At 47.0% G+C, this 72,089-nt stretch overlaps 1 long non-coding RNA gene and 1 gene segment (V, D, J or C); one reads left to right on the top strand and one right to left on the bottom strand.

Moving 5' to 3' along the window:
- Nucleotides 1–35,452: 35,452 nt before the first annotated feature.
- Nucleotides 35,453–47,079, top strand: LOC119244476 (uncharacterized). The gene is made up of 3 exons (XR_008551754.1): nucleotides 35,453–35,635; nucleotides 46,029–46,125; nucleotides 46,904–47,079. It is a non-coding gene; the product is annotated as an uncharacterized LOC119244476 (long non-coding RNA).
- A 2,472-nt stretch (nucleotides 47,080–49,551) lies between these two features.
- Nucleotides 49,552–50,272, bottom strand: LOC119244475 (immunoglobulin lambda variable 3-21-like). The segment is given in 2 exon segments: nucleotides 49,552–49,859; nucleotides 50,227–50,272. Coding segments are annotated over 2 exon segments (354 nt in total).
- Between the last annotated feature and the right edge of the window lie 21,817 nt (nucleotides 50,273–72,089).

Raw genomic sequence — 72,089 nt, 5'->3', positions numbered from 1 at the left:
ATACCTACACACACTTCATTTTGTGCCCTTGGTTTCTCTCTCTAGTGAGGAGAACACACTCGGGCTGGGCTGGGATTGAAGCCAGAGCTGGGGGGACTGTGGTCATGCTGTGTGAGAGACTGGAATCCATCACCACACACAAAACTGATGTGATCCCGTCAAACAGTGCTTTGGTTTATTTTTATTTTAAGAGAAAATGCAGAGAGAAGATCATCAGGTTCTAGTAGTAGGCAAGAATTCTTCATGGTAAACTATGGTTTACCATGATAAATTGAATTTCATTAAAGGTAAAATTATTTCTTTTGGATTTGTTTCAAAAGAGGATGAAATCACCAATAACAGAAAGGGCAAGTGTCTGGATTGCACATATTCAAGAAGCCAGTGTTGTGCTGAGAGACAAGATCAAGCATTTCAGAAGATGACACAGAGACGGCAAACAGCACAGGAGGAGGTTCATGTTGGCTGTTATAAAAATGCCAATAAAACCACAGTGAGACTCCATCCTGCACCCCTCAGGAAGGCTGATGTGATAGAGGGACCACACAAGAGCTGGCCGGGAGGGCACCATCTGGATCTGTCATGTGGTTGGAGGAATGTGATATGTTAACACTCTGGCATGTCTATCAGTTTCTTCTTCTTTTTTTAAAGATTTAATTATTTTATTTTACACAAGAACCGGGGTACAGGCCAGATGTGTGGGAGGGTGACAAGATTCACCAGAGACAGAGCAGGAATAGAACAGGCAGACTGACAAAATACACTGCTGAGGGGAGCAGCGGGCATGACAGGAGAGATGTGCTGTGCCACGTGGGACCCTCTCTGGCTGGCCAGGATCGAACTGGCACTACAGAGGCTGTGGACAGCTTCACTTGCGGCTCTCAACTGCCTGCACCACCAGTGGAGGCCCAGTTTCTTCTTTTTTAAACTATATTCATTTGCGGGGCCTCCCTGTTGGCACAGCAGTTGAGCACTCAGTTGCGAACCTGCCCGCAGCCTCTGCAGTGCCATTTTGATCCCTGGTCACTGGGTGAGGGTCCCACATGGTGCACAGACCTCACCTGCCGCCCGCTGCTCCCCTCAGCAGTGTACTTCGTCAGTCTGCCTGCTCTGTTCTCAGATCTGGCTCTGGTGAGTTCTCTTACCCTCTCACGCTTCTGACTGTACCCAGTGCTTGTATAAATAAATGATATATTATATATATATTAGCTTGTGTGTGCATGTGTTTTTTTTTAAATCATATTTATTTATTATTTATTTATAATCATTGTTCATTTTTGTACAATGCTTGATTTCTCCTCTCACATTTAATCCCATAAAATTCCCACCACCAAGTCACCAGTGATCCGGTTATGGAGCATCCCCGATATCAAACGGGTTGCCTGGCTGTGGGTCCTCACCCGCATGCTTAAAAGGGACTTATTAATACTCCACTACAGGCACACACAAAAGGTTAATAAAAGGGTTATTGACAAGGGAAAGGGAAATGAGGAAATGTACAACTCAGGGAGAAAATAGGGAAATAAAGTCTTTAATGAGTCCAAACCGATCCGCCGACCTGGAAACCCAATGGCACTCTGAGAGCTGGCCAAGCGCTGGGAGCTGGCGGAGAGCCAAAAAGGGAACCTCCCAAAGACCAGGTGTCTGGTTTTTATACCAAACCTGGCTGCTTAACCCTGCCCTCAGGATCCAGCAACCTTCCCTTTGGTGGTGATGGGATTTGTCTTTCCCAATGTCCTGATGGCTTTGGTCTGGATTGGGGGTGGAGTCCACAAAGCCTGTAGGAAATTAGCTTTCCCCCTAACAATCCAACACCACAGTCTCTCCTGCTCTTCCCTCCCTAGTTTGGACCCTCTCCCTGGCACTCTTGTTCATCAGCTTCTTAATAAATGACTGGCAATTATCAGACATACCATATAGTTCATAAAAGGGAAACATGTTCACAGCAAAGACCTATACAGCAATGTCCACAGCACTCTGCCCATAAGACACCCCAGTTATCCCTCATGGGGTGGTGGTTAGACAAGCATTCCTACAACAGAGACATGGAATATTAAATTACTAAGCCATGGAAAGGAATGAATTATTATTACAATAATTATGGTGATGTTACAGCAATCATCTAAGAGAAATGCCATTTCCAAATGTAGCATATTATCTGATTCAATTGTTTATTTCTATATATAATTATAAAAAATTGGAAATGGAGAAAAATCAGAGGATGTTCGGGCTCAGAGGCACAGGAAGGGACCCATGGGTAGAAGTGGATGTTCTAATGAAAGGGCAACAGGGTGGATGCTCATGGTGATGAGGCTGTGGGGTCACTACTGGGGGGAAACATGAGCCTGTCAAGTGATAACATCACAGAGAACTGAAGACACACCCACATCAATGAATACAAACAAACCAGGACAATTTCAACTTCAAAACTGAGCAAATGCTTAAACAAACACCTTGCCAATCAAGATACACAGATAACAAGCACTTGAATAGATATCACAAGTCAGTATAACAGTGAATGTTCAAAACATAATGAGGTGTCATGACAGGCTGTAGGGGCAGGACTGGACACAGTGCAGGTTTCCTCATCCCATGCAGACCGGGTAAAGGAGGAGTCCTCAGTGGTTTTTTTGCAGGTCTTTTATTGGGGTTCACCAGGCATATGGCAGGCAGGGTTCCTGGGGGGCCGGGAGGCTGGCAGTCCTCCCAGCCCCCAGCAAATCCTCACTCTCTCTGGGCTCTCTGGCATTCTCTGCTTCTGCTGCTTCTCTGCTTCTCTCTCGGCTTCTCTTTCAGCTTCTGCTGCTGCTGGCGTCCCCGTGATGCCGCCCTTAAAAGCACAGTCTTAGCCCAGGTGAATCCCATCTACCTATGCCCACACCCAATTCCAGGTGCCCGCCATCAGGCATGCATTCAGGACCTCAAGGATCCATCATCTATCCTGATGGCGGGAGGGCAGAAAAACCTGCCATTTTTCCTTACCCTACACAGGCCTAGGAGAATGGTTTTAGAGAAAAAAAAAAAAAACCTGAAAGTTTCTAGCAAGATTGAGAATGCTGCCGGGGCCATGCTACTCATGTCCTCTGACAAAGGTCTGGGCAGGGGGCAGATTCCTGAAGTCAGGAATCTCCTTAGGTAACTCCTAGATTCTTCCCATTTGTTTAGAGCTGGCTTCTACTGAATGTGGCAATTGTTAATATATGCATTTAGAAGTAAAACTGCAAATGTGTCATGACAAAATACTAAATAACTAATTTGGCAACAATGTCACTGTGTAATATAAATAGTACATTTTGACACAATTAGTATTTTTCTGCTGAAGGCAGTGATTCAGAATTTGGCTTCATTGTAACAAGTGATATGCTACACTTACACTGTTCTGGAAACTAAAGGCTGTAAACATTCCCCGCCAAGTCCTTGATGTACAATTGTGGTCTTTTAAGACAGAGACCCTCTGGAGAGGAGTTTTAAAGTTCGAGATAGCAGTTAAAGTTAGAAACAGCAGTTAATTGTCAACATAATCAGGGAAGTAACAGGTGAAAATAGAGCCTTGAGAAAGTAAAATGAGTTTCCCTTTTCTTTTTTTTTTCTTTTGAAGCTTGGGGTTAGGTAAGGGTTAGTGCAACTTAAGTGGCACTGGGATTCTTTGGGTTTTTATTTTTTTTCTACTTTTATTAAATTAAAATAGATTAGTTATAGGAATAATATTTTTTTTATTTTAGCAGTAATTGGACTTGATTACCAATATATAAGGTAATTATGTTTTTTAATGTTTAAGATTTAGGAATTTGATAAATTTTAATTACTTATTAATTCAGCAGTTATAAAGAAATTAAGTATTAATCATACAAGTTTTTTGCTGTTTTGCTGTTTTTTAGCATTAACAAAATGATTATTGGGCAGTAAAAAATAAATAACTGTTAGTGGACATTTTTTGTGGTAACTGTATTTACCTTTAGAACTAAGTGAAATGGCTGTTATCACCTCAGCTAGGGGTCAAAGATCCCCAGGACAGTGTGGCCAGTCTTGAAAAAAATGCCTCAATTGTTAGTCCTTTTTTTTTTTCTCCTTACTTAAAAGCACTTGCTGATGTACTCCCAGGCCTTGCTAGCTCAAGATGTACAAATAAAAACTGCTGAGACCCTCAGCAGGAGACACTTGCACCATGAACAAGTGTTAGTGTCTCCTCATTCCCTTCCCCCTCACCCCCTCAGATTCGTCCACGCCATCTCATCATTACAGGAACCCCTGACATGACAGTTTGCCTGAGCTGGCCTCCAGCAGAATGCAGAACAGCTACAAGTCTTATCAGTGACTGGTGATAATGAAAGTGCAAAACCAGATTCCACACTGGAAGCCAATTTGGCAGTTTCTTGGGGAGTTAATCATTTATTTGCCACGTGACTCAGCAATTCCCTTCCTTGTACTTACCCGAGTGAAATAAAAACAATGACCACCAAAAGCCTGTAAATAAATATTATAACGGGGGCCTCCCCGGTGACACAGGCTGGTGAGTGCATGGCTGTGAAGCTGTCCACAGCCTCTGCAGTGTGGATTCTATCCTGGCCTGCTGGGGAGATACCACATGGCGCAGCAGACCTCTTCTCTCTCCTCTCCTCCTCCACTGCTCTACTCAAGAGTGCATTTCAGTCAGCTGCATGTTCTGTTCCCGGCTCTGTCTCTGGTGAATCCTCTCACCCTCCCGCACATCTGGCCTGTACCCCAGTTCTTAAATAAACAAACAAATAAATAAATAAATCTTAAAAAAGTAAATGTTATAAAAGTTTTATTTGAAATTGCCCAGATTGAAACTGGACAGAGAATAAAGGCTAATTATGGGGAATGGTCAATAAACTGAGGCTCGTCCCTCTTAGGAAACTTCTCAGCATGGAGATGGAATGAATTATCGGTGTAAACCACAACATAAATGAATTTCAGATGTTTTATGCTGAACGAAAGCAGAAATAAAAGCTCCCATAGGGATTCCATTTTATGACTTTTTGCTAAGACCCAACTCCGGGGACAGGCAGGGATTAGCACTGGCAGCGCTGGGGCAGAGGCGTGACCGCCAGGGCCGGGGGAAGGACAGAGAGGGCTTGTGCTGTTCTGCGTGGAGACTGTGGCCGCGCGACCCCTCCGCGCGCTGTGCCCAAACTCACAGACTGTTTAATAACAGGGAGGGTGTTTGTGTCTGGAAACGGTGGTTCAATAAGGAAAACAGAAACCGTGGCAGGTGCCATTTCCCAGGAGCACTCGCTGACAGAGAGATGGTGCAGGTGTCCAGAGGACAGAGAACAGCCCGAGTCAGGGAGGCGGCAGCATCAGGTCCCTCCTGGCAGTTTCCTGACTGTTAAGTGCGGTGCTCACCATCCAAATGTGATTTTACTCAGAAATTTTGAGCACTTTTTCAATGACAGAGTTTTCCTTTTCACAGAGTTTTCCTTTTCACAGCAGCCCTGTGCAGCAAACATCAGCACAGCCTGGCCCTGAGCCCTAAACCACTCCTGACACTCAGGCTGTAGAACCTGCATCGGGGCTGGAAGAAGGGGAGACTCGGAACCTCTGATCAGGGAAAACCTGTTAATAAATGCTATAATGGTTTTATTTGAAATTGCCCAGAACTATATAGAGAACAAAGGTTACTTATGGGGACGAGTGAACTGATGCTGTGTGGTCAAGTGACCTCAATGATGACCCGTGTTCTCTGGTCCTGCTGTGTGGGGAGAAGGTCAGAACCTCAGGGTTGAAGGAGAAGAGTAAAATTCTTAGGGCCCTGCCATGAAATGGGGATTAGCTCACCCTGACCCCTTATGGGGAAGAGCCCTGGGGGAGGGGCTTTTTGACCTCACTTCCCCTTTGTAACACTGTGGCGTCACCATATGGCCCTGTATTAAAGTCAGCACTACAGTGATAGTCAGCGTCAACCTCAGACTGGATGTTGGAGATGGTCAAGTAGCAGTCAGCCCCTGAGCCAGAGGCTGAGAGGCAATCAGGATTCCATTCTCCTTTGCTGTGGCCTCCATCATTCCTAAGATACATCACATTCCCTGGGACCCTGTGGCAGCTGTTGATACCATGCAATGGGGAAGGTACTGAACTTTTGTTCAGGGTGCAGGTGATCTTGGGTGAGGGTCCAGGGAGGCAAATGCAGAAGGGGGCTGGATCAGCACAGGCACAGCACGGAGACCTGGAAGAGAAAATGCAGGAACCATGCTGAATAACATGGGGAGACAGCCCTAAGGACTGTGCAGGCTGGGAAATACTGTGAAGGGGCATCCCTGAGTGTCTGGGCTGCATTGATCTGTGGAGACTGTGAGGGGTAGGAGGTAGAAAGAGCATACCCAGGCCATGGTGGAGGCTTCCAGGAACTCTGCTCTGAGGCTGCCCAGTTGCACTGGCCTCCCCAGGCTCCTGTCTTATCCTCTCTGCCTGCAGCTCTAGGAGGCAGGGCAGCCAATGCAATCTCTCTCCAGTCCCAGGGTGTGTGTGTCTCAGGATTGTCTGAGCCCTGAGCCTAAAGTCTTCATGCTGGTGATTTCCTGAGGTCAGAAGAAGGAACAAGTGTGGGTTTCGTTGGGGAGCTGGTTTTACAGCAGAAGTGTCTTCAAAGGGAGCATCAGCCATGCCCAGGTCACTTGGCACAGCCCAGTGTCTGGACTAATTAGGTCTCCAAACCAGGACCATAGCGCCCCCTGGTGCCAGGATGAATGTCATCCTGCGTGTGCTGACAGTCACCAGCATGACTGCTTCTGACCCTGATGGAGACCAGGCCCTGGGTGAGTGTGACATGGGCCCCTCACCAGACACTCGGAATAACCCACTGCAGCCTCTGCTCCTGTCTGCCTAATGAGGAAACAGGGAGAGGGTAAGTGATTTTCTCTAAATAACCATAAGTAACTAATAGGCTAGAATTCCCACCTCAAGGCCCCATTATCCAGTCTCCTGCCCTCCCCTCACTAGGAGTCATGTTTTCTTCCTTCCCTCACCCAGCCCTCCTGGCCCATCCTGTCAGGACCCAGCTTTTGTATTCAGGAGTCTGCCTCCCTGCGTCTATGCAGTGAACACTCAGTTGCTCACTGGGCTGGAATCTGATTCCCTGTCAATTGTGAGTCTGTCTGTGCACAGCTATGGGGACCATTGCCTGCTCCCTCTGTGGCAGAAAACACAGTATATCTGGAACAGGATAAGGGAACCTGATACCTTAGCTAGTTTCCTTTCCTGATATTTTAGGATTAGGATCCTTCCCAAGGAGGTCAAGGCCTTGGCTTTTTGTGAACTATCTGGTAGGGACAGGAGCATTTGTTCTAAGGAGCCTGTGATATGTGCACTTTCCCCTAATGTCCTGAACAAATGTATTTGTCCTCAGGCTCCTGCTGCTGAAAATGTACAGTGCGACTCACTGACACATGCTGAGACACTGAACTGGACCCCCTGAGAGGCTCCTGTGCCCCTGAGCATAGACACCCCTGATGAACTGTCCCTCCCAGTTGTGTGTAAAGAGATGACTGAGACTGGACAGGGCCACGGACTTTGGTCCATCCATCCTGCTCCCAGCCAAGCACCGCACACAGTCCCCTCCACCCGACACCTCCTCCGCTCCACGTGCCCCTCAGAGTCTCCCAGGGGCTGCTAGACGTTAACACCATCCTGGGAGATCAGACTTTCCTGAAGTGACCTGAGTTTGGAATTCAACTAAGATCTCTCTATGGAGAAGGACAAGTCATCAGACTTCAGAAACATTTCCTGATCATCATCCACAATCTAGATCAATTCCAAAATCGGCCCTTCCTGGTGGCTCAAGAGGTTTAGCACTGCTTATGAAGAGATTTGCAGGCTCTGCAGCACAAATTTGCTCCCCAGCCAGCCAGGGAGAAATACACATGCACGGCAGACCTCTTCTATCTGCCCGCTGCTCCCCACAGCGTGTATTTCAGTCAGTCTGCGTGTTCTGTTCCTCACTCTGTCTGATGAATCCTCTTACCATCCGTATTTCAGACCTGTACCCCAGCTCTTGTATGCATAAATAAAAAACTTTTAAAAAATTACAAGTAATTTTTCATGAGATTTACAGGATTGACCTTCTCTCTGAAAGGGATTCTGCACCACAGTAGAAGTAATTCTCAAGAACACCTGTCATTCCTTTCACTGATGCAGAATACAAGTGTTGGGTGCTGACACCCATGTTGAAATGTGTCATTGTACTGAATGTCTTGTCTTTGAGCAGGGATCAGCGTGGACACGTGTTACAACATTCCCTCAATGCTGGAGCCTCAGTACCTGGATTTGCGTGGGGAGCGGAGCTGTCCTTCCCGACATGAGCCCTGCTGCATGGGACCCACCAAACACTCTGGCTCCTGTGAGAGCAGCTGCAGGGGCAAATGCTCAGGGCTTGTCTCATTTAGAAACTTCGCCATTTTCTGCTCTGTCTCCTGTTTGCATTGTTTTCATGAGGATTCTGTTCTCGTGTTTGTTCCTGTGCAGATGAGTCTTTCTGGGTCTCCACTGGGGAGTCTCTCCCTAAACTGCTCCTGCTGGCGTGGGTAGAGCTGTGTTCCTCTTTTCCCTTTTGGCTCTTGGTTTGCTAAATGTCAAGCTCTGTGTATTAATAGTTTTTACCAAATTTGGAATATTTGGTAAAATATTTTGTGTTTTCTCAAGTATATTTTCTTTTTCCAAATATTTGTTCCAGCCTCCATTCCTTCCCCGATTTCTCCCTAGTGTCATCATTACACACATTTGGACAATGATGTTCTCCTGTACCTCAGATAACTGGTCGTTTTTTCACTTTTTTCTTTTCTCTCAGTATCAAACAATGTGTCAGATGGTTACATCATAAAGTTCAGTAATCTTTACATTTGCATCAGCAATTTTCTGCCAATGTCTTCCATTGTATTGTTAAATCTCAGAAAGTATCATGTTTATTGCTAGAATGTCAATTATCCTCATATGTTAATGTGTCCTGTGTCTTATTGAGCATGTTCCCTCATCTGCTAAACTCAGAACAAGGGAACATTGTCATGATAATAGTCTCTGTATCTAGATACATGACATCCAGGACATTTCAGTGTCAGGATGGGCTCATTGAGGTTTGTATTATTAGGACCAATATATTCCTAAATCTTCACAGAAAATTTTTGATAAATGCCAAAATTTGTGCAATGTCCCGTGCTACATACTAAGACCTGTATATATGACTTTCTTTTTTATTGGTTCTGTAAATTCCCTGGACACATTCCATCCTTGCTCTCAACTTGCTTTTTCACTCCCTTCTGGGGCACCAGATCAGCCTAAAGTTTGGACGAATTTCCCTACTAGTGAGCAAAGTGCTCCTGACAGGCAACCAATGCCTTACTAGGATCTGTCTCTTCTGACCAGGGAACAAGCATATTTGACCCTGTGTGACTGTGTGTGTGCCAGTGTGTGTGTGTGCATGTTCTTGTGTGTGTGCGCTCCTAAAGAAGCTCCCACTGATGTCGCAGGGAAGTTATTCCTCCTGGTCATCCTCTTCCTCCCTCACCCCTGTGCTCACCTGTGCTTTAGACTCTTTTCTCAACTCCAGAGCTGTCTCTGCAGTTCCTTGTTCTCTGCATGTTCAGTCTTTCCACCTTGGTCCTCAATCCCCATAACTGTGGTCAAGGAAACCCCTGGAGGACCATCCTGCAGTCCCAAATCCACTCAGGACTCACATCTGCAGAGAATGCCCAAGAGCGGGGGTGGGGCAAAGGACTTGGACCCGGTACCTCCTTTTGACAGTGTCTCATCCTCCTGGGGCTGGAGGAGAGTGTGACCAAGATGGGGACGGCATTTTTGTCTTACTTCCCCTTGGCCCCGTGTCACTGTGGGATGAGTATTACTGCTGTCTACTGACAGACAGTAATAGCCTCATCCTCAGCCTGGGCCCCGCTGATGGTCAGGGTGACCGTGCTGCCTGAGGTGGAGCCTGAGAATCGGTCAGGGATCCCTGAAGGCCTATGAACTTTATCACCACTAACAGCAATGAGATACACAGGGGCCTGGCCAGGTTTCTGCTGGTGCCACTCAGCACCAGTGTTTATTCCTTGGCAAGAGATCGTGGCTGTCTGGCCCAAGGCCACAGAGACTGCCTGTGGTTGACTCAGCTCAGCAGTGACCACTGAACCTGCAAGAGGAGAGGAGAAGAGAGGTGAGTGTGAGGATGAGGGTCATTCCCAGAGGGCACAGCCCCTGCTGCATCCCCTGTGCTGAGCTAAAGGTCAGGCCAGGCTGATTGCTGGTGTCTGTGTGGGCTGATCCCTAGGGCCATCACCTGTGCAGATAATGAGGAGGGGGAGCAGGAGAGGGCTCCAAGCCATGGTGCAGCTGTCCCAGGATCAGCTTCTAAGCCTGCAGCTGGGATGGGAGCTCAGGGCCTCTCTTATCCTCGGGTGGCATGCAAATCTACTTCCTACCTCCCTGTGGCCTTGGTTAGGTTTTGTGAAGAACAGACAGAGCTCAGCTCATAGAAGACTGTGAAGTACAACCTAGTGCCTGGTCTGTACTAGAGAGTCTAAGACCCTTGTGTGGCTTGTGAGACAGTGCTTCCTGTGCACACAGCATAGGTTCACACACATGCACAAAAAAGTACACACACACACACACACACATACTTCTACCTGTACCCTGGACCACACCTCTGTTTTTGGACAACCTTCATCACTCCCTCTATTAGGGAGAGCACATGTGGGGTTGATTTTGCAAACTACAGGAGGGAGCTGCGGGGACAGAGGGTGAGAGGCCCAATTCCATCCCCACACAGGGAACTGGGTGATGTAACCTCAGGCAATAGCTCATGTTTATGTTTAAAGAGTGTACAGGAGACATGGCTGGAATGAAAGTATAAATAACGGAAGCGTGATATATGAAAGGAAGATGAATACACTGACCTCATCAAAACTCCTTCTTTTGTTTCATAAAACCTCCTCCACAGGATAAAAGAAACAAGCAGCGAGCAAGAGAATAGAACAATGACATCTCCGATGACCAGCGAGTGCCGAGAGGATTCTAGGAAATGTGATCACACACAGTGAAGACACAACCACTGAGGACAGGAGACTGAGCGGGACCAAAATATGTGTGAGGAGGATGTAGGATGCTGGGAGCAGGAGCAGAAGTTTCTCATGCATCTTCTGGAAACGCCAATGTGACCTGTGGAGAGGGTGTCCCCATGTGCTGTCAGATAGGCAAAGTAGAAAACGGGACTCCAAATGGCAGCAGGGTGAGGAGAAGTGGGGACTTCATGTCTGATTGATGGTGTGCAATTAACCAAAGTGTAGAAAGAGCTTGCAGGTCACTGAAGAAGCAAAACCTGTATTTCCCCCACCTTTGGTCCTGGGTCACATCTCTAGGGCCCCATGGGTGACTTTCCCCACGTCAGCTGACACAGAAGGAAGGGGTGTACTTATTCCAGAAGGGAAGAGGACTAGAGAGGGTGAGTGAAGTTCTCACGTTCACCTTTGGAGAATTGGGAAGAGCAGGACCTGGGAGGGCCAAGGTCAGAAATGACACTGTTCTGGGTGAACCAGAAAGAGCCTGGGCTGAGGGAGGGGAAATGCTGGCAAAGGGCCAAGTCTGGGGCCCACAAATGGAGACAGCTTCTCCCTGACAGTTGCTCCCGCTGCCTGAGGGGGCGCTGCTGCTCCAGGTCTGGGGCAGCTCAGGCACATTGGCGCTGCTCCCACCTCTCTTTGGGGCTGGTCAGTCACCCCAGGAGAAAACAGTCCAGACTGATGGAGCTAGAGTGGTCTCTTCATGATCTTTGTCCTGGAATTCCCCTGATGTTGCTCAGGTCCTGGGGATGCAGTGCAGACAAGCTCTTCAAGCTCCTGCTCATGCTTTAGTAGTTGATAAGAGATGAAGATGTAATAATCTGTCATCAGTGTAGATGCCACCTGAGTCATGGAAGACTCCACTGCCCCTCCTTGATCGTGTTCCCTACACATCCCACAGCTGCTCTTGGGCTTGTCAGCACAGTGATTGGAGGAAGAGATGGTTTTCTTTATAAAATGTGCACAGTTGATATTTGTACTATATCCGAGGGCCCAGGGACAACACCTCACCTGCATGAACAGACACAGCGGGTGCAGCCCCACTCAGGGCTCTGAAGAGGCGTTTCCTGGAGCGTCGGGAATGAGCCCACCTGACAGTCACCCAAGATGAGAGCGGGAAGGATTCTGCACACTTTTGTACAACATCATCTGCACACAATGTGATTTTATGGAATAAAATCAGGACTATAATTTATCTCTGGTGAGAAACTTATTTTTGAGTCACACGCATGTGACTTAAAACGAGTGTGCCTTTGTGTTTACATCGCGTTGTTGAGATGCAGTTCCCACACACATGCACTGCAGCAAGTGCACATGCAGAGTCAATGTATTGTGGTGTCCACAGAAATGTGCTAATTAACAATATTTCATCCAGTTAACAATATTCCATTACCAAAAAGCACTCCAGCCCTCATCTCTTGCTCTTGCCACCCAGCACCCCAGTTCTAAAATAATGCTGTATTTTTCTGTATCTATACCTTTCTCTACTCAGGATTCTGAAACAGATGGAATCCTATACTATGTGGTCTTGTGAGTGACTCCTTCACTGCACAATGTGTTCTGCGTTCTTCCATGTAGTGGCATGTGGCAGGACGTCATTCCAGTTTATGGCTGAATAACAGTCTACATTGTGAACATACCAGGTCTGTTATCCTGTACCCAGGATGGACATTTGATTGTCTGCACCACATGTGTAACAGGCATGATAGTGTTGTTGTGGGGAGTCACCCTTCCCTTTCCCATTCATGCAGGTGCACAGGACACATGTCTTCTTATGATGCTAAGTCTCCCGCCTGGGCTGAGTACTGATCATTATAGCGAACCCTGCCGCCTTTAATCAGTGCATTCACTCCAAGTCAGCGCCCTTGGCCGGTTATCGTGGGGTTTCAGCTGTTGCAGATGTCTGCATCCCCCTTCCTGCAAGATCATAGCTGAGTGCAGGTAAAAACTTTTTGCAGTGTGAGCTTGAGCTCAGATGATAACCTCAGCGCTGTGAGTTACTATGTCTCTTTTGTGAACCCCCACCGTGTGCTTCTCTGTTAGTTAAGCCCAAGAAAACTGACATGGTCACTCCAAGATCTCCGCTCTCAGGTGGCTGCAGTCACTACTTCCAGAACCCTCTGTCTGGCATCACCAGCCCCAGGGATGAACCTGATGCCATGTGCTCCCTCTCCTAAGGGTCTGACCCTCCTCCCCGGAGACTGTCTCCAGTACCCAAGCAGCAAACTATACTTAGGTGCCGGATACCCTCTGTCCACCTGCCTGCTCCTTCTTGGTTACAGTAGGAAGTGATGTCCAGGGTCTCCAGGTTCCTGTCCTGTCCCACAGAACATTCTCCCATTTCCGTGGGAGTTATCAGCATGACTGTGAAGAGTTATCAATACTTTCTTGGGAACTGCACACAATCTCACTCCCTCAAAATGAGTCTCCACATGATAAATGTATCAGGAGAGGTGACCTTGCTGAGGGATAGCGGGGGAGAGGGTTCTGTGAGCATATTAAGTAAAGCATCTCCCTCAGAGCAGCTTTTGAAAGGCCTTCCTGGGGATGGGACTTTGAAGCAGAACAGAGAGGATAATTTCATTTTAAAGAAGTGAGCTCGCCTGTCCTCACTGCTCAGCAATCACCTTTCCAGGACAAGAGCTGCCTGTGATCTCCTGCTGCCCCGGCCCCTGTCATAACCTTGACAAAGAGAATTGTGTCTAATTTGCACTTGGTTGGTCTGACCTGGACTTGGCTGTGGCAGCTCCCTCACTAACTGGTCACCATCTAACAGGACAGGCAATGACCTTCATCTGCCTCCTCTGTACATTCATGTCATCACTTCTATAGTCTGTCTGTCTGCACACAAGGCTACTGTGTAACTTTATTCTAAAATATATCCCATAAGCCCTGGGTGTGCTTGCATGCTGTGTTGTGGGAGGGTGTAGAAATATGTCCCTGCAGTGCTGTGACCCTACAATGGAAGGATGGAGGGGACCCAATACTAGAGCGTTCCATTGGTGATCTTGTTTAGGACAAAGAAACTGTAAATCCTCAGTCAGAAAAAGTGGTCATTGGGGTGGGGAGGGTGGAAGAGGGTCTGAGAGCTCCATGACTCTGCAGTCCTGGGTCAGCAGTCACTGCAGTCTGAACCCTGATGTCCATCAAGATCCTGTTCCTCTGCATCCTCTCCACCCCTCCCCAGACACCAGCCCCCAATTCTATCCTGCCCATGTGGGAGTCATTCAGGCCCCAGGAATCAGCTAGACTTTCCCCCTTAGGATGTGCCACTGTGGGGCCAGGCCCAATCACAAGTGATCAAGCCCACCTCAGGCCTAAAGACCAGGGTCACTTAGTCCTTATGTCTGCTGTGGAGAATCTGAGAGTCCCATAATCTGCTCCCCACCAACCAATTGCAGTTGAGGTGGGTCCCCCACGGGCTGACATGTGGTGGGGTCCATTTCTCCCACATCAATGTCCGCTCTCCCCCATCCCTGCTGCTGGGCTCCCAGAAGGTGTCCTCGTCAGTTCCTAGAAAGTCCTGTGGGCAGATGTGGAGCCATTTGATGCACCAACAGCTGAGAATCTACCACATTAGAGACCCCAGTGTGCCCCCAATTTGTCCTGATGAAGACTTCCTCACAGGCCCCTCGATACCAAACTGGCCCTAAGTCTGGAGCTTCCATGATGCTCAGAACTCTCAGTCCAGCCTCCCCAGGTATCAAATGTTTTCTGCTGAACCTCATTAATGAAAAGTGGTAGAAACCTCCCTGCATATATTTCCCTGAAACTCTGAGACTCCAGACTCTGCTCCTACTCAAGCTGTGGGCACAGGGCTGTGACCCTTGGGGACATGGTCCTTGAAAGGTCGATGCAGGGTCCAGGAATGAGGAAGCCCACATAGAAAAAAACATAAAAAAATAACATGATGGCCTTGAGCCAGTATCACTGATTCCATCAAACCAAAACCGAAGCAATAATCGGAGAAACAAAACTGGGCTCCACGAAAAACTACTTTGTTCCACCTAAACCTGTTTCCTGCCTTGCCAGCCCAGTTTTCCTGCTTAACCTCTCCTTACCCTATAAGAACAACCATCCTTTGACAACGGGTGGTCTTCACTGACCCCCCTCTCTGGGTCCCTGAAACTCTGGGATGGCATAATGTAGTTTCTGCCTGTTAGAAAGTGGCCTGACTCTCCTGTTTACCATGCCAGCCCTTAAAGTCATCACCTGGCATCTCTGAGGGTGTGGATCCTTCCTGTCTTTCCCAGCATCATGGTGCAGTTACAAATGACCGGTTTCTCAGATCAGCATGAACAAGTCTGTCTTTTCCATATTTCTTGCAATTCTCCCCTTGTTTGACAATCTGTCTTTTTGCATTCCAAGGAATACAGCAGGTAAAAGAGCAAGCTGCGCTCACCTGTCTCTGTGCCGACCCCGTCCCCCTCCCCTTTGCAGACAAATGCCCATCTGCCCCCCTTTTTTTCCCTTTGTGTGACTATCCCTGCACTCTGCCAAAGAGCAGCACGGTTGTCTCTCAGTCATGAGTCTGCTGCCTTCTCATTTGGTGATCAATTAAACCACTTTCCCTTTCCCAAACTCTGTTGCCATTTATTGGCTGAGGGACACGAGGCAGCATTCAGTATCGATCACCCCACAGGCCTGAGGGAGGACACAGATGCTGTGTTGTCAAAGTGACCTCAATGATGACCCGTGCCCCTCTACATCCTACTGTCTGGGGAGAAGGTCAGGACCACAGGGTTGAAGGAGAAGAGTAAAATTCTTAGGGTCCTGCAGTGAAATGGGGAGTAGCTCACCCTGACCATGTGGGGAAGAGCCCTGGGGGAGGGAGGATTTGGCCTCACTTCCCCTTTGTGTCACTGTGGCGTCACCCTATGGCCCTGTATTAAAGTCAGCACTACAGTGATATTCAGCCTCGTCAGACTGGATGTTGGAGATGGTCAAGTACCGGTCAGCCCTGAGCCAGAACCTGAGAAGCGATCAGGAATCCCCTCTCCTTTGCTGTGGCCTCCAAGATACATCACATTCCCTGGGACCCTCATGGCAGCTGTTGATACCATGCAATGGGGAAGGTACTGAACTCTCTGTTCTGGGTGCAGGTGAGCTTGGCTGAGGGTCCAGGGAGGCAGATGCAGAAGGGGGCTGGGTCAGCACAGGCACAGCACAGAGACCTGGATAGAAAATGCAAGAACCATGCTGAATGACAATGGGGAGACAGCCCTAAGGACTGTGCATGATGGGAAATTCTGTGCAGGGTGTGAAATACTGACTTTCTGGGCTGTTCTGACTTGTGGAGACCATGAGGTACAGGAGGTAGAAGGACACTCAGGCCATGGTGGAGGCTTCCAGAGGCTGTGCCCTGAGGCTGCCCAGCTGCACTGGCCTTGCCCAGCTACTGTGTCATTCTCTCTGCCTTAGCTAAGGAGGTGGGCAGAGAATGCAAATCTCTTCTCCCTGAGCCTAAATGCCTCAAGCTGGTGATTTCTGAAGGTTAGAACAAGGCCCATGTGCAGGTTTTATTGTGAAAGTTGGTTTTATAGCTGAGTGTATTCAAGGGAGCATCAGTCATGCTCAGTGCACTTGAGCACAGCTGAGTGATGGGACTGGTTTGTGGCCCCAAGCCAGGACCACAGTGTCCCCTGGTGCCCAGGATGAATGTCATCCTGCATGTGCTGACAGTCACCAGCATGACTGCTTCTGAGCCTGATGGAGACCAGGCTCTGGGTGAGTGTGACATGGGCCCCTCACCAGACACCCAGAATAACCCACTGCAGCCTCTTCTCCCTTCTGCTAAATGAGGAACAGGGTAAGGCAAGAGACTTTCTCTAAATACGGGAAGCAATGGGTAGGATAGAATTCCCACCTCAGGGCCTGCTCTCCCCTCACTGGGCATCATGTTTTCCTCCTTCCCTCATCCCAGGCCTCCTGGCCCGTCCTGTCAGGACCCAGCTTCTGTATTCAGGTGTCCACGTTGCGACGATGCAGTGAACACTGAGATGATCATGGTGCTGGAATCTGATTCCCTGTCAAATGTGAGTCTGTCTGTGCACAGGCATGGGAACCCTCATCAGCTCCTCTGTGGCAGAAAACACAGATTCTGTGGGACAGGAAAAGGGGACCTGAGACTTTGGCTAGGCTCCATGTGTCAGGTTCCTTGCCTGATATCTTAGGATGAAGATCCTTCCCAATGTGTCAAGGCCTTGGCTTTTGGAGAATTGTCAGGTAGGCATGGGTGCATTTGTTCTAAGGTATAGCCAGTGACGTGTGTACTGTCCACTAATGTCCGGAACATTGCTGGAGCCTCAGTACCCAGATTTGCGCGGGGAGTGGAGCTGTCCTTCCCCACATGAGCCCTGCTTCATGGGACCCATCACTCCCCTGGCACCTATGAGAGCAGCTGCAGGGACAGATGCTCAGGATTTTTCTTATTTAGAAGCGTCACCATTTTCTGCTCTGTCTCGTGCTGCATCACTGTCGTGAGGATTCTGTTCTCGTGTTTGTCCCTGTGCAGATGAGTCTTTCTGGGTCTCCACTGGGGAGTCTCTCCCTAAATTTTTCCTGCTGGCATGGGTAGAGCTGTGTTCCTCTGTTCCCTTTAGCTCTGGGTTTGCTAAACACCAAGCTCTGTATATTAATAGTTTTACCAAATTTGGAATATTTGGTAAAATATTTTGTGTTTTCTCAAGTATATTTTCTTTTTCCAAATATTTGTTCCAGCCTCCATTCCTTCCCCGATTTCTCCCTAGTGTCATCATTACACACATTTGGACAATGATGTTCTCCTGTACCTCAGATAACTGGTCGTTTTTTCACTTTTTCTTTTCTCTCAGTATCAAACAATGTGTCAGATGGTTACATCATAAAGTTCAGTAATCTTTACATTTGCATCAGCAATTTTCTGCCAATGTCTTCCATTGTATTGTTAAATCTCAGAAAGTATCATGTTTATTGGTAGAATGTCAATTATCCTCATATGTTAATGTGTCCCGTGTCTTATTGAGCATGTTCCCTCATCTGCTAAACTCAGAACAAGGGAACATTGTCATGATAATAGTCTCCGTATCTGATACATGACATCCAGAACATTTCACTGTCAGGATGGGCTCATTGAGGTTTGTATTATTAGGACCAATATATTCCTAAATTTTCACAGAAAATTTTTGATAAATGCCAAAATTTATGCAATGTCCCGTGTTAGATACTAAGACCTGTATATATGACTTTCTTTTTTGTTGGTTCTGTAAATTCCCTGGACACATTCAATCCTTGCTCTCAACTTGCTTTTTCACTCCCTTCTGAGGCACCAGATCAGCCTAAAGTTTGGACAAATGTCCCTACTAGTGAGCAAAGTGCTCCTGACAGGCAACCAATGCCTTACTAGGATCTGTCTCTTCTGACCAGGAAACAAGCAAATTTGATCTGTGTGACTGTGTGTGTGCCAGTGTGTGTGTGTGTGTGTGTGTGTGTGTGATGTACTTGTGTGTGTGCGCTCCCACAAGAAGCTCCCACTGATGTCTCATGGAAGTTATTCCTCCTGGTCATCCTCTTCCTCCCTCACCCCTGTGCTCACCTGTGCTTTAGACTCTTCTCAACTCCAGAGCTGTCTCTGCAGTTCCTTGTTCTCTGCCCGTTCAGTCTTTTCACATTGGTCCTCAATCCCCACAACTCTTTGGTCAAGGAAACCCCTGGAGGACCATCCTGCAGTCCCAAATCCACTCAGGACTCACATCTGCACAGAATGCCCGAGAGCTGGGGTGGGGCAAAGGACTTGGACCCGGTCACCTCCTTTTGACTGTCTTGTCCTCCTGGAGCTGGAGGACCCAGATGGGGACGGCGTTTTTGTCTTACTTCCCCTTGGCCCCGTGTCACTATGGGATGAGTATTACTGCTGTCTACTGACAGACAGTAATAGTCAGCCTCATCCTCAGCCTGCCCCACTAATGGTCAGGGTGGCTGTGCTGCCTGAGGTGGAGCCTGAGAATCGGTCAGGGATCCCTGAAGGTCTGTGAACTTTATCGCCACTAACAGCAATGAGATACACAGGGGCCTGGCCGGGCTTCTGCTGGTGCCACTCAGCACCAGTGTTTATTCCTTGGCAGGTGATCGTGGCCGTCTGTCCCAAGGCCACAGAGACTGACTGTGGTTGACTCAGCTCAGCAGTGACCACTGAACCTGCAAGAGGAGAGGAGAAGAGAGGTGAGTGTGAGGATGAGGGTCATTCCCAGAGGGCACAGCCCCTGCTGCATCCCCTGTGCTGAACTGAAGGTCAGGCCAGACTGATTCCTGTTGTCTGTGTGGGTTGATCCCTAGGGCCAGCACCTGGGCAGATAATGAGGAGGGGGAGCAGGAGAGGGCTCCAGGCCATGGTTCAGATGTCGCAGGATCAGCTTCTAAAATGCAGCTGGGATGGGTGCTCAAGGTCTCTCTTATCCTCGCGTGGCATGCAAATCTACTTCCTACATCCTTGTGGCCTTGCTAGGGCCTTTGAAGAACAGACAGAGCTCAGCTCATAAAAGACTGTGAAGTACAACCTAGTGCCTGTTCTGTACTAGAGATTCTAAGACCCTTGTGTGGCTTGTGAGACATTGCCTCCTGTGCACACAGCACAGGTTCACACACACGCACAAACAAGTGCACACACACACATACTTCTACTTGTACCCTAGACCACACCTCTGGTTAGGGAAAACCTTCATCACTCCCTCTATTAGGGAGAACACATGTGGGGTTGACTTTGCAGACTACAGGAGGGAGCTGCAGGGACAGAGGGTGAGAGCCCCAATTCACACACAGGGAAGTGGGTCATGTAATTTCAGGCAATTGCTCTTGTTTATGTTTAAAGAGTGTACAGGAGACATGGTTGGAATGAAAGTATAAATAATGGAAGCGTGAGGTATGAAAGGAGGATGAATACACTGACCTCATCAAAACTCCTGTCTTTTGTTCCATAAAACCTCCTCCACAGGATAAAAGAAACAATAAACAAGCAAGAGAACAGATTACAAAGACATCTCTGATGACCAGCGAGTGCAGAGAGGATGCTAGGAAATTGATCACACACAGTGAAGACACAACCACTGAGGACAGGAGACTGAGCGGGACCAACACATGTGTGAGGAGGATGTAGGATGGTCAGAACCACGAGCAGGAGGTTGGCATGTGTCTTCTGGAAATGCCAATGTGACCTGAGGAGAGGGTGTCCCCGTGTGTGCTGTGATATAGGCTGAAGTAGAAAATAGGGACCCAAAAGCTAGCGGGGTGAGAAGTGGGGCCTTCACACCTGATGGATGGTGTGAAATTAACCACAACTCCGGAAAGTGTTTGCAGGACACTGAAGAAGCAAAAGGTTTTGCATTTCCCCCACCTCTGGTCCTGGGTCACATCTCTAGCGCCCCATGGGTGACTTTCCCCACTTTAGCTGACACGGAAGGAAGGGGTGCACTTATTCTAGAAGGAAAGAGGATGACAGTTGCTCCTGCTGCCTGAGGGGGCGCTTCTGCGCCGTGTCTGGGGAGCTCAGGCACATGGGCGCTGCTCCCACCTCTCTTTTGGGCTGCTCAGTCACCCCAGGAGAAAACAGTCCAGACTGATGGAGCTAGAGTGGTCTTTTCATGATCTTTGTCTGGAATTTCCCTGATGATTGCTCAGGTCCTGGGGATGCAGTGCAGACAAGCTCTTCAATCTCCTGCTCATGCTTTAGTAGTTGATAAGAGATGAAGATGAAATAATCTGTCATCAGTGTGGATGCCACCTGAGTCATGGAAGATTCCACCGCCCCTCCGTGATCTCGGTCCCTACACATCCTACAGCTGCTCTGGAGCTTTTCAGCACAGTGCTTGGAGGAAGATCTGTTTTCTTTATAAAATGTGCACAGTTGACATTTGTACATTATCCAGGGGACCAGGGATAATGCCTCACCTGCATTAACAGACACAGCGTGTGCAGCCCCACTCAGGGCTCTGAAGAGGAGTTTCCTGGAGTGTCAGGAATGGTCCCACCTGACTCTCACCCAATCTGACAGCGGGAAGGAGTCTTCACATTTTTGTACAACATCATCTCCACATGATGTGTTTTTATGGAATAAAATCAGGACTATAATTTATCTCTGGTGAGAAACTTATTTTTGAGTCACACGCATATGACTTAAAATGAGTGTGCTTTTTTTTTTTTTTTAACACTGCGTTGTTGAGATATAGTTCCAACACACAATCACTGCAGCAGGTGGGCATACAGAGACAATATATTTTTTTGTCCACAGAAATGTGCTAATTGACAACATTTCAGCCCAATAACAATATTTCATTACCAAAAAGCACCCAAGCCCTCATGTCTTACTCTAACCATCAAGCACCCCAGTACTAAAGTAATTCTGTATTTTGTTGTATCTATACATTTCTCTATTCAGGATTCTGAAAAGAATGGAATCCTATACTCTATGGTCTCATGAGTGAGTCCTTCTCTGCACAATGTGTTCTAGGTTCTTCCATGTAGTGGCATGTGACAGGACTTCATTCTAGTTTATGGCTGAATAATAATCTACATAATGACATACCAGGTCTGCTATCCTTTACCCAGGATGGACATTTGATTGTCTGCACCACACGTCTAACAGTCATGATAGTGTTGTTGTGGGGAGTCACCCTTCCCTTTCCCATTCATGCAGGTGCACAGGACACATGTCTTCTTATGATGCTAAGTCTCCCGCCTGGGCTGAGTACTGACCATGATAGTGAACCCCGCCACCTTTCATCAGTGCAATCACTCCCAGACAACCCCCTGGGCTGGTTAAGTTGGGGTTTCAACTGTTGCAGGTGTTTCCATTCCCCTTCCTGCAAGATCATAGCTGAGTGCAGGTGAAAACTTTTTGCAGTATGAGCTTGAGCTCAGATGATAACCTCAGTGCTGTGAGTTACTATGTCTCTTTTGTGAACCCCCATTGTGTGCATCCCTGTTAGTTAAGCCCAAGAAAACTAACATGGTCTCTCCAAGGTCTCTGCTCTCAGGTGGCTGCAGTCACTACTTCCAGAACCCTTTGTCTCTGGCATCACCAGGCCCAGGAATGAACCTGCTGTGGAGAATCTGCGAGTCAGTAATCTGCTACCCAACGACTAATTGCAGTTGATGTGGGTCCCCCAAAAGCTGACATATAGTGGTGTCCAATTCTCCCACATCAGTGTCCACTCTCCCCTTCCCTGCTGCTGGTCTCCCAGTGAGGCATTTTTGTCAGTTCCTACAAAGTGCTGTGGGGAGAGAGGAGCCATTTGATGCACCAACAGCTGCAAATCTACCATATTAGAGAACACATTGTGCCCCCTATTTGTCCTGATGAAGACCTCCTCACAGGCACCTCGATACCCAACTGGACTTCAGTCTAGAGACTCCATGGTTCTCAGAAAGCTCATATCACCCTCTCCTGGGATCAAATGATTTCTGCTGAGCCTCAATCCTGAAAAGTGGTGGGACACACCCTGCCTACAATTCCCTGGAACTCTGAGACTCCAGACTCTTCTACTCAAGGTGTGGGCACAGGACTGTGACCCTTGGGGACATTGTCATTGAAAGGTCAATGCAGGGGCCAGGTTGAGGCAGCCCACTTAGAGAAAAACAAGATGGCCCCAAACCAGTACCACTGATACCATCCAATGGGAACTGAAAAAACAAACAGGAGAAAAACAACTCAGATCCATCACAAACAACTTTATTCCACCTAAACCTGTTTCCTGCCCTGCCAACCCAGCTTTCCTGCCTAACCTCTCCTCACCCTATAAGAACAACTGTCGCCCTGATAATGGGCATGACTTCCTGTACCTCAGATAGCTGGTCGTTTTTTCACTTTTTTCTTTTCTCTCGGTATCAAACAATGTGTTAGATTGTTACATCATTAAGTTCTGGGTCCGTGAACCTCACCTGGGGGTGCAATATAGTTTCTGCCTGTCAGAAACTGGCCTGACTCTCCTGCTCTTTCATGAGCCAATCCTGTCAGTCATCACCTGACATCACTCAGGGTGTGGATCCTTCCTGTCCCTCCCGGCATCATGATGCAGGGGCAAATGACTGGTCTCTCAGATAAGCATGAACAAGTTTGTCTTTCCCATATTCCTTGCAATTCTCCCCTTGTTGGACAATTTGTCTTCTTGCATTCCAAGGAATACAGCAGGGAAAAAAGCAATCTGCGCCCACCTGTCTCTGTGCCGACCTCTTCCCCTCCCCTTTGTAGGTGCTTCCCATTGCCCGATTTTTTCCCATTGTATGACTATCCCTGCACTCTGCCAAAGAGCAGCACGGTTGTCTCTCAGACATGAGTCTGCTGCCTTCTCATTTGGTGATCAATTAAACCACTTTCCCTTTCCTCAAACTCTGTTTCCATTTATTGGCTGAGGGTCACTGAGGCGGTGTTCAGTATCAATCACCCCACAGGCCTGAGGGAGGACGCAGATGCTGTGTTGTCAATGTGACCTCAATGATGCCCCGTGTCCCTCTCCATCCTGCTGTCTGGGGAGAAGGTCAGGACCACAGGGTTGAAGGAAAAGAGTAAAATTCTTAGGGTCCTGCAGTGAAATGGGGAGTAGCTCACCCTGACCAAGTGGGGAAGAGCCCTGGGGGAGGGAGGTTTTGGCCTCACTTCTTGTGTCACTGTGGCATCACCATATGGCCCTGTATTAAAGCCCACACTACAGTGATATTCAGTCTCGTCCTCAGAGTGGATGTTGGAGATGGTCAATTAGTGGTCAGCCCCTGAGCCGAGCCTGAGAAGCAATCAGGAATCCCCTCTCCTTTGCTGTGGCTTCCATCATTCCTAAGAGACATCACATTCCCTGGGACCCTCCCTGGCAGCTGTTGATACCATGCAATGGGGAAGGTACTGAACTCTCTGTTCAGGGTGCAGGTGAGCTTGGCTGAGGCTCCCAGGGAGGCAGATACAGAAGGGGGCTGGGTCAGCAAAGGCCCAGCACAGAGACCTGAAACAGAAGATTCATGAATCATGATGAGTAAGATTGGACAGATGCCCCTCATGCCTGTGTATTAGCGGATATACCGGGGAGGGGGACCCCTGAGTGTCTGGGCTGCTCTGACCTGAGGAGACCATGAGGGGCAGGAGGTAGAAGGAAACCCAGGCCATGGTGGAGGCTGCCAGGAGCTCTGCCCTGAGGCTGCCCAGCTGCACTGACCTCTCCAGCCTCCTGTCTTATCCTCCCTGCCTGCAGCTCTAGGAATCGGGGCAGCCAATGCAAATCTCTCTCCAGTCCCCGGGGTGTGTGATCTAGTCTTGTCTGAGCCCTGAGCCTAAGGGCCTCAAGTTGCTGATTTCCTGAGGTCAGAAGAGGACCAGGTTGGGTTTCATTGTGGGAGTTGGTTTTACAGCAGAAGTGTCTTCAAAGGGAGCATCAGTCATGCCCAGTGCACTTGAGCACAGCCCAGTCTCTGGACTGGTCTGTGGCCCTAGCCAGGGCCACAGCGCTCCCTGGTGCCCAGGATGAATGTCATCCTGCATGTGCTGACAGTCACCAGCATGACTGCTTCTGAGCCTGATGGAGACCAGGCCCTGGGTGAGTGTGACATGGGCCCCTCACCAGACACTCGAATAAACCACTGCAGCCTCCACTCCTGTCTACTAAATGGGGAAACAGAGAGAGGGTAAGTGATTTCTCTAAATAACCAGAAGTAAGGGGTAGGCTAAATTTCCCACCTTAGGGCCCATTATTCACCCTCTTGCCCTCCCCTCAATGCACATCATGTTTTCCTCCTTCCCTCATCCCAGGCCTCCTGGCCCCTCCTCTCAGGACCCAGCTTCTGTATCCAGGCGTCTGTCCTCCCTGCGTCTATGCAGTGAACACTCAGGTGCCCAAGGAGCTGGAATCTGATTCCTTGTCATATGTGAGTCTGTGCACAGAGGTGGGGACCCTTGTCTGCTCTCTCTGTGACAGGACAAGGGGACCTGAGACCTTGGTCGGGATCTACATGTCAGGCTCCTTTCCTCATAATTTAGGATGAGGATCCTTTCCCATGATGTCAAGGTCTTGGCTTTGGCGAACTGTCAGGTAGGCACAGGAGCATTTGTTCTAAGGTATAGCCTGTGAGGTGTGCACTTTCCCCTAAGTACTAAACAACTATATTTGTTTTCAGGCTCCTGCTGCTGAAAATGTACAATGTGATTCACTGACACATGCTGAGACGCTGTACCTGGACCCCCTGAGAGGACCCTGTGCCCCTGGGCACAGAGACCCCTGACACACTGCCCCTCTAGTTGTGTGTAAAGAGGTGACTGAGACTGGACAGGTCCACGGGCCTCAGTCTGTCCATCCTGTTTCCAGCTTAACACCCCACAAATGCCTTCCCCTGATGCCTTCTCCCCTTTAGGTGCTCCTCATGGTCTCCAGGGGCTGCTGCCTCCTCAGGGCCAGTCGTCCTACCTTTCCTTCTGGGTCTTAGTGTAGCATGTGACCAGTTGTTAGCACCATCCTGGGAAAATGGACTTTCCAAAACAACCTGAACTTGGCAACTCAGCAAAGATCTCTCTATGGGGCCTCCCCGGTGGCGCAGCGGTTGAGCGCTGGGTTGCGAAGCTGCCCGCAGCCTCTGCAGCGCCGGTTCGATCCCCGGCTGCTCCCCGGCCACCGGAGGAGGGTCCCGCATGGCGCGCAGACCTCTCCTGCCGCCCGCTGCTCCCCTCAGCAGTGTCCTTCGGTCCTTCTGCCTGCTCTGCTCCCCGCTCTGGCTCTGGTGAATTCTCTCACCCTCCCGCGCTTCTGACTGTACCCAGTGCATGTATAAACAAAACAAACAAACAAACAAATAAATAAATAAATAAACATGCCTCTATAAAAAAAAATTAAAAAAAAAAAAGATCTCTCTATCAAGAAGGGCAAGTCATCCGACTTCAGGAATATTTCTGATGAGCAACCACCAGATATCTAGATCAATTCCAAAATAATTTGTCAGGAGATTTACAGGATTGACCTTCTCTCTGACAGGGATTCTGCACCATGATAGAAGTAATTCACAAGAACACTTGTCATTCCTTCCACTGATCATAATACAAGTGTTAGGTGCTGACACCTGTCAAAGACCGGCTTCGGCAAAATGTCGTGTCAGGTGTCCCTGAAAGGATGAGACAGCGGGCGTCGGAGAAAGGAGGGCGAGTGGAAGGGGAGTGAGGCAGACTCAGACACTCTCTCTGGTGCAAGTATCTCCTGCTGAGGGTCTCAGAGGGTCTTTATTTATACATTAAGGCAAGCGGTGAGATTACATCATCATATGCATAGAAACAAAACAGAAACAATCAGTACATTCCTTTCCCATGAACATATGGTGCTTACGTGTTTTGACCTTTAAAGTTAATAGATAATAAAAACTTAAACTCATTAGTTCAGCATAAACAATTACCTAAGACAGCTAATAGTCCTTGGCACCTCCCTATCCACCAAGGCTACAATATCAGGAGACTCCTCTATCTATATGGCCTGCAGCTAGAGAACAGCTGCTTCTGGTTATCAGTTATCAGAACTTTTCTACCTAGAAACTCCTAGTGTAATCAACTTTATGAATCATTAAAAAGCTTCTTTAAGGAACTTCCATAAAAGGAAATTTGCGGCCAGCTCTGGCTTGCTTATCAGGCATGCTCTCATACAATAATTATTTCCTATTGTCAAGTGGACCAAATTGTTCAGTGTTTAATTTTTAAGTAGGTAATAATTCACCATGCCATGTACTTACAATATTCTTATAAGTATAATTTATTGCCCAATGTATTTTCCAAAAAGCTTTTTCTTGTTATGACCAAGAACAAAAAACAAAGGGATGTTTATTCTTCAGACCCGCAGTGTGAGGCACTAGGAATCTTCAGGACCACGGTGTGAGGCCCTTTTCCTAAATGCTTGCCAGTATCTTATCTGGCTGGGGCAGCAAGGCCCCCTGCAGCAGACACCCATGTTGAAATGTGTCATTGTACTGAATGTCTTGTCTCTGAGCAGGGATCAGCGTGGACGCATGTTACAACATCCCCTCATTGCTGGAGACTCAGTACCTGGATACACGTGGAGAGTGGAGCTGTCCTTCCCCACATGAGCCCTGCTTCATGGGACCTGCCACACCCCTGGCGCCTGTGAGAGCAGCTGCAGGGACAGAGGGTGAGGGTTTTTCTCAAGTAGAAGCTTCGCCGTTTTCTGCCCATCTCGTGCTGCCTCTCTGCTGTCGTGAGGATTCTGTTCTCATGTTTGTCCCTGTGCAGATGAGTCTTTCTGGGTCTCCACTGGGGAGTCTCTCCTTAAACTTTTCCTTCCGGTGCGGGTAGAGGTGTGTTCCTCTTTTCCCTTTAGTTCTTGGTTTGATAAACACCAAGCTCTGTGTATTAATAGTTTTTACCAAATTTGGAATGTTTGGTGGAATATCTGATCTTTTCTCAAATACATTTTCTTTTTCCAAACACTGTTCTAGCCTCTATTCCTTCACTGTCAGGATGGGCTCATTGAGGTTTGTTATTCTTTACCCAGGATGGACATTTAATTGTCTGCATCACACGTGTAATAGGCATGATAGTGTTGTTGTGGGGAGTCACCCTTCCCTTTCCCATTCATGCAGGTGCACAGGACACATGTCTTCTTATGATGCTAAGTCTCCAGCCTGGGCTGAGTACTGATCATTATAGTGAACCCTGCCGCCTTTCATCGCTGCCTTCACTCAATGGGAGCCCCCTGGCCTGTTATCTTGGGGTTTCTGCTGTTGCAGGTGTCTGCATCCCCCTTCCTGCAAGATCATAGCTGAGATCAGGTTAAAACGTTTTGCTGTGTGGGCTTGAGCTCAGATGATAACCTCAGCGCTGTGAGTTACTATGTCACTTTTGTGAACCCCCAGTGTGTGATTCTCTGCCATTAAAGCCCAAGGAACCTGACATGGTCACTCCAAGATCTCTGCTCTCAGGTGGCTGCAATTACTCCTTCCAGAACCCTCTGTCTCTGGCATCACAAGCCCCAGAGTGACCTGCTTCTATGTGCTTCCCTCCCCTAAGGATCTGAGCCTCCTCTCAGGAGACTCTCTCCAGTGCCCAGGTAGCAAACTGTACTTTGGCGCCTGAGACCTTTGTCCCCCTGCCTGCTCTTTCTGGGGTCACAGTATGGAACAATACCCAGGGTCTCCAGGTCCTGCCCTGTCCCACAGAACATTCTCCCATTTCAGTGGGAGTTATCAGCATTACTGTGAAGAGTCATCACTACTTTTCCTGGGAACTGCACACATTCTAACTCCCTCAAAATGAGTCTCCACATGACAAATGTGTCAGGAGAGGTGACCTGTGCTGAGGGATAGCAGGGGGACAGGGTTCTGTGAGAATATTAAGTAAAGCATCTCCCTCAGAATAGCTTGTGAAAGGCCTGCCTGGTGATTGGACTTCCAAGCAGAACAGAGAGGATAATTTTGTGTTTAAGAAGTGAGCTCACCTGTCCACACTGCTCAGCAGTCACTTTCCCAGGACAAGAGCTGACTGTGGACTCCTACTGTCCCAGCCCCTGTCATCACCTTGACCATGAGAATTGTGTCTAATCTGCACTTGGCCCCTTGACCTGAACTTAGCTGTAGCAGCTCCCTCACTAATTGGTCACCATCTAACAGGACAGGCAATGACCTTCATCTGCCTCCCCTGTACATTCATATCAACACTTCTACATTCTGTGTGTCTGCACACAAGGCTACTGTGTCACTCTATTCCAAATTATAACTCATAGGCCCTGGGAGTGCGTGGATGCTTATTGTAGGAGGGTGTAGACATATGTGCCTGCAGTGCTGCGACCCCTCCCCTGCAATGGAAGGATGGAGGGGGCCCATTACTAGAGGGTTCCATTGGTGATCTTGTTTAGAACAAAGTCAGTGTAATTCCTCAAAGAACAACTCGACATTGGGGTGATGAGGATGGAAGAGGGTCTGTGAGCCCCATGACTCTGCAGTCCTAGGTCATAAGTCCCTGCCAGGACTGAACTCTGATGTCCGTCAAGTTCCTGTTCCTCTGCATCTCCTCCACACCTCCCCAGACACTAGCCCCCAATTCTATCTGCCCATGTAGGAGTCATCCAGGCCCCAGATATCAGCTGGACTTTCCCCTCAGGATGTGTCATTGTGGGTCCAGGCCAAATCACGTCTGATCAAACCCACATCAGTCCTAAAGACCAGGGTCACTTAGTCCTTATGTCTGCTGTGGAGAATCTGAGTCCCGTAATCTTCTCCCCACCAACCAATTGCAGTTCAGGTGGGTCCCACACAAGATGACATGTGGTGGGGTCTATTTCTCCCAGATCAGTCTCTACTCTCCCCCATTCCTGCTGCTAGACTCCCAGAAGATGTCCTGGTCACTTCCTATAAAGTCCTGTGGGCACATGTGGAGCCATTTGATGCACCAACAGCTGAGAATCTACCATATTAGAGACCCTAGTGTGCCCCCTATTTGTCCTGATGAAGACCTCCTCACAGGCTCCTCGATACCCAACTGGACCTAAGTCTGGAGCTTCCATGATGCTCAGAAGTCTCAGTCCAGCCTCCCCAGGTATCAAATGTTTTCTGCTGAACCTCATTAAGAAAAGTGGTAGGACCCTCCCTGCATACATTTACCTGAAACTCTGAGACTCCAGACTCTTCTCCTATTCAAGCTGTGGGCACAGGGCTGTGACCCTCGGGGACATGGTCGTTGAAATCTTGATGCAGAGGCCGGGAATGAGGAAGTTCACATAGAAAAAAACATGATGGCCTTGAGCCAGTACCACTGATTCCATCAAACCAAAACTGAAGCAATAATCAGGAGAAACAAAACTGGACTCCACGAAAAACAACTTTGTTCCACCTAAGCCTGTTTCCTGCCCTGCCAGCCCAGTTTTCCTGCCTAACTTCTACTTACCCTATAAGAACGAACCTCACCCTGACAACAGGTGGATTTCACTGACCCCCCTCTCTGGGTCCCTGAAACTCGTGCAAGTGTGCAATGAAGTTTCTGCCTGTTAGAAACGGGCCTGGCTCTTCTCTTTACCGTGCCAGTCCTTAAAGTCATCACCTGGCATCTCTCAGGGTGTGGATCTGTTAGGGGGAAAGGTTGTCCTGAGCTAATTCCATATAGACTTTGTGGACTCCACCCCCACTCCAGACCAAAGCCATCAGGACATTGGGAAAGATTAATCCTGTCACCACCAAAGGGAAGGTTGCAGGGACCTGAGGGTGGAGTTAAGCAGCCAGGTTGGGTATAAAAAACAGACACGTGGGCCTTGGAGTCACGGGCTCTCGACTCTTGGCTTCAAGGCTCTTGGCTCACCGCCAGCTCTCGGAGTGCCATTTGGGATTCCAGGTCAGTTGATCGGGTAGGGCGCATTAAAGACTTTATTTCCCTCTTTTCTCCCTGAGTTCTACATTTCCTCATTCCCCCTTCCCTTGTAAATAAACCTTTTATTAACCTTTTTGTGTGTGCCGCAGTGGAGTATTAATAAGTCCCTTTTAAGCGCGCGGGTGAGGACCCACAGCCAGGCAATCCATTTTGTACTGGGGCTGATCCATAACAGATCCTTCCTGTCCCTCCCAGCATCATGATGCAGTTACAAATGAACAGTCTCTAAGATAAGCATGAACAAGTTGGGCTATCTCTCAGGGTGTGGATCCCTCCTTGCCGGGAGCCAGCCTCGGCAAACTGGGTGTCACGGGTTCCTGAAGGATGGGATGGCATTTGCACAATTGAGGAATGAGGCAGACCAACTCACAATGTCTTGTGTTAGTATCTCCTGCTGAGGGTCTCACTGGTCTTTATTTATACATTAAAACAAGCGGTGAGATGACATCACATGCACGGAAGCAAAGCAGAAACAATCAGTGCATTCTTTTCACATAGACTTTTGGCTCCTACGTGCTCTCAGCAAGAAGGCAACCTTCAAGGTTAATAGACAAAAAACTAAACCTTACACTAAAACTCAGTATTTCAGCTTAGTCAATTACCTAAGACAGCTGATAGCCGTCGGCACACTCCTATCAGCTAAAGCCTAAGCATCAAAAGACTCCTCCATGTATGTGGCCTTCAGCCGGAGACCAACTGCTTCCTAGTTATCAGCTAACAGGGTTTCTACCTAGAAACTTCTAAACACTATTAACTTCATAGATCATTAAAAAAAAATTTTCCTAAGAAACTTCTAAAAAAAGGCAAAAGAAGGAATTACTGTGGTCGTTGTCCTGGGTTACTTGTCAGGCATGTTCATGTATAACAAATTATTTCGCATTGTAAAGCAGGCCAGATTTACAGTGTTTAATTTTTAAGCAGGTATTTCTTTGTGCCATTTACTTACAGTATTCTATACGAATAAGTTATTGCCCAATGTACTTTCTGAGAAGTTTTTTCTTACATGACCAAGAAAAAAAAAAACAAAGGGCTTATAGGTTACAGCTTAATCTTCAGCCCCAGAGTGTGAGGACCTTGGAAATCTTCAGCCCCATGGTGTGAGGCCTTTTCTTTTGTTTACCAATTTCTTAGCTGGTTGGGGCAGCAAGGCCCCTGCACTTCCTGACTCTCCCAGCATCATGATGCAGGTGCAAATGACCAGTCTCTCAGATAAGCAGTATCAAGTTTGTCTTTCCCATATTTCTTGCAATTCTCCCCTTGTTTGCCAATTTGTCTTCTTGCATTCCAAGGAATACAGCAGGTAAAAAAGCAAGCTGTGCCCACCTGTCTCTGTGCCAACCCCTTCCCCCTCCCCTTTGCAGACCCTTCCTGTCTCTCCTCATTTTCCCTTTGTGTGACTACCCCTGTACTCTGCCAAGGAGCAGCACGGTTGTCTCTCAGACATGAGTCTGCTGCCTTCTCATCTGGTGATCAATTAAACCACTTTCCCTACACTGAAGCGGCATTCATTATCAATCACCCCACAGGCCTGAGGGAGGACACAGATGCTGTGTTGTCAAAGTGACCTCAATGATGACCCGTGTCCCTCTCCATCCTGCTGTCTGGGGAGAAGGTCAGGACCACAGGGTTGAAGGAGAAGAGTAAAATTCTTAGGGTCCTGCCGTGAAATAGGGAGTAGCTCACCCTGACCATGTGGGGAAGAGCCCTGGGGAGGGACTTTTTGGCCTCACTTCCCCTTTGTGTCACTGTGGTGTCACCATATGGCCCTGTATTAAAGTCAGCACTACAGTGATATTCAGCCTCGTCCTCAGACTGGATGTTGGAGATGGTCAAGTAGCAGTCAGCCCCTGAGGCAGAGCCTGAGAGGTGATCAGGAATCCCCTCTCCTTTGCTGTGGCCTCCATCACTCCTAAGATACATCACATTCCCTGGGACCCTCCCTGGCAGCTGTTGACACCATGCAATGCGGAAGGTACTAAACTCTCTGTTCAGGGTGCAGGTGAGTTTCACTGAGGGTCTCAGGGAGGCAGATACAGAAGGGGGCTGGGTCAGCACAGGCCCAGCACAGAGACCTGGAACAGAAAATGCAAGAACCATGCTGAATGACAATGGGGAGACAGCCCTAAGGACTGTGCAGGGTGGGAAATACTGAGGAGGGGGAACCCTGAGTGTCTGGGCTACTCTGATGTGTGAAGACCATGACGGGCAGAAGGTAGAAGGATACCCAAGCCATGGTGGAGGATTCCAGGAGCTCTGCCCTGAGGCTGCCCATCTGCACTGGCCTCTCCATGCTTCTGTGTTACTCTCTCTGTCTGTAGTTCAATGATGCGGGACAGCCAATGGAAATCACTCTCCAGTCCCCAGGGTGTGTGTCTCTGTCTTGTCTTGGTCCTGAGCCAATGGGTGTCAAGATGCTGATTTCCTGATGTCAGAAGAACAGGTGTGGGACATTGTGGGAGCTGGTTGTACAACAGAAGTGTCTTCAAGGGGACCATCAGTCATGCCCAGTGCACTTGAGCATAGCCCAGTGTCTGGACTGATTTGTAGCCCCAAGCCAGGACCACAACGCCCCCTGGTGCCCAGAATGAATGTCATCCTGCATGTGCTGACAGTCACCAGCATGACTGCTTCTGACCCTGATGGAGACCAGGCCCTGGGTGAGTGTGACATGGGCCCCACAACAGACACTCAGAATAACCTTCTGCTTCCATTTACTAAAAGAGGAAACTGATGAGGGTAAGTGACTTTCTCTAAATACCCAAGAAGCATAGGGTAGACTAGAATTCCCACTCAGAGCCCATTGTTCACCCACTTGCCCTCCCCTCACTGGGCATCATGTTTTCCTCCTTCCCTCATGCCAAGCCTCTTGGCCCGTCCTTTCAGGACCCAGCTTCTCTATTCAGGAGTCTGTCCTCCCTGCGTCTATGCAGTGAACACTCAGATGCTCGCAGAGCTAGAATCCGATTCCCTGTCAAATATCTGTGCACAATTGTGGGGACCCTTGTCTGCTCTCTCTGACAGGACAAGGGGACCTGAGACCTTGGTCAGGCTCCACGTGTCAGGCTCCTTTCCTGATATTTTAGGATGAGGATCCTTTCCAATGAGGTCAAGGTCTCTGCCTTGGAGGACAGTCAGGTAAGCCCAGGAGCACTTTCCCCTAAAGTCCTGAACAAATATATTTGAACTCAGTCTCCTTCTGCTGAAAATGTACAATGTGACTCACTGACACATGCTGACACTCTGCACCTGGACTCCCTGAGAGGCTCCTGTGCCCCTGGGCATAGACACTCCTGGTATTCTTCCCCTCCCAGTTGTGTGTAAAGAGGTGACTACCACTGGACAGGGCCACAGACCTCATGCCTGTCCATCCTGTTCCCAGCTTAACACACCACAAAGCCTTCCCCTGATGCTTTCTCCCCTCTAGGTGCCCCTCAGAGTCTCCAGGGATTGCTGGCTCCTCAGGGCCAGTCCTCAACGTTCCCTTCTGGGTCTCAGTGCAGCGTGTGGCCAGTTGTTAGCACCATCTGGGGAGAACGGTCTTTCCTAAACAACCTGTGCTTGGGAACTTGGAAAAGATCTCTCTATGAAGAAGGACAAGTCATCTGACTTCAGGGACATTTCCTGATGATCAGCCACCATGTAGATCAATTCCAAAATAATTTTTCATGAGATTTACAGGATTGACCTTCTCTCTGAAAGGGATTCTGCACCACAATAGAAGTAATTCACAAGTAATTCACTTGTCATTCCTTTCACTGATGAAAGGAATGGGTGTTGACACGATGTTGAAATGTGTCATTGTATTGAATGTCTTGTCTTTGAGCAGGGGTCAGTGTAGACACGTGTTGCAACATTCCCTCATTGCTGGAGCCTCTGTACCCGGATATGCGTGGAGAGTGGAGCTGTCCTTCCCCACATGAGCCCTGCTTCATGGGACCTGCCACTCCCCTGGCGCCTGTGAGAGCAGCTGCAGGGACAGGTGCTCAGGGTTTTTCTCATTTAGAAGTTCACCATTTTCTGACCATCACGTGCTGCATCACTGTCATGAGGATTCTGATACATGACATCCAGAAAATTTCACTGTCAGGATGGGCTCATTGAGGTTTGTATTATCAGGGCTAGTGTATTCCTAAATCTTCACAGAAAGTTTTTGATAAATGCCAAAATTTATGCAGTGTCCTGTCCTAGATACTGGGGACCTGTCATTATTGTCTTTTTTTTTTCCTTACATTTTGATTCTGTAAATTCCCTGGACACATTCAGTCCTTGCTCTCAATTTGCTTTCTTACACCCTTCTGAGGCACCAGATCAGCCTAAAGTTTGGACAAATTTCCCTACTAGTGAGCAAAGTCCTCCTGACAGGCTACCAATGCCTTACTAGGATCTGTTTCTTCTGACCAGGGAAGAAGCAAATATGACTGTGTGTGCTTGTGTGTGTGCAGGTGCGTGTGTGTGTGCCAGTGTGTTCCCGTGCATGTGTGTGTTTTCGTGTGTGTGTGCACACTCCATACAAGAAACTCCCTCTGATGTCTCAGGGAGGATATTCCTCCTGCCCATCCTCTTCCTCCCTCACCCCTGTGCTCATCTGTGCTTTAGAATCTTTGCTCAACTCCAGAGCTGTCTCTGCACTTCCTCGTGCTCTGCCCTCTCAGTCTTTCCACCTTGGTCCTCAATCCCCACAACTCTGTGGTCAGGGAAACACCTGGAGCCCCTTCCTGCAGTCCCAAATCCACTCAGGACTCACCTCTGCAGAGAATGCCCGAGAGCTGGGGTGGGGCAAAGGACTAGGGACCCGGGTCTCCTCCTCTTGCCTGTGTCTCATCCTCCTAGGTCTGGAGGAGAGTGTGACCCAGACGAGGAAGGGGTTTTTGTCTCACTTCCCCATGTGCCCATGTCACTGTGGGATGAGTATAACTGCTGTCTGGTGACAGGCAGAAATAGTCAGCCTCATCCTCAGCCTGGGCCCCACTGATGGTCAGGGTGGCCATGCTCCTTGAGCTGGAACCTGAGAATCGGGCAGGGATCCCTGATGGCCTGACACCATTAGCATGAACAAGCATCACAGGGGCCTGGCCAGGCTTCTGCTGGTGCCAGCTAGCATAATTGGATATTCCTTGGCAGGTGATCGTGGCCGTCTGTCCCAAGGCCACAGAGACTGACTGTGGTTGACTCGGCTCAGCTGTGACCACTGAACCTGCAAGAGGAGAGGAGAAGAGAGGTGAGTGTGAGGATGAGGGTCATTCCCAGAGGGCACAGCCCCTGCTGCATCCCCTGTGCTGAGCTGAAGGTCAGGCCAGGCTGCTCCCTGGTGTCTGTGTGGGCTGATCCCTAGAGCCAGCACCTGTGCAGATAATGAGGAGGGGGAGCAGGAGAGGGCTCCAGGCCATGGTGCAGATGTAGCAGGATCAGCTTCTAAGCCTGCAGCTGGGATGGGTGCTCAGGGCCTCTCTTATCCTCGGGTGGCATGCAAATCTACTTCCTACCTCCCTGTGGCCTTGCTGGGCCCCTGAGGAACAGACAGAGCTCAACCCATAGAAAACCTGAAGTGCAACCAAGTGCCTGGTCTGTACTAGATATTCTAAGACCTGTGGAAACAACACTCTCTCACACTTGCTCTCTCTCTCTCTCTCTCTCTCTCTCTCTCTCTCACACACACACACACACACACACACACACACACACACACACTCTTCCCTATGTACCTGGGACCACCCTCTGCTTTGGGACAACCCTCATCACTCTCTCTAGTGAGGAGAACACACGTGGGGTAGACTTTGCAGACTTGAGGACGGAGATGTGGGGACAGAGTTCACACTATGTGAGCGGCCAAATTAGGATTTCACTACTGTTTTATATAAGATGTGAAACTTTTGAAATCCAGACCTGGCTAAGAAACCCTATTTAGGCTCCATGGTCTCTGAAGGCCACCAGGGTCATGGTCTTTGCACAGAGGAAGAGCTCAGGGGACTGAATGGTCAGGACACGTAGATCCTTAACTCAATGACCAGGGACAGCCCTGGTGACCAGACTGTGACCAGAGAAGGGAGAATCCACTTCACTCTGGAGAGGGTCTCTTAACTGAGGCCACAGATCTCCATTCAGGGCCCAGGGTGTCCTGAGAATCAGGCCTGCCCCTCCTGATATCCTGAGCAATTTAGGTATAGCCCGAGCTCACAGTCAGCTGGAGGAGGGAGAGGTGGTGCAGTGGGCAGTAGTGAGGGTGTCCCTGATATGCCAGCAGAGAGGGTCAGCTCCCTGGGCACAGGAACTATGGCTGCATTTCCCAGTGATGCCTTCTGGACTCTTGTCCCATCAGTGTCCTGGCAGCACACTGTGATTCTCACCCTCAGAATATGGTCACTTCAACCTGGGGGAAGGCCTGGATGGGCTGAGTTCTGCTGAAGCTGTTCTGGTTCCCAGTCCCCAGGACAAGTTGGTCTCCCACTGGGCAGGTTGGTCTCCCTCCAGGGCAGCCCACTTTGTCTTGGGGCACCTGCCTGCAGCTCTGTTGTCCCCTGCTGGTGGAGGAGAGCTCATCTCAGGAACCTCCTTGCTAGTCACCCCAGAGCCCCTGTCCAAGGAGACAGTTTTGAACAGATTCCAGCCCTCCCCTGTGCCAGCTGTGATGCCCTGACCTCCTGGCAGAGCGCAGCAAGATAGAATATTGTCATAGGGGTGCAGGGCACATCAAATTTTTGAAGCACATACAACAGGTTATGTGCCCTAGCCTGGGTGATTTGTTCATTTGCAAAATTGAAAACTCTGGAACCTGCCTGATGCTCTAGAGGCTCCTGCCTTCATGTCACCTCAGATTCCAGTGGAAACCTCCCTTCCACAGCAAGGGGAGGTTGATTATCACCAGGAGCTCCTGGTATTTCTTAATCTGAAATTCAAATTAACTCTAACGTCACTATTCGTGAGTATTTACCAGTGTTTTTATCACTATGTGTTTTTCAGAGTTTGTGTTGAAGGGTTTCTACCTCAGCCTAGTCTGAACTGGCGCTAAGATTTTTGACTTTGTATTTACTGTTGGTATATTCTTGACAGCCCATTCTTTGGCGTAGCTTTTCAATTCAATTGATAGCCTCTGCTCTTTTTTTTTTTTTAAGATTTATTTATTTATTTATACAAGCACTGGGTACAGTCAGAAGTGCGGGAGAGTGAGAGAATTCACCAGAGCAGAACAGGCAGATGGATGAAGTACATTGCTGAGGGGAGCAGCTGGCGCCAGGAGAGGTCTGTGCACCATGTGGGACCTTTACCTGGTGGCCAGGGATTGAACCAGCACTGCAGAGGCTGTAGGCAGCTTCGCAACCCAGCGCTCAACATCTGCGCCACCAGGGAGGATAGTCTCTGCTCTTAATTGTGATATTTTGATTATTTACAACGAAAGTGGTCATTGACATATATATATATATTTATATTAAAAAAATTATTTATTATTTATGCATACAAGTACTGTGGTGTGGCCAGAAATGTGAGGGATGAAAGTACTCACCAGAGACAGAGTGGTGAACACAACAGGCAGATTGACCAAATACACTGCTGAGGGGAGCAGCGGGGGAGTCAGGAGAGGTCTGCTGCGCCATGTGGGTAGCTCCCTGTTGGGGGATGGAAGTTGAGCTTCAGTGGCTGTGGGTAGCTGCATAGGTTGCGTCTTAACACCTTTTGCCACCAGGGAGGCCTGGGCATTGATATATTTTAAATGTGTATAGGTATTTTTTAAACACGCCACAATATTATTTATTTTTTATTTTATTTTTTTAAATAATAAATTTTATTTTTATATTCCCCATACAATTGCAAACCCCCCATTCTGACCCCAATCCCTCCCTCCCGCCCCCGCCCCCTAAAAGTGTCTCTGGTTCATAGTTTTTTGTTGATTTTGATTTTCACTTTCTTATAGTTATTCATTTTCCTGGTCCCTTATTTAAGTTTTCTAGATTCCTGCTATGAGTGAGACCATCCGGTATTTTTCTTTTTCTTTTTGGCTTATTTCGCTGAGCATGATCCCTTCCAGCGCCATCCATGTTGCTGCAAATTGCATGTGTTTATCTTTTTTGAATGCTGAGTAATATTCCATGGTATATATGTACCACATCTTCTTGATCCAGTCATCTATTTTTGGGCATTTGGGTTGTTTCCAAAGCTTAGCTATTGTAAACAGTGCTGCTATAAACATAGGGGTGCAGGTGTTCTTTGGAATTGATGTTTCTGTGTCCTTTGGGTAAATACCTAGGAGTGGAATTGCTGGATCATATGGAAGCTCTATGTTTAGTAGGTCCAGAAATCTCCACACAGCTTTCCACAGTGGTTGGACCAGTTTTCATTCCACCAACAGTGCAGGAGAGTTCCTTTTTCTCCACAACCTCGCCAACATTTGTTGTTGCTAGTTTTTTTAATATGTGCCATTCTCACTGGTGTAAGATGGTATCTCATGGTAGTTTTGATTTGCATTTCCCTGATAACTAGTGATGTTGAACATTTTTTCATATGCCTGTTGGCCATTTGCATTTCCTCTTCAGAGAAGTTTCTTTTTAGCTCTTCTGCCCATTTTTTGACTGGATTATTTTCTTTGTTGTTGTTGAGTCTCATCAGCTCTTTGCAGATGTTTGTGATCAGTCCTTTATCATTAGTGTTGGGTGCAAAAATGTTCTCCCAGTTGGTGGGGTTTCTCTTTGTTTTTGTTATTGTCTCTTTTGCTGTGCAGAAGCTCTTTAATTTGATGTAGTCCCAGCTGTTGATCTTTGCCTTCACTATCACTGCTTTGGGTGATGTGTCTGTAAAGATGTCTTTGATGTGCAAATCACGTAGTGTTTCGCCTATATTTCCTTCTATGTATTTTATGGTTTCCGGTCTTATGTCTAGTTTTTTAATCCATTTTGAGTTGATTTTTGTGTATGGTGTGAGGTAGTGGTCAAGCTTCATTCTTTTGCATATAGCGACCCAGTTTTCCCAGCACCATTTATTGAACAAACTTTCTTTGCTCCAATGCATAGTCTTTGCTCCTTTGTCAAAAATTAGTTGACCATAAATCTGTGGGTTTATTTCTGGATTTTCTATTCGATTCCATTGGTCTGAGTGTCTGTTCTTGTTCCAATACCATGCAGTTTTGATGATTATGGCTTTGTAGTATAGTTTGAAGTCTGGGAGTGTGATGCCTCCATTCCCTTCTTTTTTTTTTCAGGAGAGCTTTGGCTATTCGGGGTTTTTGTGATTCCATATGAATTTCATCAATAATTGTTCTATTTCTTTGAAGAATGACATTGAAATTTTGATTGGAATAGCATTAAATCTGTATATTGCTTTTGGAAGGATGGCCATTTTAATAATGTTTATTCTTCCAATCCATGAGCAGGGGATGTCTTTCCATTTCTTTGTGTCTTCTTCTATTTCTTTTAACAGTGTTTATAGTTTTCTTTGTATAGGTCCTTTACCTCTTTTGTTAGATTTATTCCCAAATATTTGATTTTTTTTGTTTGATAATAAAAGGGATGGTTTTTGATTTCTTCTTCTTCAGATTTATTGTTTGTGTATAGGAAGGCTACTGACTTTTGCATGTTGATTTTGTATCCTGCCACTTTACTGAACTGATTGATGAGTTGAATTAGTTTTTCTGTGGAGTTTTTGGGGTTCTCTATGTATATTATCATATCATCTGCAAATAGTGATAGTTTGACTTCTTCTTTTCCTATTTGGATTCCTTGGATGTCTTTCTCTTGTCTTATTGCTCTGGCTAGGACTTCCAGTATTATATTGAAAAGCAGTGGTGAGAGTGGACATCCTTGTCTTGTTCCAGATCTTAATGGAATTGCTTTCAGCTTTTCACCATTGAGAATGATACTGGCTGTTGGCTTGTCATAGATGGCCTTTATGATGTTGAGTTATGTTCCTTGTATCCCAAGAATTTCAAGGGCTTTTGTCATGAATGGGTGTTGCACTTTGTCAAAAGCTTTCTCAGCATCTATTGATATTATCATATGGTTTTTATATTTCTTTTTGTTGATGTGTTGGATAACATTGATTGATTTTCGGATGTTAAACCATCCTTGTGTCCCTGGAATGAATCCTACTTGGTAGTGGTGGATTATCTTATGGATACATTGTTGGATTCTGATAGCTAAAATTTTATTGAGGATTTTTGCATCAGTGTTCATTAGGGAAATTGGCCTGTAGTTTTCCTTTTTTGTGTTGTCCTTGTTCGGTTTTGGTATTAGTGTAATGTTGGCTTCATAGAACGTGTTTGGTATTGTCCCTTCCTTCTCAATTTTTTGGAAGATTTTGTGAAGGATAGGCACTAATTCGTCTCTGAATGTTTGGTAGAATTCATTTGTAAATCCATCAGGTCCTGGGCTTTTGTTTTTGGGAAGGTTTTTGATTACCATTTCAATTTCGCTGCTTGTAATTGGTCTGTTTAGGTGTTCTATTTCTTCTTTATCTAGCTTTGGGTGATTGTAGAGTTGTAGGAATTTGTCCATCTCCTCTAGATTGTTAAACTTGTTTCCATATAACTGTTCATAGTAGTTACTGATTATTCTTTTGATTTCTGCTGTGTCCGTTGTGATTTCTCCTCTTTCATTGATGATCCTGTTTATTTGTGCTTTCTCCCTTTTTTCCTTTGTGAGCCTGGCTAGGGGTTTGTCTATTTTATTGATTTTTTCAAAGAACCAGCTCTTGGTTTCATTGATCTTTTGGATTGTTTTTTTAGTTTCAATTTCATTTATTTCTGCTTTGGTTTTTATTATTTCTTTTCTTCTACTGGTTTTGGGTTTTTTTGTTGTTCTTTTTCTAGATCTTTGAGCTTCGAGATTAGGTTGTTTCTTTGAGTTCTTTCTTGTTTCTTGATGTGAGCTTCTATTGCTATATATTTTCCTCTTATTACTGCTTTTGCTGCATCCCATACATTTAGGATATTGGTGTCCTCCTTGTCGTTCAATTCAAAGAATTTTTTAATTTCTTCTTTGATCTCCTCATTAGTCCAGTGGTCTTCCAGTAGTGTGGTTTTTAATCTCCATGAGGTAGGAAAGTTCCTTGCCTTCTTTTTATGGTTTATTTCTAGTTTGATGCCTTCATGGTCAGAAAAGATGGCTGATATGATTTCAATCTTGGTGTATCTGTTGACGTTTGTCTTGTGCCCCAGTATGTGATCGATCCTGGAGAATGATCCGTGTGCGCTTGAGAAAAATGTGTACTCCGTTTTTTGGGGGTTTAGTGTTCTATAGATGTCTGTTAAGCCCAATTGTTCTAGGTCCTTATTTAGAGCTTTGGTTTCTTTACTTATTTTTTGTCTTGTTGATCTATCCATTGTTGATAGTGGTGTGTTGAAGTCTCCCACTACGTATGTGTTTTCTCTGATGTCTGTTTTCAGAGAGGACAACAGTTGTCTGATATATTTTGGTGCTCCTTCGTTTGGTGAGTATATGTTAATGAGTGTTATTTCTTCTTGAAGTATTGTCCCCTTGATCATAATGTAGTGACCATTGGGGTCTCTTTTTATCTTTTTGAGTTTGAAATCTGTTTTATCTGATATAAGTATAGCTGTTCCTGCTTTCTTTTGTGGTCCATTTGCTTGTAGGATTGTTTTCCATCCTTTAACTTTGAGCCTATTTTTATCTTTTGTAGCTAAATGTGTTTCCTGGAGACAGCAAAAGGTTGGGTTTTGTTTCTTAATCCAGGCTGCAACTCTGTGTCTTTTTATTGAAGAGTTTAGTCCATTTACATTAAGAGTTAATATTGATATGTTAGCATCTGTATATGCCATTGTGTTTGTCTTTCCTTTGATTTTATTTATTTATTCTTTTAATAACTTTTTTTTTTTGGCCTTCTTTCATTGTTATTCGTCCCTCTGAGGTTCTGGCTTTAGGACTCCTTGTAGTATTTTTTGGAGTGGGGGTTTAGTTGTAATGAAGTTTCTGTTTGTCTGGGAAGGTCCATATTCTTTCTTCAAAGAGGAAGGAGAGCTTTGCGGGATAGAGTATTCTTTGTTGGCATCTGTTTTCTTGGAGTCTGTTGACTATGTCCCTCCACTCTCTCCTTGCCCATAGTGTTTCTTCGGAGAAGTCTGATGTCAGCCTGATTGGCTTTCCTTTGAATGTTATCTGTTTCTTCCCTCTTGCCAGCTTCATTATTTTTTCCTTGTCCTGGATTCTTGGGAGCTTTACTATTATGTGTCTTGCTGTATTTTTCCTTTCGTCGTGGACGTTTGGTGTTCTTCTTGATTCTTGTATATCAATTTTCAGCTCCTTCTTCACATTTGGGAAGTTCTCTTCAATTATCTCTTTAAATATTTTCTCTGTTCCTACATCTCTCTCCTCTCCTTCTGGTATTCCTGTAACTCTTATATTTCCTTTCCTCATGGAGTCAGATAGTTCCCGAAGTCTTTCTTCGTTCTTTTTCCTTCGTACTTCTTTTTCCTTTTCTGTTTTGGTTCTTTTTATTTCTGTGTCTTCAAGAGTACTTATTCGTTCTTCCATTTCATCTATTCTGCTTTCATTGCTTTTCCCAGAATTCTTTAGTTCTTCCATTAATTCTTTGATCTCCTGCATTTCTTTTACTTCCCTCTTTAGGGACTCAATTTCATTCTTCTGACCATTGTTTTCCCTCTTTAGGGACTCAATTTCATTCTTCTGATCATTAATTATTTTTCCCTTATCATTGTTTTCCTTTATGACTTCTGTCAGTTTTTTAATCACGGCAATTTTAAATTCTCTTTCTGGAAGGCTCAGAAGTTTTTCCAAGTTACTGTCGTTGCAATCTGGGGTCTGGTTTTCTTTTTGTGGTGTGCTTTTTCCCTGGGGAGTTGCTAGGTTGCGTGTGGTTCTTCTACTCCCTACTGTCTGTTTTCTAATTTGCCGTATGCGTTGGGACACTGTGTTGTTGGGACTGGCCGGCATCTTGGGTGAGCTTCTCTGCTCCCCTCTGGTTCCTCCAGGAGCCATATGTCAGTTTCAAGCAGTCTTTACTGGAGAAAGGTCCCTGTTCTAAAATGCCGATGTGGGGACACACTCCCCTGTGCGCCTGGTCTGCCCCGGCGGTGAGTTCCTGCTCCCCCTCTGGGCTTGGACTGCAGGCTAGAGGGGGTCTGGCATGGGCGAACTTCCCCCGCTCACCTCTGGCTCCTGAGGAAGCCTTCTGTAGGTAGTCTTTACTGAAGAAATGTCCCTGTTCTAAAATGGTGATGTGGGACACACTCCCTGCGCGTCCGGTCTCAGGCACACTCTTCTGCGCGCCTGGTCTGCCCCGGCTGTGGGTGCTCGCTCCCCCTGTGGGCTCAGACTACTTGTTCGGAAGGGGCCCGGCGTGGGCTAACTCCCCAGCTGGCCACTGGCTCCTCCAGGAGCCTCTGCTGGTTTCAAGTCACTAGGTGGGGCCAGAGATCTCTCCTAGAGCTCTTGGGGAGCTGATTTTCCACCCAGTGGGACAGGGAACAGAGCGGGAATGGTAGGGTAAACCTCAACGGCTTTGGGGTGATGTGTCTGCCTTGTGCCCCACCATCGTGGGGAACCCACGCCCCTAATTTCGTGCCCCGGGTCTCAGTTCCAAAGCCCTCAGTTCCAGGACGCGGGCTGTAGACCAGTTCAGTGGTGCGGGAATGGCGCCTTTAGAATCCCGCTCCCGTGCCTGGGCGCCTGGTTCCTGCTCACTCAGTGAGGGCCTCCGCGCATCTCCCCGCAAGCCTAAGTTGCAGGCGCGGGGACCTGGGCAGCTGCGATCCGGATCCGCGTTTGCTTTTCAACCGCACTGCTTTTCTGCGCGATCCCGATTCCTATCCGCATTTGCTTTTCCAGTGCGCAGCTTTTCGAGCAAGCTTACCGGGCGGCCTTGGGCTGTGTGCTGGTGCTGGCCTCCTCCTGGGGGGCGGGGTCTCTCTTTAATGGCGCCTGGAGCTCACCTCCGTGGCGAATCCTGCAGGATTCTCCACAGCTCCCGTTCACGGGGTGTGGTGGCTGAAATAGTTCCTTTCCACTCACAGTCCCGCTTGCTGCATAGTTTGTTCTTGTTGGTCGTTTTAGTTTGTTTTTTTTTTTTTTTTCCCTCCTCTCTGCTGGTCAGAGTGTGCCTACTCTGTGGGCGGGGGAGGGGAGCAGGGTTCTGCGCTTCCCTCCCTTCTAGTCCTCTTTTATGGCCACTTTCTTCTTCGGGCAGTTTGCTGGAGTCACCCGTTTATCTTCCGTGTCCCAGTTCTCACTGGGACCTGCCGCTTTTCCTCCCTATTAACTTTTTTTAATGGGAGATCTTACTCGCAGAGTCTCCTCGCCGCCATGTTGCCCACAATATTATTTTAAATATTCTATGGTATTTCATTTTCTCATATGTTTTGTTTTTGCATTTTCCTCTGTCTGCTTCTTTTTGATTGAATTGTATGATTCCACTTTCCCTCCCCTTGTTTTTTTCTTATTAACTATAATCATCATATAATTATAGTTCACAATTTAATTTATGTGATGTACATCCTGTCACATAGAGTGTACAGTCCATGTAAAAATCATTTATTTTCACTCATTTTCTGTAATTATCCAGCAATTTACTGTTCTGTACACTATAAATTTCAGCATACATGGTCAGTGCATATTGTTTTAGACAGTAACATGTCTTTTTTTAAAAAAAAAAATTATTTATTTACACAAGCACTGGGTATAGTCAGAAGTGTGGGAGGGTGAGAGAATTCACCAGAGCCAGAGCGGGGAGCAAAACAGACAGACTGATGGGAATAGTCATAATCATTTATTTAGTCTCTTTGTCTACAAACACAGTGGACAATTTCAAGACCAGTTTGGGATCATTGATATTTTCTGTATAATTATGGTCCATATTTCCATAATTCTCTAGAGGATGGTTTTGATTAGTGCCAGGTATTGTGAATGATTCCTTGTGTGCCACTGGAGATCTGTGTTCATTTCTAAGCATTTTAAAGTATCTTTATTCTGTATATCACTGGAAACAGTTCAATATTTATGTGACAGAGAAAGTGCGTGCCTGTGAGTGACGTCGGCAGCTCCCTCTGTGTCTCAGGGCAGGCATCCCTGCAGCCCACCCTGTTCCTCCCTCACCCCTGGGCTCCCCAGTGCTCTTGGGAATCTGAGCACAGCCCCGAGGTCTCTCTCTGCACTTGCTCTTCTCTGTCCCCTCAGTCCTTCCACCTGGGCCCTCAATGCCCACAACTGCTGAGGTCAAGAAAGCACATGGCAGCCTCGTCCTGTGGTCTCACTTCTCCTGATCTGCCCAGTACTGATGCTGCCTGGGAGCTGTAGGAGTGGGAGCAACGGAACCTCAGATCTGGACCCGGGACAGAGCTGCTCATGGCTGTGTCTCCATCCTCCTAAGGCTGCAGGAGAGTGTGACCCAGATGAGGAAGGGTTTGTGTCTCACTTCTCCATGGCCCCGTGTCACTGTGGGTTGATTGCTATCCTCATCCCACACCTGACAGTAGTAGGCAGCCTGTCCTCGTCTGGGCCCAGGTGATGGTCAGGGTGACCGTGCTCCCAGAGCTGGGGCCTGAGAATTGGTCAGGGATACCTGAAGGCCTGGCATCTAAACTATCAATGAGCAGCACAGGTGCCTGGCCAGGCATCTGCTGGTACCAGCTAGCATAACTGTTTATTCCTTGGCAGGTAATAGTGACCATATCTCCCAAGGCTACAGAGACTTCCTGTGGTTGACTCAGCTCAGCAGTGACCACTGAACATGCAAGAGGAGAGGAGAAGAGAGGTGAGTGTGAAGATGAGGGTGATTCCCAGAGGGCACAGCCCTTGTTGCATCCCCTGTACTGAGCTGAAGGTCAAGCCCAGCCTCCTGCCCAGTTTTTGTGTGGGCTGATCCCTAAGGCCAGCACCTGGGCAGATAATAAGCAAGGAGTGCAGGGCTAGGCTGCAGGCTGTGGTGGAGATGTCCCTGGAACTGTCTCTGAGCCTGCATTTGGGATGTTCAATCAGGGCCTCTCTTATCCTCAGGTAGAGTGCTAATCCACTTACTTCCTGTGGCCTGCTATGGGCTCTTTTTTTTTTTTAAGAGTTATTTATTTATTTGTTTATTTATACAAGCACTGGGTACAGTCAGAAGTGCGGGAGGGTGAGAGAATTCACCAGAGCCAGAGCGGGGAGGAGAACAGGCAGAAGGACCGAAGTACACTGCTGAGGGGAGCAGCGGGCGGCTGGAGAGTCTGCGCACCATGTGGGACCCTCCTCTGGTGGCCGGGGAGCAGTCAGGGATCGAACCAGTGCTGCAGAGGCTGCGGGCAGCTTCGCGACCCAGCGCTCAACCGCTGCGCCACTGGGGAAGGCCCTGCTATGGGCTCTTAAGGATAGAAAAATACTCAGCTTATAGAAGATGTGACATGAACCCCAGTCAGATTACCTGTACTAGAGACTCTAATCTGTCAGTGACTTGTGAGACAGTGTTCCCTGTGTACACAGCACACACACATACAACACCACCTCCCCCCCCATACAAAGACACTTCATTTTGTGCCCTTCTCATCCCTCTCTAGGGAGGATAACACATTCGGGCTGGGCTGCGCTTAAAGCCAGAGTGTGGGGACCATGGTCAACCATGTGAGACTCCGGATTCCATCACCATCCACAAAACTGGCGAGACCCCATCAGATGGGACTTTCATTGGTTTATATTTTTGAGAAAAATCCAGAAAGAATTCATTAGACTCTAGTGCTAGGCAAGAATTTCCATGGTAAACTGTGATTTGTAAAAGATAGTTTGATAACTTGCATTTCATTAAAGGTAAAATCATTTCTTTTGCAATCATTTTAGGAGAGGATGTGATATCACCAATAACCGAAAATGGACGGTGTCTGGAGAGCGCACACTCAAGAAGCCATCGTTGTCCTGGAAAGATCAAATATTCCAGAAGATGACACAGAGCTGGCAAAAGGCACAGGAGGAGGTTCATGTTGGCTGTTATAGAAATGTAAATAAAACCACATTGAGACCCCGCCCTGCACCCTTCAGGAAGTCTGATGTGTAGAGGGACCACACAAGAGCTGGCCAGGATGGCACCATCTGGATCCCTCAGGTGGGCTGGAGGAATGTGACATGATAACTCTCTGGCATGTCTATCAGTTTCTTCTTTTTTTAAAAAAAATATTTATTTATTTTTACGTTGTTGTTCATTTTTTAGAATGTTTGATTTCTCCTATCAGGTGTAATCCTCATAAAATTCCCCCCACACCAGATCACCCATGAACCATCACCACAGTCCCTTGTGCTCTTCCCTTCCTGGTTTGCACCCTCTACCTCCCGCTCCTGTTCATCAGTTTCTTTATAAATGTGTCTGGTAACGAGTAGGCTACCCAGAAATTGAACTCGGGTATTTAGTTCATAAAAAGGAAAACATGTTCATAGAAAAGACCCAGACAACAATGTCCACCGTGCTCCGTCCATAAGACACCCCAGTTGTCTCTCCTGGGGTGGTGGTTAAACCAATGATCTTGCAACAGAACCATGGGATATTATAAGAAATAGAAAGGAATGAATTCTTAAGGCAACAATAATTTTGATGACTATAGAGGAATCATCTAAGGGAAATGCCATTCCCAAATGTAGCATATTAGCTGATTCTATTGTTTAATTCTATACAGCGTCATAAGAAAGTGAAAAAGGAGAACAAATCAGAGGATGTCAGGGTTGAGGCACAGGAGGAGACTCAGGGGCAGGAGGGAGGAAGTTCTTATGAAAGGGAATGGGGGATCCTCATGGTGATGCAGCTGTGTTAGGGCTTCATTGCTGGGGTGAGAGTTGAGCTTGTCATTTGATAGTCACAGAACCTGAACACACACACACACACACACACACACAATGAATACAAACAAACCAGGACAATTTCAACTTAAAACAAACACTGTAAGAAACAAAATACACAAACACTTGAATAGAACTCAACACCGTAAGTCAGCAGGAAAACGAATATTAGAAAAATAACAAGATGTCAGTACAGACCTACTAGCGAGGTTTTGGAGAAAAAAAAAATCTGAAAATCTCTAGCAAGTGTGAGGATGCGGAACAGCGGCAAGACTTATCAGTGGCTGGTGGTAACGAAAGTGCAAAAGCAGCTTCCACACTGGAAGTCGATTTGGCGTTTTCTTGGAGAGTTAATCATTTATCTGCCATGTGACTCAGCAATTCCCTTCTTTTTACCTAAATAAAAACAATGTCCACCAAAAACCTGCAAGTAAATGCTATATGATTTGTTTCAAATTGCCCAGGTTGAAAGTAGACAGAGAACAAAGGCTAATTATGGGGAATGGTCAATAAACTGGTATTCATCCCTCTCTGGAAACTTCTCAGCATGGAGACAGAATGAACTATCAGTGCACACAGCAACGTAAAGGAATTTCAGATGCTTTATGCTGAACGAAAGCAGAAATAAAAGCTCCCACGTGTGATTCCATTTTATGACTTTTCGCTAAGGCCCAACTCCGGGGACAGGCAGGGATCAGCACCGTCAGCGCTGGGGCAGAGGCGTGACCGCCCAGGGCCGGGGAAGGACAGAGAGGGCTTGTGCTGTTCTGCGTGGAGACTGTGGCCGCGCGACCCCTACGCGCGCTGTGTCCAAACTCACAGACTGTTTAATAACGGGGAGGGTGTTTGTGTCTGGAAACGGTGGTTCAATAAGGAAAACAGAAACTGTGGCAGGTGCCGTTTCCCAGGGGCACTCGCTCACGGAGAGGGGGTGCAGGTGTCCAGAGGACAGAGAACAGCCCGAGTCAGGGAGGCGGCAGCATCAGGTCCCTCCTGGCACTTTCCTGACTGTTAAGTGAGGTGCTCACCATCAAAATGCGATTTTACTAAAAAATTTGGGGCACTTCCTAAATCATTGATTTTTTTCTTTTAACACATGGAACAAATGTTTCCTTCCCTCTGTCTTTCAATGCATCCCTGTTTCCTCAGCTCACAACCTTGTCCGGAAAACATCGGGACAGCCTGGCCCTGAGCCCTACAACACTCCTGACACAGGCTGCAGAGCTTGCGTGGGGTTTGTGGGGAAATGGGGGGATCCTGGGGACCTCATATCTGGGGGACCCGGGTCAGAGCTGCTCATGGCTGAGTCTCATCCCCCGGGGGCTGGAGGAGAGTGTTACCCAGATGGTGGAGAGTTTGTGTCTCACTTCCCCATGGCCCTGTGTCACTGTGGATGATCACTGCTGCTGTCCCACACCCCACAGTAATAGTCAGCCTCGTCCTCGGCCCGGGTCCCGCTGATGGTCAGGGTGGCCGTGTTCCCCGAGTTGGAGCCAGAGAACCGGCCAGGGATCCCTGAGGGCCGTTGGTTATCACTGTAAATGACCAGCACAGGGGCCTGGCCTGGCTTCTGTTGGTACCAGTCAGCAATTTTACTTCCAATGTTGTCTCCCTGACACGTCATCCTGGCCGTCTGTCCCAGAGACACCGACACTGAGGGTGGCTGAGTCAGCTTGTAGGAGACCACAGAGCCTGCAAGAGAGAGGAATAGAAGTTGATGGAAGATGGAAGATCTATTTGCCCCAACTCCCTGCATGAATTTGACTCAGCTACTATGTCTCAGGCCCCCATGGTGCCCAGTTCCACCAGTCTCAGTCCCAGTGACCCACAGCATGGCAGATGGATGGAGCATTTAGCGTGTGATGCCCTCCCCATTTCTGTGTGCAGGCAAAGCTGCTGAGCAGCATGAATACACCGGGGGTCTCAGCACCCCTGAGCCCCATCCTGCACAAAGTCAAGAGCATCCTGCCCACCCAGACTGACCCTGCTGAGCTCAGAGTCATGTCCAGGCTTGTCCCAGAGCCCTGGGGCTGGGGTACAGTGAGCCTGGGTAAGGTACCTGTGCAGTGAGCCAGGAGGCCCAGGAGGAGAGGGGTCCAGGCCATGGTGGGGTCCCTGATCCTACTCCCTGAGGCTGAGGCTGGGCAGGTTCCCCCCAGGCCTGTCTTATCCACTTGCTGGAGAGAGCTGCTGGGTATGCAAATCAGCCAGGGCTCTGTGGTTTCAGAGAAGACTCAGCCTCCATGGACACAGGGAGCGGAGGGTTCCTGCAGAACCAATTCCCAACTTTAGGATCCTCCTCCAGCTGGTCCTGCAGATAATGTGGGTAATATCTCCTCCTCCCATGTGTCCTGAATTTACTCCTGGGCTGAAATGGTGCTGTCAGAGCTCAGAGGTGAAGTGTCGGCATCACCGAGCCTGTTCTACAGGGGACAATAGCAGGTTAGACAGTGCAGGTCCAGCCCTGAATACAGCTTCTGCGTAGCAGAGGTCAAATGAAATTCATCAAGGCAAGAACACATGGAGTCACTAAGATGCTGTAAGTTCCCGTCCTTGTTGTTATTCAGGGACAGGTCATAGTGTTGTGCCTCAGTATCCCCAGGTCCACTCCAGACCAAGGACAAATTGTGTGCTGCCAAGACATACTGGATACACATCATGGTGGCTGCCAATCCGAAGGGTGATTATTATAAGCCATTCCTTTAGGTGCCTGGGAAGTTTATTAAGTTAAAATACTCTTAATCAATTCAGCCAGAAAATGTTTATTAGGCAACACTGTGTGCCAAACACGTATCTGGGGAAGGCAGAGCAGATGTGTCTGGCAGGACAGGGGCTTCTCATCACAGGGAGAACAGGTGTTTGTGCACATTGACAGAACTTCAGTATCGTTGAAGGGACACACCTGAACCCATCACCAGAGCCATCGGCACTTTCGTCAGGTATCAGATCTGAAGGCCACGTTCAGAAGGATTTGCACAACTGTCGAGGACGATGTTACAGAAAAATGTTGATGCCTATTTCTCAGGTGTTAGGGGGCTATTCCTACCCTCTCTGCATGCCCCACTTGCTCAAAACCCCATCTCTGGTAGTTTTGTCACTTTAGCCGATGTGGACCTCTGCTGCCTCCTAGTGGATCCCAGCTGCTGCAGGCTCAACAGCATCTTACTAAAGTCTTAGATTCAAAAATATGATCCATTTTTTGAATGCTGAGTAATATTCCATGGTGTATATGTACCACATCTTCTTGATCCAGTCATATATTTTTGGGCATTTGGGCTGTTTCCAAAACTTAGCTATTCAAAAAAGATAAACACATGCAATTTGCAGCAACATGGATGGCGCTGGAAGGGATCATGCTCAGCGAAATAAGCCAGAAAGAAAAAGAAAAATACCGGATGGTCTCACTCATAGCAGGAATCTAGAAAACTTAAATAAGGGACCAGGAAAATGAATAACTATAAGAAAGTGAAAATCAAAATCAACAAAGAAATATGAACCAGAGACACTCTATGGGAGTTGGGGTGTGGGGAGGGGAGGGATTGGGGTCAAAATAAGGGGGTTGCAATTGTAAGGGGAATATAAAAATAAAATTTATTTAAATAAAATAAAATACTTATTCATATGACATTAGGAAAACAAACAAACAAAAAAAAATTGCAGCAACATGGATGGCGCTGGAAGGGATCAGGCTCAGCAAAATAAGACAGGGAGAGGGTAAGTGATTATCTCTGAATACCCAATAAGTGACTGGTAGGCTAGAATTCCCACCTCAGGGCCCATTGTTCACCGACCTGTCCTCCCCTCACTGGGCATCATATTTTCCTCCTTTTCTCATCCCAGGCCTCCTGGCCCCTCCTGTCAGGGCCCCAGCTTCTGTATTCAGGCATCTGTCCTCCCTGTGTCTATGCAGTGAACATTCAGATGCTCATGGTGCTGGAATCGGATTCCCTGGCAAATGTGAGTCTGTTTGTGCACAGAGGTGGGGACCCTCGTTTGCTCCCTCTGTGGCAGAAAACACAGATGCTGTGTCGTGGGACATGCAGGGACCTGGGATGCTTAGTCAGGCTCTGCGTGTCAGGCTCCTTTCTTGACATTTTAGGATGAGGATTCGTTCTCCAACAAGGTCATTGGCTGTCAGTGGCCTGGCCTCACTATCCTGATTTGCGTGGGGAGTGGAGCTGTCCTTCCCCACATGAGCCCTGCTTCATGGGACCCGCCACTCCCCTGGCGCCTGTGAGAGCAGCTACAGGGACAGATGCTCAGGGTTTGTCTCATTTAGAAGTTTCCACATTTTCTGCTCTGTCTTGTGTTCACATTGTTTTCATGAGGATTCTGTTCTTGGTGTTTGTTCCTGTGCAGATGAGTCTTTCTGGGTCTCCACTGGGGAGTCTCTCCCTACACTGTTCCCTCCGGCATGGGTAGAGCTGTGTTCCTCTTTTCCATTTTAGCTCTTGGTTTGCTGAATCTCAAGCTGTATAATGATAGTTTTTATCATATTTGGAATATCTTTGGTCATTTCTCTTTTTTCTCTTTTCCAAATACTTGTTCTAACCTCAATTCCCTCCCAGCTTTCTCCTGAGTGTCATCACTTATGCATTTGGATGCTGTCCTGCAGCTCAAATACCTGTCATTTCTCACTCTTTTTCTCTCAGTATCAAAGAATGTTTCTGATTACTACATCATAAAGTTCGGTCATCTTTACATTTGCATCAAGTAATATTCTGACAATGTCCTCCATCGTATATTGAAATCTCACAGAGTATCACTATTTCTAGAATGTGAATTGTGCTCATATTTTAATGTGCCCCGTGTCTTATTTGCATGTTCACTCATCTGCTACTCTCAGAACAGTGAAACATTTTCATGATAATAGTCTCCATGTCTAGATACATGACCTCCAGAAAATTTCACCTTCAGGATGGGCTCCTTGAGTTTTGTATTATTAGGGCAAATATATTCCTGATTCTCATGGGCAATTTTGTGCAATGTCCCTTGTTATATACTCGAGACCTGTATTTATCTCTATGGTATATATATTTTTTTTACATTTTATTTCAGTAAATTTATTGAACACATTCAATCCTCACTCTCAACTTGCTTTTTTACACACTTTAAGAGTCACCAGATAGTCTAAAGTTTCCCAATACTGAGCCAGGCAACCAATGCCTTAATAGGATCGGTCTCTTCTGAGCAGGGAACAAGCATATATGACGGTGTGTGCCTGTGTGTGTGTGTGTGTTTGTAATTCATGCAAGAAGCTCCCTGTGATGTCTCGGGGTGGTTATTCCTCCTGCCCATTTTTTTTCTCCCTCACTCCTGTGCTTGTCACTGCGCTTAGAATCTTTGCTCAACTCCAGAGCTGTCTCTGCAGTTCCTCGTGCTCTGCCCTCTCAGTCTTTCCACCTTGGTCCTCAATCTCCACCACTACTGTGGTCAAGGGCACACAACAGAGCCCATTCCTGCAGTCCTAAATCCATTCAGGACTCACATCTATGAAGAATGTCCGAGAAGTGGTGGAGGGGCAAATGAGCTGGGACTTAGGTCAGGACGCTCTTGCCTGTGTCTCCATCCTCTGGGCTGGAGGAGAGAGTGACCCAGATGGGGACGGGGTTTATGTCTCACTTCCCCGTGGCCCCGTGTCACTGTGGACGATAATAACTGCTGTCTGGTGAGAGGCAGTAATAGTCAGCCTCATCCTCAGCCTGGGCCCCGCTGATGGTCAGGGTGGCCGTGCTCCCCGAGCTGGAGCCTGAGAATCGGGCAGGGATCCCTGAAGGCCTGCTACCATAAATATCAACGAGCATCACAGGGCCCTGGCCAGGCTTCTGCTGGTACAAGCTAGCACAACTATTTATTCCTTGGCAGGTGATTGTGGCCGTCTGTCCCAAGGCCACAGAGACTGACTGTGGTTGACTCAGCTCAGCAGTGACCACTGAACCTGCAAGAGGAGAGGAGAAGAGAGGAGAGTGTGAGGATGAGGTGACGTCATTACCAGAGGTCACAGTCCTACTCCATCCACTGTGCTGAGCTGAAGGCCTGGCCCAGGCTGCTCCCTGGTTTCTGTGTGGGCTGATCCCTAGGGCCATCACCTGTGCAGATAATGAGGAGGGGGAGCAGGAGAGGGCTCCAGGCCATGGTGCAGATGTCGAAGGATCAGCTTCTAAGTCGCAGCTGGGATGGGTGCTCAGGGCCTCTCTTATCCTCGGGTGGCATGCAAATCTACCTCCTACCTTCCTTGGCCTTGCTATGGGCTCTGAAGAACAGACAGAGCTCAGCTCATAGAAGTGCAACCTAGTGCCTGGTGTGTACTAGAGATTCTAAACCTGTGGACACAGCTCTCTCTCTCTCTCTCTCTCTCTCTCTCTCACACACACACACACACACACACACACACACACTTCCATTTGTACCCTGGACCACCCTCTGGTTTGGAACAACCCTCATCACTCTCTCTAGTGAGCAAAACACATGTGGGGTAGACTTTGCAGACTGAGATGGGAGCTGTGGGGACAGGGGTCACACTATGTGAGAGACCCAATTCCATCTCCATACAGGGTACTGGGTCATGTAACCTCAGGTAATAGCTCTTCATTATGTTTTATAATATACAGGAAGCATCAGTGGAATGAAAGATTAAGTTGCGGTACTTTGATGACACCAGACACGTGATATGTGAAAGGAAGATGAATACATTGACCTCATCAAAACTCCTGTCTTTTGATTTATAAAACCTCCTCCACAGGATAAAAGAAACAAGTAACAGGCAAGAGAACAGAGTACAAAGACATCTCCAATGACCAGCGAGTGCAGAGAGGATAATAGGAAATGTGATCACACACAGTGAAGACACAACCACTAAGGAAAGGAGACTGAGTGGAACCAACACTTGTGTGCAGAGGATGCAGGATGACAGGAGCGGGAGCAGGAGCTTGTCATCCATCATCTGGAAAACACTATTGTAACCTCATGAGAGGGTGTCCCCATGTGCCGTCAGATTGGTTGATGTAGAAAAGAGGACCCCAAGTACTGGCGGGGTGAGGAAAATTGGGCTCTCACACCTGACTGATGGTGTGAAATTAACCACAATGCTGGAAAGAATTTGCAGGTGTCTGAAGAAACAAAACCTGCATTTCCCACACAGGCCCGTGGTGGTTCTCTCAGGCACCTACTTCAGATCCTGAGAAGTCACATTTGCAGAAGGTCGAATCACTAATAACCATGACACTTTTGTGCATAAGAGCTTCTCCAGATGCTGTCCAGAGAGAAAACAGATGCCAGGCCTGGTGTTGGTTAACCAGATTTTTGTTCATGAACCATGGAATCCTACTCAGCAAAGAAAAGGAAGGATCTTTTTTTTTTTTTTTCCTACTTTTAGTCTAAACAAATTTTACATCATTGTTCATTCTCCTCTGGCGAGGGCCATGCTACTCATGTCGTCTGACAAATGTCCGGCCATGGGGCAAATTCCTGAAAAGTCAGGAATCTCATTAGCTGACTCCTGCTAGATTTTTTTTTTTCATTTGTTTATAGCTAACTTTTCTGTCGTGCAAATACTGTATTACTAAAAACCAATTTGATGGCAAATAGCACTGCATGATATAAATAATACATTTTAAATAATTAGTAATTCTCTGCCAAAAGGCAGTAATTCAACATTAGGCCTTACATTAACAAGTGAAAAAACTTCCAGGATCAAAAGGCTGTAAACATCCCTCTGCTAAGTCTTTGATAAGGATATGTGGTCTTCTAAGGTAAGGGACATATGAAGAATGAAATTCTTTTACTTTAAATTTAGAGACAGCAGTTGAGTGGCAGGCAGGAGCCATGCTCTGAGTATGAGGAAATTCCTGATAAGTCAGGATGCTCCATAGCCGACTCCTGCTGGATCTTTCCTGTTTGTTTAGGGCTGATTCCCCTGGATGTGACAGTTGTCATGGCAGTTGTTAAAGTATGCACTCAAGGTAAGTCAACAACAATTTTGTGACTAATTGAGCTAATAACCATGGTAGCACAAACAGCGCACTTGGAAATAGTCAATGTTAGAACAACTGATATGTCACATATTAACTATTCTGGGAACCAAAAACTATAACCATCTCCAGCCCTGCCTCCGATGAAATATTTGTAGCTCCTTAAAACAACAATTAGTGGAGGTGGTGAAGCAGTTGTGCGCTGGCCTACAAAGCTGCCAGCAGCCTCTGTAGCGCCAGTTTGATCCCCAGCCACTGGCGAGGGACCCACCTGGTGCTCAGACCTCTCCTGCCAGGCCTGCTGCTCCCCTCAGCAATGTACTTCATCAGTCTTCCTGTTCTGTTACCTGCTCTGGTGAATTCTCTCAACCTCCAGCGCTTCTGACTATACCCAGTGCTTGCATAAATAAATAAATAAATATTAAAAAAAAATCAGCAATCTTACAGAAAAAGGAATTTTCCCTTGATCGTAAAGTTAGATACGGAAACTAGGCTGATGAGATAAGTACAGGAGTAATAGGTAGAAAAACTCTTTTGTTAGATTAGGAGAATTCCTCCCTTAATTGAGAGCTTGGGTTTAGGGAAAAGTCAGTGCAGCTTGTCCGGCATTGACACCCTCTGGCCCACAGTTCTTAATATTGAATCAATATCTTATTAAAACAATATTAGATGATGATTTCTATATGAAAGCCTTCTGGTTTTTCTTTAATCATATGGTTGTATGTTAGTCTTAAGTTTATAGGATAGTTAGAAAAAATCCCTTTGTCTTCCCCTGATAACTTCCGTCCCTTAATCCTCCTAGCCCTTAGTTAAGCGTTCACCATGGTGAACATAGAAATGTTAGTTACAGTCACATAAGATTTTGCTAGTAATAATTGTTTGTATGTTTAAGATAAATGACTATTCTAAGAATACTTTTGTTTAGCAACTGTGCCTTCTTTAAAACAAAGAATAATAAATGTCATATCCTCTGCAAGAGGGCAAATAGACCCCTGGCTGTTCTTGAGAAAGATGTGATGATTGTTATCTTCCTGCTTTAATGCATATGCTCATGTACTCCCAAGGTTTGCTTGTAATGTATAAATAAAGAACTGCTGAGACCCTTGGCAGGAGATAACTTGCACCATGAACAAGTGTTAACATCTCCTCATTCCCTTCCCCCTCACCCCCTCAGATTATCCACACCATCTCATCCTTACAGGAATCCCTGACACAACAGTTTGCCTGAGCCAGCTTCCAGCAGGCCTCTCAGGTGTAATCCCCATACAATTCCCACCACTAGGTCCCCATGAAACTTGAGCCATCACCATAGTCTCTTGTGCTCTTCATTCCCCTGTTTTGATCCCTCTCCCTCACCCCCCCAGTTGAAGGACTCTGATTTATATATTGCCTCCTAGATTTGTCTTTTTCCTCCTGATCCCTTGTTTGGTTTCCCTATTCCCTCCTGTAAGAGAAACCATCCGACATTTTTCTCTTTCATTCTGACTTTTCACACTGAGCATAATCAAAAAGGAATCACTTCCTAAGGCAATAATAACAAAGAGGCCTCCAGGGAGCTAGTGCTGAGTGACAATGCCAGTGCCAAGGCGACACTCAATAGTCACATGGGCAGTCTGGCTTCCCCAGTTCCTGAAAGAACAGGGAGCTGGTGGTCGCTTTGAAAGGGGGAGAAAATTCCGGGGAGTTTGCACAAAGTTCATTAGGAGCAAAGCAGGACAAATCTTTGTTTGAAGCAGAAGCAGCAAAACAAACCTCCTGATATTGGGAGGGCACTCAAAAATGAGTAGCCATTGGCGGGATTGCAGAAGTTGCCTTTATTGCTGGGGTGTTAGATGTTGGATTTGTTCTTCCTTTGATGGGGCTTTACTTTGATTTTTTTTGGTGTTTCTCAGCTGCTGTTCACTGGCCTGGATCTGTCCTGCTCTCTAGATGTTGGTGCTGGGCACAACCTCCCCTGGACTATCTCCCCGTGTCCCTGAGCTGTCTCCTGACCTTCATTTCCTAACTCACTGGAGCTCTTTTTTTCTAACATATCCCCTCTGAAAAGACACTGTGAGATGAAAGAAACAATCAGAAAGTAATGCCTGGGTTAGGACTGGAGGGTGCTGAGGGAGGGGGAGGTGTGTTCGGCCCCTTGGGCTAAGGGAACTGTTGGTATCCAGGCCCTAAGTGTGGATCTAAGAACCCATTCTTAATGCCTTCTGGGACCCTTGGGGGTGGGAGGGTGTGGTTGTTGTAGAAATTTACCCCTCCCCTGGGACTCCTCACTAAGATGGGGAACAGCTGTGGGATAGAACAGGTGACTGAGGCTCTGGGGTGAGCATCAGCATCTACCACATGCCACTCATGTCAGAAAGGCAGCCTGGCCTCCAAGGTCTGTAACCACAGTCACCTCCTGGGGTGGGACCCCACATAGCCTTCAGGCCCCCACCTGGGGTCTGTCCTGGCTAGCTGAGACTGCAGGGTCTTCCAGGAGACTGGGCTGGGTCTGAGCTGGACCATGAGAGAGATCAGAATCCAGTGATGTAGGGGATGGGGGTCCCCAGACCCAATCATCGTCTTTCTCTTTCTGGCATCCTCCTGTGTACCCCAGGTGCACTTTGTGCCATCCTGGGCCTGTGGTTAGAATGTGCGTGTGTGGCCTGTGTCATTGGCTGCTTGTTCCTTATTGAGTGCATGAAAGTTTCCTTGTTAAACAACCATCCACTCTGGAAGAGTGATCACAGCTTGGTCTCTTTTTCCACGTGGTGTTGGATTTGTTGTGACAGTTCACGCACCACAGACAATGACACTCTAGGATTTCACTACTGTTTTACATAAGTTGTGAAGCTTTTGAAATCCAGACCTGGCTAAGAAACACTTTATAGGCTCCATGGTCTCTGAAGGCCACCAGGGTCATGGTCTTTGCACAGAGGGAGAGATCAGGGGACTGAATAGTCAGGGGTTCCCCAGGGCACGTGGATCCTTAACTCAGCCAGGGACAGCCCGTGACCAGACTGTGACCAGAGAAGGGAGAATCCTTTCACTCTGGAGAGGGTCTCTTAACGGAGGCCGCAGATCTCCATCCAGGGCTCAGGGTGTCCTGAGAAGCAGGCCTGCCCCTCCTGAAATGACCTGAGCAAAGTAGGTATAGCCCGAGCTCCCAGTCAGCCAGTGGAGGGAGAGGTGGTGTGGCGAGTAGTGGTGAGGGTGCCCCTGATTGCCAGCAAAGAGGGTCATCTCCCTGGGCACAGGCTCTATGGCTGCATTTTCCAGGTAATGTCCCCTGATCCTGGTCCCATCAGTGTCCTGGCAGCACACTGTGATTCTCACCCTCAGAGTATGGTCACAACAACCTGGGGGAAGGCCTGGCTGTGCTGAGATCCTCAGAAGCTGTTCTGGTTCCCAGGCCCCAGGGCAGGTTGATCTCCCACTGAGGCTCCTGGGCAGCCCAGCTTTGTCCTGGGGCTCCTGCCTGCAGCTCTGCTGCCCCCTGCTGGTGGAGGAGAGCTCATCCCAGGAAGCTCCTTGCCAGTCACTCCAGAGCCCCTGTCCAAGGAGAGAGTGTTGAACAGAGTCCAGCCCTCCCCTGTGCCAGCTGTGACCCCCTGGCCTCTTGGCAGAGTGCAGTAAGATAGAATATGGGGCACGGGGGGCAGGCCATGTCAGTTTTTTAAAGCACATCCCACTGGTCAAGTGTCCTTGTTGGGGTGATTTGTTCATCTGCAAATTTGAAGTCTGGAACCTGAGTGATGCTGTAGGGGCCCCTGCCTTCATGTCAGCTCAGATTCAGGAAGAAGCCTCCCGCCTTGGCAAGGGGAGGCTGGTCATTATCAGGGGTCACTGGTGCTTCCTGACCCGAAACCCAGTTGCACTCACCCCTCATGGTTATTGACCAGGGTTTTTATCACCACAATTTCTCAGAGTTCATGTTGAAGGGTTTCTACCTCAGCCTTGTCTGAACTGCCGCTTAGATTTTTGTCTTTGTATTTACTGTTGATATATTCTCGCAGCCCAAACTTCTGTACAACTTTTCAATTCAATTGACAGCCTCTGCTCTTAATTGTGATATTTTGATTATTTACAATGAAAGTAGGCATTAATGTATTTTCAATACACCACGTTTTTTTTAAACATTTCATAACATTATTTTAAACATTTTCTCATCTTTTTTTTTTTGCTTTTTCCTTTATATGCTTCCATGTAATTGAATAGTATTATGATTCCAATTTCTCTCTGCCGTGTTTTTACTTATTAACAGTAATCATCTTATGATTATAATTGTGATTTACAATTTAATTTATATGATATTACATCATGTCACATAGAGTATATGGTCCATGTAACTAACCATCATTTATTTTCACTCATTTTGCTACAGTTATTTAGCAGTTTACTGTTAAGTGCATTATAAATTCCAACATCCATGGTCAGTGCCTATTATTTCAGATGGTAACATGTCTTTTCAATAGATTTCAGCAATAGCATCTTATCTATGTAGTTGTAGTCCTGATTCTTTCATCCCTTCTTGAAGATTCAGATTTTCTCTGGTACGATTCCTTCTGCCTAAGGGGGTTTACTATTACTTTCTCTCCTTGGTCAGCTGATGATTAACTCTGTCTTTTCATTACATTAGAAAAAATAAACCTGGTGAAAATGAGGGTTGTTTCTTCTTTTATCATCTTAAGGATCTTAGCCAACATCCTCTCATCTGAATTTTTCCTCATCTGCATTATCTTCATGCTGTCCCTCTTATATATTGTCTCTTCTCCCTTAGTACTTTCAACAGTCTCTTTCTCACTGTCTTAAACAATTGATATTGTTCTTTCATGGTTTTCCTTTTTCCTCTCTGTGTCTTATCCTTGCCAGTTACTGAATTTGGAGGAATGGTTGCTTAGAATGTCAACTACTGCCCTGTTTAATTGTAGCTCTTAGTTGGGGTTTATTTGTATGTCCCTACTCTCAGGAACAAATGGGAATCATCATAATCATGTATTTAGTCTCCTTATCTACAAATTCAGTGGGTAATTTCAAGACCAATTTGGGATCATTGATTTTTTTTTTTTTTGATAATGTGGGCTCTTAGTTTCTTAATTCTTTAGAGGATAGTTATGATTTATGTCAGATATTGTCAATCATTCCTTGTGTGGTACTAGAGATTTGTGTTCATTTCTAAGCATTTTAAGAAGACTTTATTCTGTAAATTACTGGACATAGTTCAATATGTGTGTGACAGAGAGACCATGTGTGCATGTGTGCGTGTGTGCGTGTGTGCGTGTGTGCGTGTGTGCGTGTGTTTGTGTGTGTGTGTGTGTGTGATGCAGACAGCTCCCTCTTGTCTCAGGGCAGCCATTCCTCCAGCACATCCTGTACCTCCCACACCCCTGCACTCCCCAGTGCTCTTGGGAATCTCAGTCCAGCACTCACTCTTCTCTGTCCACTCTCCTTCCACCTGGGCCCTCAATTCCCACACTACTGCGGTCAAGAAAGCTTCATCAGTCTGCCTGTTCTGCTCTCCACTCTGGCTCTAGTGACTTCTCTCATCCCCCTCCCCCACTTCTGACTGTACCCCAGTGTCTGTATAAATAAAAAAAAATAGAAAAAAAAAAAAAGAAAGCACAGGACAGACTCGTCCTGTGGTCTCACCTCTCCTGATCTGCCCAGTGCTGATGCTGCCTGGGAGCGGAGGAGGGGGAGCCTGGGGGCCTCAGATCTGGGACCCGGTCAGAGCTGTACATGACTGTGTCTCCATCCCCCTGGGGCTGGAGGAGTGTGTGACCCAGATGAGGAAGGAGTTTGTGACACTTCCCCATGGTTCTGTGTTACTGTGGGATGAGAACAACTGCCGTCTAGTGACTGACAGTAATAGAACACCTCATCCTCAGCCCTGGCCCTGCTGATGGTCAGGGTGACCTTGCTCCCATAGCTGGAGACTGAATCGGGCAGGGACCCTTGGGCGCCGGGTGCTATCATCTGTGATCCACACAGGGGTCTGGCCTGCCTTCTGCTGGTGCCAGCTAAAAAAAGATTTCCTCCTTGGCAGGTGATCGTGGCCGTCTGTCCCAAGACCACCGAGACTGCCTGTGGTTGACTCAGCTCAGCAGTGACCACTGAACCTGCAAGAGGAGAGGAGAAGAGAGGTGAGTGTGAGGATAGGGTCATTCCCTGAGGGCATAGCTTGTGCTGCATCCCCTGTTCTGAGCTAAAGGCCAGGCCCAGGCTGCTCCCTGATTTCTTCATGGGCTGATCACTGGGAGCCAGCACCTGTGTAGACAATGAGGCGAGGGAGCAGGAGAGGACTCCAAGCCATGGTGTAGCTGTCCCAGGATCTGCTTCTGAGCCTGCAGTTGGGATGGGAGCTCAGGGTCTCTCTTATCCTTGGGTGGCATGCAAATCACTTCCTTCCTGTGGCCTGCTAGGGGATTTCTGAAGATCAGAAAAGAAATCAGCTTATAGGAGACTGTGAAATGAACCCGTCGCATTACCTGTGCTGAGATTCTAAGATTGTGGCTTCTGAGATAGTGCTTCCTTGTACACAGCGCGCGTGCACACACACCCACACACACTTCATTTTGTGCCCTTGGTTTCTCTCTCTAGTGAGGATAACACACTTGAGCTGGGCTGGGATTGAAGCCAGAGCTGGGGGGACCGTGGACATGCTGTGTGAGAGACCGGATTCCATCACCACACACAAAACTGGTGAGATCCCGTCAAACAGTGCTTTGGTTTGTTTTTATTTTAAGAGAAAATGCAGAGAGAAAATCATCAGGCTCTAGTACTAGGCAAGAATTCTCCATGGTAAACTATGATTTGTAAAAGTAAGTTTGATAAATTGAATTTCATTAAAGGTAAAATTATTTCTTTTGCATTTGTTTCAAAAGAGGATGAAATCGCCAATAACAAAAAGGGCAAGTGTCTGGATTGCACATATTCAAGAAGACAGTGTTGTGCTGAAAGACAAGATCAAACATTCTAGAAGATGACACAGAGATGGCAAAAAGCACAGGAGAAATGCCAATGTTGGCTGTTATAGAAATGCCAATAAAATCACAGTGAGACCCCACCTTACACCCCTTAAGAAGGCTGATGTGATAGAGGGACCACACATGAACTGGCCGGGAGGTCACGATCTGGATCCGTCATGTGGTTGGAGGAATTGATATGATAACACTCTGGCATGTCTATCAGTTTCTTCTTTTTTTTTTTTTTTAAGATTTATTTATTTTATTTTACACAAGAACCGGGGTACAGGCCAGATGCATGGGAGGGTGACAGGATTCCCCAGAGACAGAGAGGGAATAGAACAGGCAGACTGACAAAATACACTGCTGAGGGGAGCAGCGGGCATGACAGGAGAGATGTGCTGCGCCATGTGGGACCCTCGCTGGCTGGCCAGGATCGAACTGGCACTACAGAGGCTGTGGACAGCTTCACTTGCGGCGCTCAACTGCCTGCACCACCAGAGGAGGCCCAGTTTCTTCTTTTTTAAAATGTATTTATTTTTGTGGTTTCTCCCCGGTGGCACAGAAGTTGAGCACTCAGTTGCAAAGCTGCCCGCAGCCTCTGCAGTGCCATTTCGATCCCTGGTCACTGGGCGAGGGTTGCGCAGACCACATGTTGCGCAGACCTCTCCTGCCGCCCGCTGCTCCCCTCAGCAGTGTACTTCAGTCTGCCTGTTCTGCTCTCCACTCTGGCTCTGGTGAATTGTCTCACCCTCCTGCGCTTCGGACTGTACCCAGTGCTTGTATAAATAAATAACTCTTTATATATATATTTGCTCTTGTGTGCATGTTTTTTTTTTTAAATCATATTTATTTATTTATTTATTTTTAATTATTGTTCATTTTGTACAATGTTGATTTCTCCCTCACATTTAATCCTGTAAAATTCCCACCACCAAGTCACCAGTGATCCTGTTATGGAGCAGCCCTGATATAAAACGGGTTGCCTGGCTGTGGGTCCTCACCCACGCGCTTTAAGAGACTTATTAATACTCCACTACAAGCACACACAAAAGGTTAACAAAAGGTTTTATTTACAAGGGAAAGGGAAATGAGGAAATGTACAACTCGGGGAGAAAAGAGGGAAAAAAGTCTTTAGTGCGTCCTACCCGATCCGCTGACCTGGAATTCCAAAGGCACTCTGAGAGCTGGCCGAATGCTGGGAGCTGGCGGAGAGCCAAAAAGGGAACCAACCAAAACCCACAGGTCTGGTTTTTATACCAAACTTGGCTGCTTAACCCCACCCTCAGGATCCAGCCACCTTCCCTTTGGTGGTGACGGGATTTGTCTTTCCCGATGTCTTGATGGCTTTGGTCTGGAGTGGGGGTGGGGTCCACAAAGCCTGTATGGAATTAGTTTTAGGACATCCTTTTTCCCCTAACAATTTTACCCTTTCACTTTTTGCCACCATTTCCATGGTGATGAAGATCGAATATATGGATGTTGGGATGCAGTCTCATGAAAATTTTACCGGGTTCCAGTGTGAAAGAAAACCAGTCCCTCCAGGTATAGTCCATTGTAGAAAGCAAAGTCCTCCATTCCTGGAAAGAACAGTTCATCAGTCCAAGCCAAAAAAACAAAAACAAAAACAAAAACATTTGGAGGCAATCGCCAAAACAAGACAGCAAAAATGTCAAAATCACAGGAAAAAAATCTTAAAATGTTTCAACTTATGTAAAACACAAATTCTCTCAACCTTGAGCCCCAATTGTTTTAACAGCATAGCAAAAGTTTGCAAACTAAATCTATTTCTAAACCATTTTTTTTCTTTTTTTGCATAAAATCACAGGGCAGAATAACTAAGCAGCAATTTTAGCTGGCTTTGTTGGAATACTCCATATAGGATCAGAGCGAACCATTGGCATCCAGTCTATGTAGGCTTCAGGAACAAAATTGGTCTCATCAGACTCCACCTGGGCTTTCCTCTTCTCGAGGGTACCAGGGCTTTTTCGTTGGCCGGGTTGTCCAGTCCTGCCAATGGAGGTAAGCTTCCTCACCTTCTTTGGAGGTCTCTGGAACTCTATGAACAAAGCAAACAGGTTCTCCTCTTCTTGGTTCAGCTCTGTTTTAACTTTCTGGAAGAACTCCACACAAAGCCACACAGTGAAACTCATGTCCAATTATTTTTTTTTTTTTTTAGTTTAAGCAGACAAAATCCCTATGGAAGTTATGCAAAAACAGACTCTGAGATAAGTAGCAAAACTTACTACCACTATGTGTATGCTGTGTTGGTATCAAGGGGAGAGAAAATGTGAACACAAGTTAGCTTTACTGGGAAAAAAAAATGCAACCTTGCCACAGGTCCTGGTCACTCAAAACAACAACAACAAAAAAAAAACTTTGTGGATTCAGAACAAAATGCAAAAAAATTGCCAGTATTATGTCAAAGAAAACTTAGTAAATATCAGGTGTATTCAGTCCTGTGTAGGAAATTTGTACTCTCAACAGTTCCATCAATAGGAATCTGTTGAGGTCTTTTTTCCCCTATTTTTTCAGGAATAATTTCTGTCAATAAACAATCGAAGTATACAATATTATAAGGTGACAATCACCATTGACAATTTGCATACATATCAGGTACTGAGAGGTTTTATACACATTTTAGAAAACCACTGTTCACATTTCTGTACATGCCAAAGTTTTACTATTTTCCTAAGTGACAATGCTTCCCTTCCAGTTTTACTTCACTAGGTAAGCCAAATAGAACAAATTCATCTAACACCTTTCCCAGGAGGAAAGGGAGAAACTTTGTGGAGTGTCTCAGCAGCTTTACTGAGATTCCACAAAATGTCCTTACATCAGCCAAACAACAGGCTACCAAATTTGTACTTGAATTTAGATTTCTGGGAAGCGGGCCTCCCCGGTGGCGCAGTGGTTGAGCACTGGGTTGTGAAGCTGCCCGCAGCCTCTGCGGTACCAGTTTGATTCCTGGCTGCTCCCCGGCCACCAGAGGAGGGTCCCACATGGTGCGCAGACCTCTCCTGCCACCCGCTGCTCCCCTCAGCAGTGTATTTCGTCTGTCTGCCTGTTCTGTTCCCTGCTCTGGCTCTGGTGAATTCTCTCACCCTCCCGCACTTCTGACTGTACCCAGTGCTTGTATAAATAAATAAATAAATCTTAAAAAAATAGATTTCTGGGATGCTTTGCCATAAATATCAGAAAGCAAAACAGAAACAATATTCAATCTCTGTGAAGGCACCGACTTAGTTCAGTAGTACAATGTTGACAATCAAACCATAAGCTTTAGTTTTTCTCGTAACTGGAGACTCTTTATGGACCAGTCCATTTTTTGGACAGCTGGTTTTGGGCATCCCCACTCTGCCAGGTCTTCATTAATACCTGATCTCCAGGTCCGAAGGGATGCAATGGTAGATCAGGAGGCATAGAGATCCTCGAGGTTGCAAAGTTGTGAATTACTGCCAGAACCTCCTGGATGTGTTTCACACATAGTGTGATCCGGCAATCTTGAGCTATTTCCGGACTGGCTTTCAGAACTGAGGCCTGGAAGGGTCTTCCAAACACAATCTCAAAGATGCCACTCTTATGCGGAGGAGGGCAAGAGATAGTACTTGGTCCCAACGAAGTTGTGTTTCTTGGCACAGTTTTGCCAAGGTTTTCTTTAAGGTGTGGCTCATTTTCTCCATTTGTCCAGAAGACTGCGGTCTCCATGCAGCATGCAATTTCCAGCTGATCTGTAACGCACTGCTTACTGCATGAGTAACATCAGAGACAAATGCTGGCCCATTATCACTCTGGATAGAGTCCGGCAACCCAAAGCGAGGAATTATCTACTTCAATGGCTGTTTTGCAACCTTGGAAGCTTTTTCTGTCTTTGTGTGAAATGCTTCCACCCATCCCGAGAACATGTCCACAAAAACCAATAGGTATTTGAAGTTGCCTGTTGTTCTAGGCATTTGTGTAAAGTCCACCTGCCAGTCCTCAAAAGGGCACTTGCCTCGATATTGAACCCCAATGGCTTTAGGGTGGGAGTCAGTCTTGGGGTTATTCCTGGCACATAGTTGACAACCTTGGGTGATCCGTTGTCTATTTTATATAAATATGGTCCCTTCAAATATGGGCGTACCATTTCTAATAAGGCATCTCTCCCATAGTGAGATCCTTCGTGAAGATGTTTTAGCACTGGATATACCAGGGCTCCGGGAGGAGTATCATCCATGGGAGTTTACTCTCCAAGTGGAGCTGGGGTCAATCTCAGTAAATGCCCATGCACGAGCTCTCTCCTCATCCCGCTCGGTGTATTCAGGAGCATACTGAGTCAGGTCTACAAGAGGGATGAGTGCACCCTGGAGGGCAGAATAGGCAGCGGCTTTAGCCACCCGATCAGCTGCCCTTTTGCCCTTTGCCATGTCAGACCCACCCTTTTGTTGGCCAGGACAATGCATCATGGCAACAGCAAAGCTACTGCCTTTAACAAGGCCAGGGTTTCTAATGGGTGTTTGACCTCCTTGTTACTAGAGGGAAGAAGTCCCCGCTCCTTCCAAATGGCCCCGTGCATGTGCAGAATCATAAAAGTGTATTTTGAGTCAGTAAATATATTGACTCTTTTACCTTTTGAGAGTTCCAAGGCACGGATCAGGGCTATTAATTCGGCTTTCTGTGCTGATGTGGGAAGAGCCTTGGCTTCCACGGTGTTCTGGAGCGTCAACACTGCGTATCCCGCACATCGACGGCCTTGATCCATAAAGCTGTTGCCATCTGTAAATAGCTCCCACTCTGGATCCGGCAGAGGCTGGTCAGTTAGATCTGGTCGGCTGGCATACACTGTGTCTATGGTTTCTAAACTGTTATGGATTAAAGTGTCATCCTCAGGTCCGTCTGCATTGCTTGGAAGCAGTGTGGCAGGATTCAGGGAATTAGAAACCTGCAGCTTCACATTAGGATTGTCCAACAGAGCTGCTTGATATTTTCCCATTCGCCCAGCGGTTAACCAAAGTCCACCCTTCTGCTCCAGCAATGTCAAGACCTGATGTGGCACACACACAGTGATGGGCTGACCCAGTGTAAACTTCTCCACCTCATGTAGGGGGTCACAAGTGGCAGTCACAGCACGCAAACATGGAAGCCATCCCTTAGTGGTGTGGTCCAATTGTTTGGACAGATATGCAAAGGGCTGCCTTTCTGGCCCCAACAATTGGATCAGCACTCCTAGGGCAACCCCCTGTCTCTCATGTACATAAAGTCTGAATGGCTTCCTAAGATCTGGAAGCCCTAATGCTGGTGCTGAGATCAACTTCACTTTTATTTCATCAAAGGTCTTTTGACATTCTGGAGTCCAAGACAAAGGTTCAGAGTCCAGGCCTTTGAGAGCATCATATAAGGGTCTTGCTAGTAATCCAAAATTAGGAATCCAAATTCTGCTAAACCCAGCTATACCCAAAAATCCGCGCAACTGTCGCCGGTTGCCGGGAACTCTAAGGACTGAATTTATCTGTTTTCTTTCCATCATCAGGCTCCATCTGCCTTTCTTAATTTCAAACCCCAAATATGTCACTGTTTGTTTACATATCTGTGCCTTGTTAGGTGACACCTTGTAGCCAAATTCTGCCAGGTGGTTCAGTACCACTATGGTCTTTTCCAGACAAGATTCGTAGTCTGGACTTGCAATCAATAAATCATCTACATATTGCAATAAGACACCCTGGTTTAGTTGAACCTTCCTGAGATCCCTGGCCAGTATTTCCCCAAAAATAGTTGGGGAGTACTTAAATCCCTGTGGAAGCACAGTCCAGCAATACTGGAGCATGTTCTTGGACTTAGGGTCCTGCCACTCAAAGGCAAAAAGCAGTTGATCCTGGACATCTATTGGGATACAGAAAAATGCATCCTTCAGGTCTAATACCGAAAACTACCCAAAGTCACCAGGTATGGCAGTTAATAGGGTGTACGGATTAGGCACAGTGGGATGTAAATCCTGAAAAATGTCATAAATAGCCCTTAAATCTTGGACAAACTACTCGCCTGTATGGGGTTTCTTCACTGGCAGAATCAGAGTGTTGTACGGTGAGCAGCAGGGCCGAATGAGTCCAGATTGAAGGAACCTTTTCAATACTGGCTCAATTCCCCTCAAGGCCTCCTCCTTTAAGGGGTATTGCTTCCTTCTCAGGGTTTTGCTCCCCTCTATCACTTCTATCTTTACAGGCTCTGCATTCCGTGCACATCCTGGGGTACCATCAGCCCATACTCATTTACTTACTCTTTCAACAATTTCTGGAGGTAAAATTTCACCTTTTGGTGGAGCATCTTGGGTAAGTAACATCTGGAACCGCAGAGCATGCTCTGGAGGTAACTGTAGATGAAGCCTCTGATTTTTGGGTGAGAATATAACTCGTGCATTGAGCTTACTTAAAAGGTCATGACCAAGTAGAGGGTTTGGACACTCTTCCATGTACAGGAAGCTGTGCTGGAGCTGTGTGGTGCCCAGCTGGCACTCCAAAGGTTGTAGGAAGGCTTTCTGTTGTGGCCTCCCCATAATCCCAGTGACTGCTGCAGTCTCTTTGCTCATTTTAGTTAATTTCGAATTCAAAACTGAGTATGTCACTCCAGTGTCCACCAAGAAATCAATCAGACGATCCCCCACAGTGAGGGTTACCCAGGGCTCTGAGGGTTTTTTTTTTAATGGGCTTCTTAAGATCTAGTGGAGGCCCCGGGCACCCCTATTCTTCATCTGAAACTACTCCATGAACTATCATTTGTCTCCTTTCCTCTGCACTTGGCTCCAGATTCCTTCTACTCTGTCTATATTCCCTCCTATCTTCACCTGAGGCTCTACTCTGTGCTATCATTTGTCTCCTGTCCTCTGTGCTGGGCTCTCGATTCCTTCTCTGTCTGTATTCCCTATCATCATGCGAGCCTCTACTCTGTGCTAACATTTGTCTTCTTTCCTCTCTCCTTGGTTCCTGGTTCTGTGTACTCCTCCTATATTCTCTCCTGTAACCCCTGCGTGAATCATCCTGTCGTGGTGTCCTCAGTCTTCTATCCTGCCTTCTGTAATTACTGCGTCTGCCGCTTCCCTGTAACCTGGGACAACTGTACTTCCAATGTCCCTCTTCCCTATAGAAAGCACACTGATTTCTTCCTAGGGGTTCACGTCTCTGTCCATTACTGTTTCCTGAAACCCTGTCCTGTGCTCCCTTTGTGTGAGAACAGTCACAGGTTTCAGTCTCCTGTCCTCTCTCCTGTCCTCTCTATTATTATAAACCTTAAATGCTAAGTCCACTACCTGGGACGGACTCATCTCTGTGACACTGTCCACCTTTGCTAACTTTTTTCCTTATGTCTGGAGCACTATATGTGATGAACGCCAGAGTGATCAAACGAGCATTTTCTGAGGCATCTGGATTTATATCCGTGTGCTTTGTATATGTCTGAATAATCCTCTCAAGGAACTCTGATGGATCCTCATTAGCCCCTTGTGCAAGTTCTAATATTTTGTTAATTTTTTTTTTTTGTTTGGGGATTCCTTGCTCCAGTTCTACCAGTAAACATTTTTTATGGTCCAACTTTGCCATTCCTCCATCATTGGGGTCCCATCCAGGATCTTCCTCTTGGACAGCAATCTCTGGCTCTGGGGATTGTCTATCCTGTTGGCGGAGAGGGTCAGCCTCCTCCCTGGCTTTCCTCACTACCATCCCCCGCTCATCTAGACCTAGTAAAGTATGTAACATTGACTGTATATCTGCCCAGTAAGGACGGTGGGAGATGAAGATGGAGGCAAACAAGTTTTCCATCCTCTTAGGAGCCTGCCGGTATGGGGGGACAGAGCTCCTCCAATTTAGGAGGTCCCCAGTGCTAAAAGGATGGTGCAACCAAATGTACCCAGCAGGTTGCCCCTGTTCATTCAAGCCACCCATTGTCATCTGGTGAAGAGGAAACTGTCCTGCCTCAGGGTGATCCTTCCTGCCAAAATGGGTGCTGCTTCTAGTGTGGGGAGGAGACACCATTTTAGTTTCCTCCCTGGAGGGCAATGGAGGCCATGAAGCCTCAGGAGTCTGTGCGGGAGGGGTCTCGGGAGGGGCCTCATCATGTGGAGAAGGACTTTGTCCTGATGTATTTAAGGTATTTAACAAATGATACGCCTCCTCTTCTAACTCCACCCTCCTGCAGTCCACATGGGAAGGAGAAGGTTTATCTCTTCTCTGTGCCATCAGCCGAAGCCTCCACCATATCCAATTTATGGAGGGCGGCCTGTATCTGTTCCTGCATACTTTTAAGAGCTTGATCCTGCATGCTTTTAAAAGCTGACTCAAAAGCGTTATGGTTTTCATCCCTCACACTCTTAATAGTTAAATCAAAAGCCTGATTTTGTTGTTGCATAGCTAAGTTAAGAGCTTGAATTTGTTGCAGCACATTCTCAGTATGTGAAGTAGAACATCTACCTCTCATAGAAACAAGAATGTAGCAAATGGCGCCTACACACATTACCAAAAAAACACCCATAAGCATAGACTGTAAAGGGATGGCTTGTAAATCACCCACATATGTATACAGAAGTAAAATCATGTGCCATATACCAGGTTTTATCAAATTATTTACATTTATAAAACTGGTGGTAATATTTAATGGAAAAAAGGCTACCTAAACTCAAGGCCGGAAAAAAACTGAAAGAACTCAAGTTAGGGATAAAACTGCTTAAGCTCATGGTTGAGGCCACGTTTGAGTAAAAAACACACCCACAAGAGCTGTATGCGTGGGAGAAAAAAAGCAGACTTTTCAAGATGTGAAACAAAGATTTTCACTGCGAGTCCTGCAGACCTAGTGCGCTTATGGTGACCAATGCAAGGAAAGTTACTTTGAGCTGGTCAGCCACGGGTGTAGCTTGGAAACCACATTGGCACCAAACTGTTATGGCGCAGCCCCGATATAAAACAGGTTGCCTGGCTGTGGGTCCTCACCCGTGCACTTAAAAGGGACTTATTAATACTCTACTACAGGCACACACAAAAGGTTAATTA

This window comes from Talpa occidentalis, unplaced genomic scaffold (genome assembly GCF_014898055.3).
Source record: "Talpa occidentalis isolate TD23 unplaced genomic scaffold, MPIMG_talOcc4v2.1 talOcc4.14, whole genome shotgun sequence".
Taxonomy (NCBI): Eukaryota; Metazoa; Chordata; class Mammalia; order Eulipotyphla; family Talpidae; genus Talpa; species Talpa occidentalis.
Note: the sequence above shows the minus strand (reverse complement) of the source record. Positions and strands in the feature narration are given on the sequence as shown.